We start from the raw sequence: 72,089 nt of genomic DNA, 5'->3' as shown, positions 1-72,089 counted from the left end.
AAAAGAGTTCTCCGCTAAACCCGTATGTCCCACCTTATGTGAGACAAACGGGCGGTAATAAAGCCTCGACATCTAAAACACCTGTTGATAAAAAGGTTGAACATAGGTGTTGTTTTAGGTGTAATCAATTAGGGCACCTAGTTGCAGATTGCCCTCTGAAGCAGCGATTCAGAGGTGTAAGGCCTACTAAAACTGAGAATAAGCCTAATGGTAATCATAATACTGGTAAAAATGAAAACCATTCAAAATTCAGAAATGTGACTAATTCAGGTTTTCATAGAAACAAATCTCAGTTTTACACTGCTAATAACCAAACCACAAGCTATAATTCTTTCAATTCACTAAGGTTTGGAAGGCCTCACAATCAATCTACAAGGAGGTATCCTAGTAGGACTTACAGGAATTATCAAGGTACTAACTTTGGAAATCCGAAGTTCGGGATGTATAGATCCAAGACCAATTGGTCTTGGGTCCCTAGATTCTAATCTTTTGCTTTTATCGTGCAGGAACAGTTGAACAGGGCTGCCAATAATCTTTGGGTTGTGGATAGCGGCTGTTCCCAGCACATGACGGGTAACAAATACTTGTTACACGATTTGAAACCTGTTCAAGGAGGGAGAGTGAGTTTTGCAGGAGAGGGTGGAGGAAAAATTACTGGAATAGGGACGGTGTCTAACGGAAAGATGACATTGGAAAAAGTAAACTTTGTCGAAGAATTGAAGCACAATCTGCTGAGTGTGTCGCAGATCTGTGATAAGGAGTACACCGTACATTTTACAAAGAATGAAGCGATTGTGTTGCAACCTGGTTTTCAGATACCAGAGGAGTGGATTGTGATGAAAGCTCCACGTGAGAGGAATACGTATGTTATGGATATGAGGTCGACTGAAATGGCCACTGAAGAATCATGCCTTATGACAAAAGCGAGCGAATCGGAGTCCGAATTGTGGCATAGGAGAATGGGGCACATTCATCTTCGGAAGATGAACCACATTGTCAAGAATGGGCTTATGCTGGGCGTTCCCTTGAAAAGTTTCAACTTTGAAGACAAATGTCTAGCTTGCAAGAAGGGAAAGCAGCACAAGAAATCCCATCACACCAAGAAAGTCAATTCAATTGCCAGTACCCTAGAATTGCTTCACATGGATCTCTTCGGTCCCGTGAATGCAAAAAGTCTAGGAGGTACTTCTTATTGCTTGGTGATCACTGATGATTACTCACGATATTCGTGGGTATATTTCCTGAAATCAAAAGATTAAACGGCTCAGATGGTGAAGAATTTGATTACCAAAGTTGAGAACGTTATGGATAAAAGGGTTAAGCTCATCAGGAGTGACAATGGAACGGAGTTCAAGAATTTTGAGATGGAGATCTTCTGCCTTCAGAAAGGGATTGAACACCAATACAGCGCTCCGTATACACCGCAACAGAATGGAGTGGCTGAAAGGAAGAACAGAACGTTAATTGAAGGAGCCAGAACAATGCTGGCTGATTCGAAGCTTCCTGTGGTGTTTTGGGCTGAAGCTGTTGCTACAGCCTGTTATGTTCTGAATAGAGTCTTAACTGTTAAAAGACTTGGTAAAACGTGTTATGAGCTTATGCATGGGAGGAAGCCCAACTTGAGTGGTCTTGAACCATTCGGGTCCCCTTGTTCGATTTTAAAGACAAATTCTAAATTTGGTGAAGTAGCCGATGAAGGAATCTTAGTCGGTTATGTTGTTGGGACTCCCAACAGACGTGTCTTTAATACATCGACCAGCAAGGTTGAGGTGGTGTGTAACACCGATATCACAAGTTACCAACCGCCAAAACCAAGCAACGGACCGGCTGAGTTTTTCGACTATGATAGACTTTTTAAGTCTTTTAACATACCGTTTTTGGATAGTGCAGAAGAAGAAGAGAGAGTTGCTACGAAGATGATCCTTGATGAGGAAGAAAATCTAGTGCAAAGACAGCTGTTTGATAAATGTCAACCTTCCTCATCAAATGCTATCAATACCCCTGCTGTCTCTCCTGAAGAAGAATTTTTCAATCCGTTTCACTCTCAGCAAGAAACAACCATTGACGAGCTCTCTTCTAACTTGGAAGACAATTTGCATGTCGGTTCTGTTCCGACCACGAGAATTCATAAAGATCACCCTTTGGAGAATGTGATTGGTGATGTGTCCTCCGGTGTACAAACAAGACGTAGCTTGAATGAGCACACCTGTGTTTATACAAGCATTAAGGAGACAGGCATAATCAACGAATGCTTGTACACTTGCTTTATCAGCCAGATTGAACCGAAGAACTATCAAATGGCTCTAAAGGACAGCTCGTGGGTCGAAGCCATGCAAGAAGAGTTGGCTCAGTTCAAGAAAATGGAAGTATGGGATTTGGTTGAAAAACCGAAGAATGTGCATGCGATAGGCACAAAATGGGTGTTTAAGTGCAAGAGAGATGAGAAAGGGATTATTATAAGAAACAAGGCGAGGCTAGTCGTTAAAGGTTTTAATCAACAAGAGGGGATTGATTATAATGAAGTGTTCGCTCCTGTGGCAAGATTGGAAGCCATTAGATTGTTTTTGGCATTTGCTGCTTATAAAAAGATGAAGGTATTTCAGCTGGATGTGAAGAGTGCGTTTCTGAATGGGAAAGTTGATGAGGTTGTGTATGTTGAGCAGCCTCCGGGTTTTCCTGACCCAGACTTTCCAGACCACGTGTACAAGTTAAGCAAGGCATTGTATGGATTACATCAGGCACCTCGTGCCTGGTACTCAACTTTATCAGATTACTTGCTTAAAAATGGGTTTGAAAGAGGAAAGATAGATAGCACGTTGTTCTTCAAGAGAGAAGGAAGCGACTTCCTGCTGGTGCAAGTCTACGTGGATGACATTATCTTTGCTGCATCAAAAGTCTCCATGTGTCAGGAGTTTGAGGCCGTCATGAAGAAAAGGTTTGAAATGAGTGCTATGGGTGAACTAACTTTCTTTTTAGGATTGCAGGTTGATCAGAAGAAGGATGGGATGTTCATTCATCAGACGAAGTATGTCCATGATGTTCTCAAACGATTCAAGATGGAGGACAGCTCTCCATTTGATACTCCAGTCTGCGTCAATCACAAATTGGGTGCTGATTCAGACAACGATGCAGATGTGGACCCAACTCAATATCGGGCTATTATAGGTTCTTTAATGTACTTAACTGCTTCTAGGCCTGATATAATGTTTGCTGTTTGTCTTTGTACACGCTTTCAGGCAAACCCAAAAGAATCTCATCTGAAGGGTGTGAAGAGGATACTGAGGTATCTCAAGGGCAAACCGAAGCTGTGGTTGTGGTACCCGAGAGGAGAAGACTTGGAGCTAGTCGCTTACACAGATTCTGATTATGGAGGGTGCAATCAGAGTCGGAAGTCTACAACTGGAGGATGTCAGTTTCTTGGTGGCAGATTGGTGTCGTGGCAATGCAAGAAGCAGACTTCAGTCGCAATTTCAACCTGTGAAGCAGAATACATGGCAGCATCCAACTGCTGCTCCCAGGTTCTTTGGATTCAACAACAGTTGCGCGACTATGGTCTGAATTTCTTACTTACTCCTATTGGCATTGATAACACAGCTGCTATCTCAGTAACTAACAATCCCGTGAAGCACAGTAAAACTAAACATATCATTTTATACGGGATTGTGCTGAGAAGAAACTGATTATGCTCGAAAAGGTGGATACGCTTGATAATTTCGCTTATTTATATACTAAAGCGTTTGACAAAACAAGATTTCAAAACCTTATTGAGCTGAATGGGATGATCAATCCCGAGTAACCATGCTTTTTATGTTTGTTTTTCGAAAAAAAAAAACGTTACTATCGCTTAAAATTATGTCGGTTACCTCAGTTTGAAGGACATATCCTCGGATATGTTTGGTCCTCACTTTCTACTTGTAGAATATGAGATTAGCCATTTACCAGATGACTGAAAGTGACCGGGGCGGTTTATGATGAGTTTTCATTCTTTCGCTTAAAATTAGTCGATCATACTTAGTTCGAAGGACACATACTAGTATGTGGTCGGTCCAGCTGATCCATTGGATCTTCGGGATAGCCGTTGACCTGAAGACTATGATTGGTCGGGGCGATTGATGTTAAAAATTTTTCTTTAAGGGAAATGAAATTATTTTTCAAGTCTACTACTTCGTAAGAAGTTCGTTTGCTATGTTTAACAGAAAATTGATCCAACCTTGGAAAATGATAGATATACTGATTCTGTGTGCTTAACTAGTGAAGTTATTAGGCTTAAAAGGCTTTAGGACAGTCATTGTATGTCATGGTAGCTTTTTATGGTGCGTAAAAGTAGATGTGATACAAACTAAAACTACTAGATTTTACGTGGAAACTCCTTAAGAGTTTTGCTTGTCTTCATATATATCTTTCCGAATGATAGGCAGAAAAGCGATTACCCAGTCATACACGAGCCCGTGAGTGTTCTGATTCCCGTGAAGATAGCGTTTCAAGAAACTGCAGTGATCCAGATTCGGGACTTGCAGTTGTTTACTACTCTGAAGTCTATGTAAATGTTTTAAAAAAAAATGTTATGAGTTATTGAAACATTCTAGAGCTGACAATGTCAAGACTTCTCAATCATGAAGTACGAAAGAGAGCGGGAAGCAGATGAAGAGTACTTACAAACTTAATCAGACACTATGGGTCAAGGTCAATTCGGGGTGACTTGGGGAAAGCCAAATACGCTTTGAGAATAGATAAGAGGCATCATAATCTCTGAGTTGTGTCCCACTTAAATTTTGAGGCATAATTGAACCTAACTCGTATCACAGAAACGATGAAAACCACTTTAAGTTATTTACCTACTTACAACCTGTTTCTTTATGTCATAATACAGCTAAACACGGATCTATGTGACAGTCACGTAATTAGTATGATTCCTGTTCGGATCTTTTCTAAAACGTAGTAGTCCCTATCGAGACTGAAATTTGATCCCTTATACTTTAATTGTTAAAAGTTTTCTTTTTATGTAGTTGTATGCTTTTATAAATGGTTACTTGGACTTGATCGTGTCATTTAATTCTTAAAGGGAAGTTTTAAAACTTAATTGCAAAATGTTCAAACTATAGGGGTTTATTTTTTTGTAAAATCGGCGAACTTATGCTTAACTTCGCCTGACCTAGGCGAAGTTATCCACAACTTCGCCTGTATAACTCAGACCCTATATAAAGGAATTTTTAAGGTCAAACTGTTCATATTTTTCATAATCAGCGAACTTACTCCGAAATTCCAGCGAACTTATCAGTTTCCGGCGAACTTATCTTTCATTCCGATTTCTTATTTTTCCAGTTTCTAACACCGATTCAAGGTTCATTGTGTCGTCATAGCTAATAATCTTTGTCATTGGTTGTTTATCAAAGGTCGTTTCGACCCGGTTATGGACCTCGGACCGTCGGACCGTTCAATCGGATTTTTCCAAACTTGTTTTACGTGGTTGTGAACCAACTTATCGTCCAGATTGTCTTAATATCATGTGTTTTAGAGTCCTTAATCATCAATTTTACCAGAAACCATCAGATTTTCCGAGTTTAATCGACCTTACTGTCGCCGATTCAGATTCAGGCGAACTTAGAGTTTCGGCGAAGTTATCCGTAACTTCGCCTGAGGCTTAACTTCGCCTGAGGCAATGTTCTGAGGCGATGTTGTGAGGCGATGTTCTGAAGTGTTGTGGTGAGGCGAAGTTATCATTAACTTCGCCTGGACCTTTTTAACTTATCAGTTATTAGACGAACTTAAAGCTGAAGCGAAGTTGTTCCCAACTTCGCCCCACCTTTAACTTCGCCTATACAGATTTTTTCACAACTTCGCTCATGGTAACAAGCGAACTTGTGTTATGCCTTAACGTTTATCTAACTTGGTTCGTTTGTTGCAGATATGGCTGCAGTAGCAGGTGCTGGAGGTGCTGGAGGAGATGACGGAGATAATCAGAGGCAATTCTTCCCGGGTCACAATATGTATATCACCTTAGACCCGGAAGCGAACGGAGTTGAAGATTACCGCGAGATAATCACTTTCCTCCTTCGCTCGAGGATATTCCACGCAATCACTACGACTCTGCCGATTTCCTTACCCAATATTGAGGATTTTTGGCATACAGTGGAATACGATTGCCGCGTTGAGCCCCCGGTTATGCGAGCAACCGTCAACAATCAAGAAGTTCAGTTCTCGTTTGAACAAATTCGGGTGGCTTTACGTTTTGGAGAGGAGACTAGGGATGACCCTACAGAGTTTGTTGCTCCGTTCCGCGATGGAGCATTTCTACGAATGGGCTATTCTGGTCCATTGGGCGATACACAACGGAGGAAGGGTTTCCTACTTGATCAGTGGCGCTTCCTCATGCACGTAATGATTGTCTGCATGTCTGGGAGGAAGGCGGGCACTGATGGTATGGGTGCGACCATGCAGTCAGCAATGACTGCTCTGACTTATAACAAACGTTATAGCTTTAGTCAGATGGTCTTTTACGAGATCGATAGACAGAGAAGAGCGATGGCCCGTGAGAGGTTCATCATGTATCCAAGATTCATTCAGATGATCTTGAATCATGTTGCTCCCACGTTGCCTCAACGACGTCCAATACGATACGTGGAGAGTGTGAGCAAACGTATCTTCGCTCAATGCCGAACATCCAGTGCGAGGAGCAAGCCTAAACTGCGTCCAAGGCATACTCCACTCTTTGGGTACTTAATAAACCCGGGGTATGTGCCAGCTCGTGGGGATGAGTTCAGAGACCCGGCACCAGAACAGGCAGGAGCATCTCAAGCTATACCTGCTGCTCCTGTTGTGTCACCGGAGGAGGAAGTGGACCTTGATGCAGAATTCGGAGGTCAAGGATTCTTCGATATGGATCGGGTGGATCCAGAGGAGAACGTTCAGATCCCAGTTGAACGTGTCTCGACTGTGCGTGTTACTAGAGCAGCTACGACAGTGGCTGACTCAGATCTTGATGATGTTATGGAAGAGGCGAGAAGGATGTTGGTGACTCAAGAGAGGACGTTTGGGAAGAGAAAGAGGACAGATGATGATAGTGAGTCAGAAGAAGAAGAGGATATTCACAAGTTGATCAGACGTTCGAGACGGGACAGGACAGGTGCAGGTATGGGAGCAGGTGAGAGTTCACGAGTAGTACGTTTCGCTCCGCCCGCACTGTCTGGTATGTCGATTGTCCCTACATCGGTACAGGTTACAAGTTTAAGCGCCGCGGATGTTCCCGTGGTGGCTACATCATCATCCTTCGGCATCCCACTTACTACTTTCCAGCTGACGACTCCGGAGATTGTGTCTTTACCACCTCCAACTCTTACTCCTTCAGAAGTGGTTGCACAATTTGTAGAGTCTACAGTCGTTGCAACTGCAGGGTTGTCAGTCACGATACCACCTGCGGTTACGTCCACAACTGCTTCTGATGTCACGGTTTCATTCGAAATCCCTCCTCAGTATACTCAAGACATATCTCACGTGAGGTTCGATTTCGATGCAACCCTATCAGACTCGGAGAGAATAGCTGCACTTGAGCGGGTCGTGGCAGAGCAATCCAGAATCAATCTTATCCAGACCCAGGCTATTCAGCGCCTAGTAGCAGAAAATCAACTACAGTCGTCCCTCCTGATTGAACATGGGAAAATTATAGATGCTATGAAGGAGTTCTTGGCATCTCAGGGGGAGATGAGCTGTAAAGGCGACGAGCTCAGGACAAAGAAGAAGAATGACAGAGACGATAATCCCAATGCATCGAAAGGTGCAGGTGGTGAGTTGCTAAGAACTACTCAAGCTCTTGGGACTTCCACAGCTCAGGGGGAGTCTGCAGGTGCAGCTGGCGGTTCTGGTGGTGATGAGGTCGTGATGGTAGATGACGAGGAGATGGGAGATGATGTGATCGATGCTTTGAAAGAATTGGATGATGATGTGATGTTTGATGATGATGTGCTGCCAATTGAGGAGATTGAAAAGATTGGTGCAGAAATTGTGATTGAAGATGAGATTGAAGAGGGTGAGATAATTGAGGAAAATGTTGAACACGAGATCCCAGATGTTGAGAAAGCCGATATGGGTAATGAGATGGCAAATGATGAGACTGAATGGGAGGAGCAGCCTAGGTGGAAGGAAGGCTATGCTCATTGGTTTATCAAAACTAAGAAGCCTGCTGTTCCAACCATGTTCAAGAAAAGTTATAATATCAAAGGCTACGCTGAGTCGAAGAAAGGAATTATTTGTTGGCTATATGATGAACAGCTAAAAGTGTTCGTGGTGAAAAGATATGATGGTATTCAATACTTTAAGAGGACGTTGAGATCTCTCAATACATTGCCTGAATGTGAGGTGAAGGATTTGGCTAGATTGGGGTTGATTAATAGAAGCGACGACAACATGGCGAGAGTTATTGGGAAGATCGTGTGGAAAGAAAGTATTAAAGAAAAGAAGTTTGAGTTATTAAAGCCACAGAAGGGAAAACTAGTGGAAGATAAAGAAAGGGGAATGAGAGCAGATGGCAAGCCATGGATGGTGATGAAATACAAACCGATCCGATGCATTAAGGAGGTTCCAATGAAGACTATGCCTCAAGATGTGTTGAAGACTCTTAAATGATGGTATGTTGATTGCCAGACTGCTGAAGCCGTGATGGAAGACGAAGACGAACAAGAAGTGCTGAGGGTGTATGATCCGATGCATCTTGTTAATTTATCGAAAGCTGATCTGCAGGTGTTAAATGAAAAGAAGATATTTTATATTCCTGCTTGGAAAGACGAAGCGAGGAAGTATCAGCGAGTAGTCACGGTATGCGTAAGAGAAGGAGTACATGCATGAAGATTACAAGACAAGTGCTTAAAGATCAAGATATGAAGCTACTGCCAAGGGGGAGTCTGTTGGTGCATAATGTCAGTAGTTCATAGTCTAGTGTCTGTAATCGAGTCTGTAATGTTTAATTATGTTTTGTATGTTTAAGCGAAGTTACTGACAAGTTCGCTTAACAGGCGAAATTGTTAGTCAAGCGAAGTTATGGACAACTTCGCCTGAACATGCCAGGCGAAGTTGTCGTGTATAAATAGTCCTAGGTTACGGCTGTTTGTGGTTAATCAGTTGTTCGTGTTAGTTTGTTCGAGTTGTTACGAGAGCTGTAACGTGTGTCTGTAATAGTGATATCGTATCACGTGTTTGAGTTATTATATAACGTGTGTTCGTTTCGTGTGTTCGTGTGATTCGTGTTCTATACTCGTAACGATCTACGCAGGGATTCCGCACCTGAGTTGATCGAGATATCTCGTGCGATCCGTCCTGGGAACCTACACACACCTCACCAATGATTAATATCAAGGATGCCGGGTTACGTATTCGAGTCCAACTAGCTATCTTTAGTGGCCATAAAGGTGTAGTCGAATTAAAAAATTGTCAATTTTGGTGATTTAATGTGTAGGGGTATCTTATGACAAACCAAATATTGGAAATCATGTTTGATTCCATCAGGGCTTTCACTTTTCTTATGATTGTCAACACACTAACTAAGCTAGAGTAACTATACTATATGCTACCCAATAAAGTTTTCAATTTATAATTATGGTATCATGAAGTGGCGGGCTTTGTATCAGCATCGAGATTAGATGACTCTGGAGTTTTTTTTTTTATATCTAATATACAATGTTAAATGTAGAAGTTCATGTGGTTTTCGAATGGCGACCTGATCGAATCTTATGCCTTCTTAAAAAGAGAAACTTTATAACTCAAAATTAAAATAATAATAATAAAATGTTGTTTTTTTGTTGGGACAGAATTCAAACAAATACGAGTGTGGTATAAAGGCATAGCCACAACTAGTTGTGTTAAGTTAGTAGTCAATAATTAATTAGTAAATGCATACAGACATACTTTCTTCTTAAATAAAAGTTTAATGTCATTAAAAGCAATAAAGAATTTACTTGAAATTGAAATCATTGTAGATAGATTATTTTCTTGATGTAGTTTAGAAGTAGGAATTAGATAGTATGTGAGTTATCATTCAAAAAAATAATAATCTTACAAAACCTATAAACCCGTAAAATAAGTCCATATTGTTATATTTAAATTATAGAAAATTAAAGGGGAAAAAAAGAAATGTTGTCTTTTTTTCCTTTATAAATTTTTGGTTTTTCTCTTTCATAATAGAACATAGTTTTTTTTCTTTCGTTTTCAAAGGTTCCTTTTAGTGGAAAAAGGCATTTCTAGAACACCCATGGAAAGTGTGGAGATGTGAATATTAATAGTTGAATTTGAGTGTCTGTGGGCATCTTATTCTTTGTTACACATAGGATGTTGATGTTATAAAAAAAAACCACCATTGGGTCCACTTTTTGAAAAAAATTAAAAAAAAATGTTCTCCCTCGTACAATTAGGGGTGGCAATCTTAACCCATGGGTTGAATGAGTTGTATCAAAATGTATAAGATGGGTCAGAATGGGTCAAACTAAAAAAAGAAAATGATTGAATCGGGTTAAAACGGGTTAACGTTTCTCGGGGTTTTTTTTTAATGGAACGAGAAAAACGGAAGAAACTTTTTGGTATTTTTACTTTTTTAGTTTTTTATTTATATATCGAGTTATAATTTTTTAATTATTTTTTTTGAAATTTTTGGTGAGGGTTTTGAAATGGGTTTTGAAATCTCAACCCATTTCAAAACCCCTCACCAAAAAATTCAAAAAACATAATTAAAAAATTATAACTCGATATATAAATCAAAAACGTAAAATGTAAAAAATACCAAAAAGTTTTTTTCGTTTTTCTCGTTCCATAAAAAAAATCGATAAATGTCAACCCGTTTTGACCCGTTTCAATCATATTCTTTTTTAGTTTGATTAGTTTGACCCATTCTGACCCATATTATACATTTTGATACAACTCATTCAACCCATGGGTCAAGATTGCCACCCCTACATACAATAAAACAAAACTATAACTTTACTTAACGAAGTTATATGTTAAATTGTTAATAATTGTATAAAAAAGTTATCCATGTTGATAGTTTGTTAGTTATAGCTATCGTCATCACCGTCACGTTAAACCTTAACATAGATTTAGTATGTATGAGTTACCCTACAAGAGTTTGAACTTGTAACATGTTTAGCTAAATAACGTTAGATGACTAGATTGTGTAGTTTTAGTGAATGGGGTTGATGTGACTATCTTTTTCCTTGCTATTTGCATGTTTTTGTTTTTCTATGTGTTTGGTAAATAAAATTTATTTTCTAGTAATTGATTTATCGTTTATCTTGTCATTCAAAAATATATTAGACGGCTACAACTTGCAAATTATTTGCAATCCGTTAAAAAGAATCAAACCATAATACAAAAATAAAAGGAAAAAAAAATCAAATCAAGATTCAATAGTTAATCGATACCTAGGTCGAAAACCAAGAAGCATGAAGGGCAAGTGTAATATAACATGATTCTCTAAAAAGTCTTTTAATGACAAAAACTAGATATAGTAATTCAATATCAAAGTAAGATCATAAACCACTTTAAGTATACTTGTATAAAAATTAATTAAACTGAATCCAATTAATAGCCATATCAGTAAGACAGTAACCATCTCAACTTACTAAACAAGTGATGCTTATCAACAAAAACTCCTTACAAATTAGTAACTCCTTATTACAGATCAAAAAGGAGAGAATGTAAGCAAACCAACAAATTAATCATAATAAACTTTAAAATGTAATAATGTTCAATATATCACCATGTAAACTTGATAAATATTAGTTGCTACTATTATAAGATGGAAGCAATGCTTCAATGTCTTCTAGCTACAAGTTCTTCCTCCACCTTAATATCGTTTTCATCTTAGCATGTAAAAAGATGAAAGTTGTATTATTATTAATAAATACAAACATAAAATAAAGTTTTAAAGATAATGAGCTTTAATACCTTCTAAATCAAACTTTCAATCATGAGGCATAGCAACTTCTCAACATTTGATGATAGTAGTGAAGTTCGATACTTACTTAAAACACCTCAATACTAAAAGATGATTTTTGAAGCACAATAGTAATTGGAATATGGAATATGCTCAATATATCATGAATTAGGGATGAGATCGGTACCGTATCAGTACTGATTGGTATTGGTACCAAAAATCCAATCTCAAAATATATTGAAAATGGTACTCTTGTACGTGTGTTGGTGTACAGTTTTTTCGGATTTTGAAATTCCTTATTTATTATTATAGTGGGTAGCCGAAAGTATTGAACATGATAATAATATCCACAGACCACGGCTTTGTCAGTTTAAAATAATGAAGTAGACAAAAGTTTACAGAAGAGTATTTTGTTTCTTTGTTTCTTGTTTTTACGCTATTTAAAAACTATGAATGATCACTCGTATAAAAAGTGATTTATAATAACACAACATTTTTTCAAATATTTGGTAAAAAGCACTGACGGAACCAGAACATTTCAACCGAAGGGTCGTAATATAACTTTATCTCAATAGTTGGTTAACTCGTAGCCTAGCCACCGATAGTTAAATTATTAAATAGCAAGCCATTTTTTAACCTTTTCTTTATTATTATTATTATTATTATAACTAATGAAATCTTAATGTTTGATTAGTGTTCCTTTACTATAAACTTCTTTCACATAATAAGAATTATTCCGAAGCTATATAAGTTCTTGGAAAATAATATGTTGCAAACAATACACATAAACTCAAATAAAAACAATGATAACTAAATAAAAAAATTGTATACAAGTAAACCGATATGAAACTTATCTGGCAAAGTTAAATGATACTGATGTAAAAATTTACTGTAAGATAATTAAATTAAAAATAATAAGAAAAAAAGGAAAAAGAAACCATCTATAGAATATTTAAAAATTGTGTAAGAGTGTTGTAAATTAACCATTTTACATAATAATAATAATAAAATATAAGTAAAGTAGCCATTGACTTTTCAGCAATGCTGTCATAGACTTCAATCAGTTCATCTTCTTCGTTTTGATATTTCCACCACCGGTATAGTTCGCCGGAAAAAAAATAAAAGACCTATTAGTTTTCACTCTTCTCTCCTCTTCCACTCTTCTCTCCTCTTCCACAGTAACCACTTACTTAGAGGTGATTTAAAGGGTTTAAACTCTAACAAAAAGTTTCGCCGTGAAGTATTTCCGATTAAGTGAAAATCCGGTCGGCCGGAGGGTCAACGGACCCCCGGACCCTCCTGTAGTTCCGTCGCTGGTAAAAAGTAATGTTTTTAGATAAATTTTGAAAGGAAAAAAAATGCAACTGTCAGTTTTCTTCGAAAGTTTTTTAAGTGTTTGTTTTTTAAGACAAAAATTGTAATTTCATCTAATTTAATGTCTGTAACTGAAGATGTGGTCTGAATGTCTGCAATCTGAAAATATAATACTGTTTGTTTTATAAACTTGATATCGTCTGCATAAGCTGAAAAGTAGTTACATATCATATATATTACAGTAGATAAAAGTCATTTAACGTTTGTAGACTTCTAAAATAATTGGTAGTGGTGTATGAACTATGAAATTGGGTGGTGGTAGACAATTGTGGTGGTGGTGAACGGTGGATGGTGGTGATGGACGGTTATGGTGGTGGGTGGTGGACCGTGATGGTGGCCGACAATGGATGGTGGTGGTGATGAACGGTGGTGGTGGGTGGTGGACTATGGTAGTGGTGGTGGCGGCGGACGGTGAGTGGTGGCGGTGGATGGTGGTAGCGGGTGGTGGTGGCGACGGACAATGGGTGGTGGTGGTAGTGGACGGTGGTTGTGGCCGACGGGGGTGGTGGTGGCGGACGGTGGTGGTGGGTGGGTGGTGGCGGCGGACGGTGATGGTGGGTGGGTGGTGGCGGCGGCGGACGGTGGTGGTGGGTGGGTGGTGGCGGCGGCGGACGGTGGTGGTGGGTGGTGGTGGCGGCGGACGGTGGTGGTGGCGGCGGACAGTGGGTGGTGGTGACACGGACATTGGGTGTTGGTATTTGGTATGATGTTAAGAAGGGTGAAGATGGTGAAAAATACTTATTTTTTAAGATCATAAAAGTAGTTTTTAGATTTTTTTTTTAAACAAACAGTATTCAAGAGCTTATGTCTGTACGCTCGCAAACATAGGCTCCTTGCAGACTTTATAAGCAAAAACAAACACAACCTTAATCTTTACAAAATTTACTTTTTCTTGCACTGTTTGCGAATAAAATCATGTTGGCCACTCTATTCGAAAAGTGATAAGAAAATTGTACACAAAATGATATATACCGTAAGCACAAATTCGATTTATACACTGGCAATCTTAACACAAATTCGATTTATACACTGGCAATCTTAACATGTTTGGTCCATATATTTCTATATATGAACAATTAATTGGTTAAGTTACAAGTTATATAACAAACCGTTGGTTAAGTTACAAGTTATATAACAAACCGTTGAATTTGTATTCTAATTTAAGAATTTATACTTCAATATTTTATACAGTGTTTTCATATTTCATTTTCAATTCTTTCATTCTTTTTTTTTTCCTTTTTGGAAAAAGGCCCGAGACCTTAACAAACCATATTAATGAAAAAAACAATACAAAATAAAATAAGACACCTTTACCTAGCTGACATTTTCCCAAACTAGAAAAGGCCCTGATAGAAAAGACTATCTAACTCTAAATAGGTGCTAGCCCTCCCACTATACAAGAATCAAAAATCGGGCTTAGCACCAAGACATCTTAATCTCCTAGAATGCAAACAATCTAGAATTATAACAAAAAATTGAAAATCGATTCTTTCTTTTTAAAACTATGTATATGGTTCAACTATTTACATGACATAACACCTTTGGTTCCTCAAAGTTTATTTCTTACATAAAACGAAATACAAGTGATGCATTGCAACATGAAAGAATGTACAATTTTAATAACATGCTCGTATCCTTGGATCTCTCCTTTGCATGGGTTGTGAAATTAGTTGTTGTGATTCCTCAAACATTATGTCAATAATAAATAACTATTTAGGCTAAATATATCTTTTTGAAAAGTATTGACTAAATCATTACTGTTAACACTATGTTAAATCTTGAATGATGAATAGTTAATAAAATATTATCACAAGTATGTACCTTATTTATGCAAATTGTAAAGACAATAATGCCATAATGGTGGTGTGCATGTGATCATGTAGACATTTATTCTTTCTTCAAATAAAATTATGCTAAACGGATTATGATAATAATATAAAAAATAGTATTTCATTTTTCAACTTTTCCCCTAAGCCATTATAATACAGAAATAACGTGTAATTTGTTAAAGAGTTCAGTGGGTTGTATACAGTATCTCATCGATGGCAAAGAATCATAACTTTGTTTTCAACAGGATCGAGTTTGTTATTCAAAGAAGGGTTGCGACACAATTTGTTGTCCGCTTACTTACCTCTTTATTGTAATTGAATAATTTTTTACTCTTTTATCTTAAAATTTGTTAAACTTTCATATATGTTTAGCCGGTTTTGGCCATTTTATTTTTTAGTGACTAAAATATTTCTAATGTGAGTTTAGGTGTTATTATATTCACTTTAAAAGTTCTTTACATTATCTTTAAATGCATAATTTAAAATTCCTTAATGAAAGGTTTAACGGTATATTTGCTAGATAAGAAATGCGTCATTAAAGCACTCAAATGTCTAACCAGAGGGGTTTGCCTCAATGGTCAGGAAGAGGATAGAAGACCTGGGTGTCTCAGGTTCGATTCTTGATTCCGACCCGGTTTTACCGACTGTCGAGGCTGTGGTGCCATTTTGGCCGGCTAAGGAGACGGGTTTCTCCGGTTGAGGGTGTGGCTTCGTCACAATACGGAGTTCAAGTTGTGGGCCCGGTTCAGATAATACATCTTGACCGGTTGTGGATTGTCAATCGTCGCCGTTCAAAAAATGTCGTTGTCCATGTCCACCTAATCTATATAATTAAATTTTAGTATTCATTCGTAATCTTATTTTTCGTGTGAGTGAAGAAATAGCATAAAATAATAATAAAAAAAATATTGTTTAATTAAATTAAGATGAAATAAGGAATAAAAAGAGTTTTTTTTTCTAAATATATATAAAAAAACTATAAATACAAAGTTTTTTAGCTATTTCTGAATACGTTTATTTTTTATTATTTTTTAAAACGTTAATTTTTTTGTGTTTAAGTCACCACACTCTCTAATTTGAAAATCATCGTTGCCCCACTCTAGTCAAACTATGTTCTCTTAATCAGGCTCATGTTGGCTTTAGAGTTTTTTCTTATACGTTTCCTCTGAAAACCATACCGCATGCTACCACTTGACAGTTGTGCCGCCACAATAGCAACCCTATCTAGCGTAATACATGGTGGGACAAAAACCCGGATGAGCTTGGGATTTGAACTAATAACATCGCAAGACCTAGCTCAAATCCCTCATTGCCAATATTCACCCAAAGCGACACAATTGGAGATTGAACTCAGATCTCCCTTGAAGAACCCAAGCCTCATTACCACTAAGCCACAAGTGAGGGATCTGAATATGTTTATTATCAAATGGCAGCCGACGATATGGTTTTCAGGGGGAACACCTAAACCAAACTCTGAAACCAACATGAATTTGGTTAAAAAAAATATAGTCTACTCTTTGAATTTAGAACTCACGATGACCGGGTACACAAGAAATTCATCTTTCCAAAAAGTAGAACAGTATCCGAAGTTAATTATAACGTCATCCGATCCTTTACTATATTCAATAAACCGGTTAACGATCAAAACATTGATAGTGAGTTATTCAAACTATAAAATACTCCAATATAAAAAACCTCAAATCCATAAATTAAAGTAATTAAATAAAACCACTTTCTTAGTTATTTATTCCTCTGTTCGACAAATCCTAGATTCCTCCAAATTTCAATCCAATTCCAAAACCATCAATTGGGTTTCAGTCTATGGGATCTGGGCTATCATCTTTTCTCCTCATGGGCAGCAGCACCACCTCTGTCCCGGCGGCACCGCCGGAATCCAGTCTGGGAGACTTGCCGGAGAGTGTGGTGGGCTCTGTTCTGGTGTACTTGAACCCACAGGATGTCTGTAGACTCGCGTCTCTCAATCGTGCTTTCCGTCGTGCATCCACGGCTGAGTTTGTTTGGGAATCGAAACTGCCAAGTAACTATGGTCTGATAGTGTCAAGAGTGTTTGATGATAAAGGGTTTTGCTCGAATGTTTGTAAGAAGGAAGTTTATGCGAGGTTGAGTGCACCTAATATCATCGATGGTGGCACCAAGGTTTGATTACGCTGTTGATTTAATATTGTGTGTGTATTCAGGCTCTCGGCTCGTTTACTATTTATTAATTAGTCTTTATATATTTTTTCCATTATAACTTTATTTATAACATTTATACACACACACTAATTAATATATATTAAAAATTTATATAAATGACAAGCTAGTTTAGGCTTAAGTGAAGCTAGGGTTTGTTTAAGCTTGGCCTGGTCGAGCTTTTTGACGAGCCGATCTCGAGTAGCACGTGAGCAGCTCGGCTCGTTTGCAGTTTGCACCCCTATTGATTTTTAATTAGGGTTGTAACTTGGGTTTTAATTTGTTTCAAATATGCACTCTAAACTGATTATTACTGTGAAACTGTAATAATGATGACGTGGGTTTCGGTTTGATATGGAATTGAGTTTGGTAGTTATCGGAAGATTGGATGGCGTGATTCTTGTGTTTTTGATGAAGTTTGTTAATATGATTTTGGAATTTTAATTTTACAGAAAGTTTGGTTGGATAAAGTCACAGGAAAAGCTTGCGTTTTGATATCTTCGAGTGGATTAGCAATAACCGGAATTGATGATCGGAGATACTGGAATTGGATTTCTACAGAGGAATCAAGGTGAAACTCTAATTCTATATGTATATTTGTGTGTATATATATGGCATAACATCTACACACGTATAGGTTCACTATAATTTTTGTAAATTTGTATAATATATAGTACAAAGCTGTATGTGGTTCTTACAGTTTCTCAACATATCATTGGTTCTAAAAAGAACGTCTCTGAAGAAACATGAAATGGTTCTGACCTGATCCAAGACACTGTTCCTCGGTGTTCGAGATAAACGAACCACGACTCGATCTTCTTCTCCGGTAGCTTGAGATCTAACCAAATCTCGGATCGTCTTCTCCGCTCAGATCTAAAATGGCTTTTGGGGGTGTGGAGGTGACTGCTAAGAATTCTCGAGGATCTCTTCTTTACAGACACAAAAATGGTTATGGTGGTGGCTCTTATTGAGAACAACCCTTAATAAGGAGGTGGAGACCTCCTTATATAGGGAGCCTCATGGCCACCATCATGGTACCCTAATGGGCCTAGCCCAGTTAGGGTTACCTTCACAAAACCCCCTCAGCCCAATAATATTGTATTAGTCCATATAATAAAATAAGCCAAACATAATAAATTAAGGTCGTAAGTCGGGTTTAGTACCATACCCCTACAAGCCCCCCAAGTCCAGTGTTGCTCCTAGGCGTGCAAGCGTTTAGGTGGAGCGCTGGACTTCATAAGGTGTGTTAGGATATGAGGCGGTTTTTCCCCTTTCTTCGGCCTTGTCTTTATTGTCTTTGAGTTTTGAGAGGTTTTCTCCATGATGGTGACATGTTGTGATCTTTATGATAATAATGGTGCACTGGCATGATTAAGATAGCACGCATCATGACAATAGTTTCGCGGGGCCTGATAAAAGATAGAGTGCGCATCTCGATAATCATGTAATGCAACTTGCGCGCGCGGCAGCTTACGAGCTATAAAAATAATGAAGCTTGCGCGCGAGGCGACTTACGAGCTATAAAATAATGGAGCATGCGCGAGTTGCGGCTTATGAGCTATAAAATGATGATGGCTGGCCCACAAGGGCCTCTTCTACGCAGGATGACTATCCCAACTTGTTTTCAAAATAATAATGGAGGCACAAACGGCTAGATAATAATAATAATGTCATAGGTGCTTGTGCGACTCGTAGCCGAACCTGCAAAAACATATCGACTAAAAGTGGATGTATTACAAGGTTCCCATCCTCGGGCAAATTATGAGGTGTGCCCAACCTACGTTGGCGCGTGGCCATGTGGGATATTATTAGGCTCCCGATCTTTATGTTTGGCGCGTGGCCATGTGGGATATTATTAGGCTCCCGACCTTTATGTTTGGCGCGTGGCCATATGGGTTTATAAGGATTCCCAACCTTTAAGTGTGGCGCGTAGCCGTTTGGGATATTATTAGGCTCCCGACCTTTATGTTTGGCGCGTGGCCGCAGATGCTGGAGCTTTCATGAGGTTGCAAAGGCGACTTACGTTGTTTTGATCCACTGACTTGCATTAGTGACCTGCGAATGTTCATAGGTGACCCGCGGTGTTCATAATGATCCGCGGTGATCGGTGTTCGTCTAACGGAGTGTTGATCTGAGGTGCGCGCATGCATGGAGGCGGAGTGGTGATCCAAGGTCGCGTATGCATGGCGGCTGAAAGTTGAGCGCGCATGCATGGCGGAGAGTTGAGCGCGCATGCACGGCGAAGGGTTGCGTGCGCATGCATGGCGTTGGAATCTTTCATAGGTGGTGGAATGTGATACGCGACTGCGCGCAAGCATCATGGCGGTGCGCATGTAGAGTGGCGGAAGGGTTGATCTGCGACTGCGGTGGCAGAATGTTGATCCGCGGTGGCGGGTGTTAATCCGCTGTGCCTGTTTTTGTCCGCCTACGCGCATGAGAAAGCGGTTGACATGCCGTGAACGGAATACAAATAACAAGCATGGTGGTCTTCGTGATGGTGGCCTTCATGTCTTCCCGCTTGAACAGTGATGCGGATGCAAGAAACCAAATTTTTGGAGGCGCCAATCCATAATGACGCGGTGTTGTTCCGCGACGGCGCCCACGCATGTGGCGCAGTGTTCTTTTGTGACGTGATTGCGTAGTGGTGATCCGCAAGTATGATGGCGGTGTGTTGTTTAGCGATGCGCATGCACGGTGGCGAGGTGTTGGATCGCGGTGGTGCGGTGCTCGGCGCCAGTGCGCATGCGTGATGGCGCGCTGCTGCTTCATAGCGGTGGAACTCATGCATGGTGGCATGCACCATAGCGGCCAGATGGTTATCCGCGGTGGCGTGTACGCGTGGTGGCGCAATGACATTACCCGGTGGCGAGGTTCACTTATCGTGGTGCGCATGAATGTTAGCATTGTATTAAACCACGGCGAGCGCATGCGCGGTGGCGGAGAGTTGTGCCACGGTGATCATCACAACTTGCGGCTTGCTTGCCGGAGCAGGAGGCGGCGTGGACTCTAATTGCCCGCCATGTTTTTGTTTTTTCCGGTGATAGGTTTTTCAATGAAATTCTTGGATGATTATAAGAAAATTGGAAACTGGACCCACCGGGTATATAGGATCCTACCTCCACTAGTCCCCCTAGTCCAGTGCTGCTCATGGGCGTGCAAGCGGTTAGTTGGAGTTCTGGACTTATTAGGGGTGCTTGTACGGTTTTTTGGACCCGGTGCTTCCCAAATGTACCTTTTTGCATATGTATACTTTGCTTCGGGTTATAAGAGGTTTAATCATGATGGCGTGTTGAGCGGAGCGGAGCGGAGCCGCATTCGGTCTTGTATTCGGCGCGAGGCCGTATGGGTTTATAAGGATTCCCAACCAAGTATGGCACGTATGTTACCCGCGGTGATCGTGTCGGAGCTTTAACTTGGCCTGCGGGAGCCGTACCTGACCGGCCATTTCTTTGCTCAAAGCGTACATGTGATCCGCAAAAGCCGGGTTTGACCCGCGGAAGCTTTCTTGTGACCCGCAGAGGTTGTACTTAAGCTGCTGGAGTTTCTCGCCATGACCCGCAGAGGTCAGATTTGATCCGCGGTTGCGCGTTAGTGACCCGCGGTATGTGAGGTTGGTCCCTTCCAACATTTAAGTTGCCCGCTAGTTATTCATTGATCCGCGGGAGTTCACAATGTGATCCGCCAATTATTATTTAGCGCGTGCGGCATGCTATGGCGGAGTTGAATCGCCGGAGCACGCATGCGGCTTGTTTGTTTCGCGAACGGCGTGGAGGTTGATGTTGATTGCGGAAGCTAAAGTTGACCCTTGAGGCTTTGATTGTGCCTTTGTTTCGCGGGAACTTTGCTTGCGGAAGCAGAAGTTGATTGCGGAAGCTAAAGTTGACCCTTAAGGCTTTGATAACGCCACGCGGGAACTTTGCTTGCGGAAGCAGAAGTTGACCCTTGAGGCTTTGATTGTGCCTTGCGGGAACTTTGCTTGCGGAAGCAAAAGTTGATTGCGGAAGCTAAAGTTGACCCTTAAGGCTTTGATAACGCCACGCGGGAACTTTGCTTGCGGAAGCAGAAGTTGACCCTTGAGGCTTTGATTGTGCCTTGCGGGAACTTTGCTTGCGGAAGCAGAAGTTGACCCTTGAGGCTTTGATTGTGCCTTGCGGGAACTTTGCTTGCGGAAGCAAAAGTTGACCCTTAAGGCTTTGATAACGCCACGCGGGAACTTTGCTTGCGGAAGCAGAAGTTGACCCTTGAGGCTTTGATTGTGCCTTGTGGGAACTTTGCTTGCGGAAGCAGAAGTTGACCCTTGAGGCTTTGATTGTGCCTTGCGGGAACTTTGCTTGCGGAAGCAAAAGTTGATGCGGAAGCTAAAGTTGACCCTTAAGGCTTTGATAACGCCACGCGGGAACTTTGCTTGCGGAAGCAGAAGTTGACCCTTGAGGCTTTGATAACGCCACGCGGGAACTTTGCTTGCGGAAACAGAAGTTGACCCTTGAGGCTTTGATTGTGCCTTGTGGGAACTTTGCTTGCGGAAGCATGCATGGCAGCATACTAAGGATCCGCGGATGCGCATACATGGCAGCAGAATGTTGATTTACATCGCGCAAGCATGGCAGCGTAGTAAGAGGCGGGGGTGCGCATGCATGGCAGCAGAATGCTGATTCGCGGCGCGCATGCATGGCGGCAGAATGGTGATCCAAGGTCGCATATGCATGGCGGCGGAGTGGTGATCCGCGGGCGCGCATGCATAGCGGCAGAAAGTTGAGCGCGCATGCATGTCGGGAGTTGAGCGCGCATGCATGGCAGCGTATTGAGGACCCGCGGATGCGCATACATGGCGAAGGGTTGAGCGCGCATGTGCTTTGCCTTAGTTGTGCTTAGGTATTTTTATGGTCCAGCTGCGCAATACATAGGATAGATGCTATGAGTAATGATCTAAGGCTCATATTATTGGGCTAAGGCCCTAACGTTTTAGAGTTAAAACTCGTTAACGCGTCTGAGCTTGAAGCTCGCGCATGTATGTTTTACTTCGTTTTATTTTTAGTTTGATGTCAATACAATGTTGTCATATTGCTCAAAATTAATAAAGGGAAGTGTGAAACATGTATGCAAAAGGTAATAGAACGCATGTTAAGAAAAAATAGAGCGTATCATTATTCATAATGGCTTAAAAAGCCTTGATTACGAACTTGACAACTTTTACATGAAACATTTTCTAAGTTGTGCTGCGTTCCATGTGCGCAGGATCTTCCATAGGTGGTGGAATGTTGATCTGCGGCTATGCGCATGCATAGCGGCGGAGTGGTGACTCGCGGGCGCGCATGCATCGCGGTGAAGTCTTGATCCTCGGCAGTGTGCATGCATGGAAGCAAAGACTTGATCCTTGGCAGTGCACATGCATGGCGACGGAGTCGTGACTCGCGAGCGCGCATGCATGGCTGCAAAGTCTTGATCCTCGGCAGTGCGCGTGCGTGGGCGGCGGAGAGAGAGGACCCGCCGACGCGCATGCATGGTGGCACGCAGGTGTTGACCCGCGGTAAGTGACCCTCGGCAGTGCGCATGCATGGCGGCGGAGAGAGGACCCGCCGGCGCGCATGCATAGTAATAGTCTTGACCCTCGGCACTGCGCATGTATGGCGTCGGGTGTTCCTCCGATGCGGCGCATGCATGGCCGGGAGAGTTCGTCCGCAGCGCACTTGTATGGCGTCGGAGTGTTCCTCCGATGCGGCTTCCTCCAAGGCGGCGCATGCATGGAAGCAAAAAGCTGATCCGTGGGCGTACATGCATGGCGGCTTGTTGTTCCGCAGGGCGCCTGTTCATGGCGGCGGAATGCATCATCCAAGGCGGCGCGCATGCATGATGGCGGGTCGTTGATCCGCGGGGTCGCGCATGCAAGGCATCAGAGCATTCCGCCGTTGGTTTCATGGCGGCGCGCTGTTGCCTCAAGGTGGCGCGAATGAATGATGGCGGAATGTTGATCCGCGATGGTGTGCATGCATGGTGGCGATGTATTGAACCGCGGTGGCGCATGCGTAGTAGCGATGTATCGAACCGCGGTGGCGCACGCGTGGTGGCGATGTATTGTGCCGCGGTGGCGCATGCGTGGTGGCGGAGTGTTGTGTCGCTGGTAGCAGACATGCGTGTTGCGTTGTTCTTCCGTGGTGACGCGCATGCATGGTGACGCTGCGACGATCTGCGGTGGCGCTCATATATTGTATCGAGGTGTTCGACTGTGCGTATGCATGATGGCGCACTGTTGCTTATGGGCGCGGAATGGACGTCACAGTGGTGGTGTTGGAAAGCCAGAGCGCTTATATGGTCCGCAATGACGCGCGGTGTTGATTCACGCCAGGGCTCATGGATGGCCGCGCGGTGCAGATCCGCGGCGGCGCACATGTATGGCGCCTTGATGGCGGAGACAGCCCCGACGGAGCTGAATAGAAGAAGGAGGCGGAGTCTATCTGGCTAGCACTGTTCTGATGAGATTTGTACAAGACATCCCTGGATGACAAGACAATTGAAGCTGGCCAGCACCATCCTTTTTTTTTGGTAAGGTAGCAGATCTAAAAGCTCATTTTTTGCATTATGAACTCGTATATGAAGATTTCACCGTGAGAATTTTGGCCACCGAAATAAAGTAGATCTGGTCGTCATGGTCAGATCTAATTAAAACCGTCACAGATCCGGAGCATTATTGTCCGAATCTGGTAGCTTTTTCTGAAAAATTATCAGATCTGAAAAGGTTTTCAGATTTATTTCACCCTCTCGTTCTTCCAAAAAGCAGATCTAGAAGTCAAAAAAGGAGAGTCGAAGATGCGGCTCGTTTTCGATGTGGTCCCACGGATAGATCTGAGAACCGAAACGAAAATCAAGACGTGGTTCGTTGCCGTCCCACGGATGGCGCCAATGAAGAAACATGAAATGGTTCTGACCTGATCCAAGACACTGTTCCTCGATGTTCGAGATAAACGAACCACGACTCGATCTTCTTCTCCGGTAGCTTGAGATCTAACCAAATCTCGGATCGTCTTCTCCGCTCAGATCTGCAATGGCTTTTGGGGGTGTGGAGGTGACTGCTAAGAAATCTCGAGGATCTCTTCTTTACAGACACAAAAATGGTTATTGTGGTGGCTCTTATTGAGAACAACAACCCTTAATAAGGAGGTGGAGACCTCCTTATATAGGGAGCCTCATGGCCACCATCATGGTACCCTAATGGGCCTAGCCCAGTTAGGGTTACCTCCACAAAACCCCCTCAGCCCAATAATATTGTATTAGTCCATATAATAAAATAAGCCAAACATAATAAATTAAGGTCGTAAGCCGGGTTTAGTACCATACCCCTACAGTCTCACTATACATATACATATAATATACATATGTGACTTGGTATTTTGCTATGCAGATTCCGTTCAGTGGCTTATCTTCAACAAATTTGGTGGTTTGAAGTCGATGGTGAGGTCGAGTTCCCTTTTCCGTGTGGCACCTACACCCTCTACTTCTGCCTACAACTCGGGCGGTTGGGCAGGCGGTTTGGGCGGCGGGTCTGCAACTCTGACCACGTTCATGGCTGGGATATAAAGCCCGTGAAATTCCATCTTTCAACTTCAGATGGTCAAAAGGCGATTACTCAGTGCTATTTGACCAATCTTGGAAAGTGGAATCTTTATCATGCTGGTGACTTTGTTGTTGAGGATTCAAAGGTACCGATGAAAGTCAAGTTTTCGATGACACAAATCGATTGTACGCATACTAAAGGCGGACTTTGTGTAGATTCTGTGCTCATACGCCCCAAATAAGATTGAAAATCTTGAGGTTAGAAGCAACTTTTTTAATTTGCGAGTAACCTTTTGTGTTAGTAGAATGCATCATGTATGTATAATATATATATATATATATATATGTAGTGAGGTGAGATTGAGAATGATTATTAGTGTAATTTGTACATTTGCAAAGTTGTTTTTAGTAATGTATAGGACATTTTTGGTCGTTTGTGCGAACTTGAAACTTAGTTTGGACCAGACAGACGAACGGTGGTTTGTTATAAACTGTGAGAACATGTTATCAGCCAACTGGCAGGACCCGACGAATACCCTAGCTAATCAATAAGATCATATAAATCACAGCTTGTTTTGAGCCTGGTGGGTCTACGAGGGAGTTTTAGCCGAATCTTAAATCGGCAATGTATGAAAATGATATTAGGTTCGATGTTGTGAGCTTTTGATGGACGAAACAATCAATGTTTGTTATATAATGAGTCACATAAGACATGTGTTGGGAGTTTTGAGGTAAATATTACATTTGTGATGAACAAAAAAGATATTAGGTATAAAGTTTTATAGGCTAAAGTTACATCTGTGATGAAGAAAAAATTATTAGGTATAAAGTTTTATACGCAAAAGGAACCGTATAGATTGGTATAACTAAGAGAAATCAAGATGTGATCATTTGATGATATGTTTAAATAATAGTATAAAACAAGAATATTTGTGTCAAATGGCAAAGACAAGTTTTCCACGGACCTTCTAAGGCTATGTGTATTGAAGGGGTTATAAATGGGGGCGAATTATGACATGTGGCGCCCAGTCAGCAAAGGGGGCGAATTTGTTATTGGGGTGTAATGGTGTAGGGGCTACAAGTTGGGCCCACGGTATCTTTTTTTATTATTTTCTTTTTATAATTAAACTAATCAAATAAAAACCAATTTCTTCAAATAATTAAATAAAAATGCATTAAAAATTAAAGAGAAATACAAAAAAATACATAACTAAAAATATAAAAAAACATATAGCTCGGTTGGCGTACATGTTTAGGTTCGGGTCGGGAAATTAAAACGGATAGCTCGGTTGGTTTAGGTTCATCGGGTTCCATTGTAAGTTCACGTTCGGTTGGTTTTGCGAACCATGGTGTTGACCGAAATGAGGGAATGGGTGGTTCGGTTTGTTCGGGTTGTTTCTGGGATTCATTTTGCATATACATATATATATACACACACAACATATATACATATACATATACATATATATACACACACAACATATATACATATACATATACGTATATACACACACACAAACATATATAATAATAATATAAATATATATACATACATACAATACACACAACACATATACATACATATACATCTCCCGGCGATAAGAACAATCCGCCCCCGCCCCAAATCGCCCCAAATTGTCCCAAAAATCGCCCACGGGGGCGGTGTTGTAGCCCCTGTCGCCTCTTTCTCGCCCCAATCCGTCGCCCACTACATAAGTCACTTTATACCAAATGAGCTTCTAGAAGGAGAGCAACCAGCAGAATCTTACACAGTAAATGGATGAAATTGATTTTAACTCATCTATGGTTAAAGTTATGTTATATCTTTAATGGATCTGCGTGCAAAAATGAAAGAAATTAGTTAAAAGGGAAGTTGGTTGATAATAGGTCAAGCATATTAGTTAGTTAATAATGCATGAAACCTCCTAGATCATATTTATAAATTATAAATTATACTATTTATTGAAACAATATAAATTATGTAATTATAACTAACACACTAGTCACATAAAAACCTTTTAAGTTTTGAATTACAAGTGCTTCTGGTCAACCCAATGGCAAACTAGATTTATATGCTAAAAGAGTATATGGTGGCTCATTCTTGGTTTTAAGAAACAAGAAGCATACTGAGGCGACATTGTTTAAAATGACTATGATTTTTCGCAGTTGCCTATTTTCCAGTGTAACGAAGCAAGTGGGTGACTCTAATGACATTTTAGAATTCTGTCAGAATCAAACTGAATTCGATATGTACAATACCAAACTGAAATCAAATTTAAATTTGGTTTTGTTTGGTTTCGGGTTCAAACTGAAAAACTTGATTTTTCAGGACGACATTCAACGGTTTGGTTTTCGGGTTCTTCGTGTTGTTGATTTTAGTTTCCTTTAAATTTTTAATGGGTTAACCATACAAGTGTTGTTTCCTTGGTTTACCGAATTAGATTTATTAAATCTAAAAATCAACAAAAAACGGATAGTTAATTTGGTTCAGGTAATAACCGAACCAATAAATGAATAACAAATTGGTTTGGTTATGATGGTTTTGGTTTCGGTTTCGGTTTAGTTATATTTAATCGATTTGTAACCGAATAATAATCACTGCTGCAAACAAATTTAAATGGGCATACAACTCTAATTCATTTGCCACAACCCTAAACCTTAAAAGGAGTTAACAAATAAGACCTTCATTCATATATACATAATACAATTGTAGAAAGCATAGTGTTGTCTTGGCCCGCTAAAATGTTACCGTGGGCTTTAAAATTGGATTCTTCGTTTTATATAAATTGAAGACGTTTAAGGTGTGAAATTACCACTCGATAAGAATGTGACATAAAATTCATGAGTTTGGTTTAATCTAAATAGGTTTAATGAACTCATAAACATGAGTAGGTATCCCGTATACCTAGTTGCCGAGCCATGAAAATTTTTCAGTGAGGTTGCTAGACTTTAGTGTCCTGATCTCTAATGCCTATCAATTCAAGTTACATATATTTGGATCGGGTTGGGTCGGACACGAGTAACTCTAATTCTCATCTTTATAGTAAAAAGAACCGGCCGAAACTGGACAAATAGTTATAAAAATTAACCATTTATAGCTCTAACTTACTTCTTTTAATTGGTTCCTGATGTCATGTGACATCTAGGTACTTGTCAATTTTCTAATCCCCTTGAACAAACAAGATAGCTTTCAGTACAACACCATGGCCAACCAAGAACGGCGGCGGCCTATCGTCAACCAAGAACATCGCTGGCTAGATGTAAGTTGTAATCGATCTTTCGATGGTCAAAAGTCAAAACTCCGACGATTAATTCCGGTCTAATTTGATTGTATTACTATCTTGTATTATCTTTTGGTGAAACATTTATGCTTCCCCCTGCCCCCTCTCCCCGTTTACCGTCCAAAACAGGCCGTATGGAGTATAGCCAAGTGGTAAGGCATCGGTTTTTGGTACCGGCATGCAAAGGTTCGAATCCTTTTACTCCAGATTATGAATACCCGATCGGATCTGTCAAAAACGAGCTGACGACTACAGGGGAAGCGGCTGACTGCAGTCCCTGAGCCCAGCTTGTAGTAGGCCAAAAGTTTGACTTGAGCCTACTTTGCTAAGAGAAGAGAGAGAAGGAAAAGATAGACGGCAGAAAGCAATCCTTCCAACCGCAGAGTTGAACACAACAAATAATAAGAGATTCTATGTTTACGACAAGTAGATAAACATATTGATGAAAAACTTATTTATTTAGTTAGGTACCTGTAGCCTCCAACGTTGACAAGTGTTAACATCATTTCCGTTATTGCTATCAATGTCACATATGCTAACCCTACATTTACATTTTAAACGTTTATAGTTTGCTAGCATCTTGTGACTTTTATATTATAAAACTTATGTCGTCTAAAAAAAATGAATAAAAATGCAACCTTAGATCACAAGACATTATTTTATTTTCTACGGGATTAAATGGTGTTTGTTTTTAACTTTTTATAGCTAATCTTATATCCAATTTCATATTCGAATAAATGTGTCGAAATATTCGGATGTCTTTTTATGTAATCCTGTGTTTTTTCTCTCTCTCTCTCTTTTATCCTTATCACAATCAACTAAAAACACATAGAGATTTTTTTTTCTTTTTTTGAACACAGCAAAGCGTCTACTAATATAGCCGGCTTCTAGCTAGCAACTTTTCTAATGTTTGCTTCTACTGGAAGCCCCAAGTACGAAAATGGTAGAGAACCACATTTGCATTTATATAGAGACGCCATGCGTTCCATTTCATGATCTTCAACCTCATCACCGAAGAACCTACTTTTACACAAAGCGTGTCAATCTGTAGTCTTACCGACTATTGATAAAACGAAGAGAATTAAAACAACGTTGCTAAAAAATGATCGAATAAATCGAAACTCATGAAGCACGTATGTTTGATAATCTAAATGGTTTACCGGTCGGGGATGGATGCAAGAAAACCGAAATGAAACCAATAAACGGTTTTATAAAAAACATCAAACCAACCCATAGGTTCTCTTGTTGAGTTCGGTTAGTTGGGTTCTGTCAAGTCAATTATTCAGGCCGTAGCTCGGTTATTTGGTTCTGTGCATACGACTACTAAGGATTAACAAGTAATTATATGAACGAACAAATAAAATTTTTATCTGGTTATACCGACATAAAAAGAATGTACAACTTGGTACTTGGTCACAATTGGAAAATTCTTTTTGACATTTTTTACTATGTAGTTCCTTATATGTCTTCGTATTAAGGGGTGTTTGGGATTCCTTAGTTTCATCAACTTATAACTTATAAATTTTTTGAAAAAGTTAATAAGGTGTATAAGGTGTTTGGCAAACCATAAGGCCTTATGAATTTTAACTTATGGAGAAGGCAAAATAAAGGGGTTTTGAAAAGTTATGAATCTCACTTATTAATTTAACGAGTTTGATTTACATATTACACCCCTTTAACCCTCAAACTCATTACACTCCTTTTAAAAAAGAGTGTCCTTTTTAGTCATTTTAGTTTCCCCTAACACATAAGCTAATCCAAACACTTTTAAAAAACTTATTTTAAAAAATTCATAAGTTTATAAATACTTTTAACAAAAAGTCATTTTTCACTTAAATAAGCAATCCCAAACACACCCTAAATGAGTAATGGTGGACCCAAAAATTATTTTTATGGAGGACAGAGACTTTTGAAGATCATTTGTTCTATATAATAAAAATTTTCGGTTCGAATTAGATCGAATCGATCATATATATTAGAATTTCAAATTTCTAAGAGAATAAACAGTGAGATGTATGTAAACATACTTATTAAAATAAAAGGGTAAATTATATAAATGGTGTGGTGAACCACCACAAGCCCACAAGTTAAACTCGTTTGTTTGGTAAAATAAAAGATAATTTTTTAAACAAAAACTATCTACCATTATTTACCATCTTCTAAACAGTATTAACATTTAAAACATCACACTCCATCTACGATTAGCATTATTCATCAACCCATATCCGACGAGTTTAAGTGGGGCGCTTGCAAAATTTTACGGGAGACAGTCAATTTTTTCACACATATATAACGCTCCCACCCATGGCATACTGTAAGTCCGCCACTGCAAATGAACTAAGTTCCTACACGTTATAGTGTTGAAAAATTGACAACATACCGATCCAACCTTTTATAGTTATAAGTTATAACGTCTCGTAACTTTTTTACTATTTTTACGTTGAACTTGTTAGCGTTTATACGTTCTCACATTTAATGAAGTTAATAACGTCTAGTCTAGAATTGTTTCTCTTTATTAGTTTAGCAATACTTCTTTGCAGTACAATACAAAACTGGTAGCCTACTGTATTTGTTTGTAAAGCATTTTTTATAGAAAGAGATGTTTGGGAGGCAAAAACTATATATTTTTTTTGAACGGTGAATTTCACAGTTAAGTTAGATCGCAACTCCTTAAAGAGGAGCCCCACCACCCAACTCAGACCAGACTATGTTGTCTTAACCGGGCTCACGCTGACACCCGAGTTTAGCTTGGCGTTTCCCGAGAAAATTTCCAGCCACCTGCCACATGACAGATGTACCCTCCACAAGAGAAGCCTCTCTGGAGTAAATACACTGTAATAGAAAACTCGGGGGGGGGGGGGGGGCTTCAAGATTCAAACCTGACCCCTCAAAGATGGTAGGCGCTTATCCATCATTAGCATAGAAGAAACAATCTCTTACTATATATTTTTACCTAATCAAAATATAGTATTAGTTTTTTCTTAAAAACTTAAAGCTAAAAGTTCCTAAAAGCTCTCTATCAAACATATTCATGATAGACAAAACTCATAGTAAAAATGCTTAATTCTTAGGGATGGGAATGAGTCGGGTTTAGGTATTTCTAAACCCATAGGTGATTATTAAAGTCCATCCCAAAACCCATTAGGTCTTTATCGGGTAATTACCCGTCAGGTTTCGGGAATACCCAACGAATTTCGGGTTTCGTATCAAGTTTTGACAAAAACAAACATGTCGGGTTTTTATCGGGTTTCTCAAATAATATTAAATAATATTATTAACTTCAACACTAGGATTATATTATTAGATCAAACTTACTTGTAAAATCCAACACACAGTCAACACATCAAGTACAAATAGTATATACACAAAAGAAATAAAAACAAAATAGTGAACACAAAGAAAAAAAAATGAATTGTTGGGAGAGAATGAATAATATTCTTTAATTCTCCTATATAGTATTAACTATTGGAAATAAAAACAAATCATGAATTCTACTATGTAGTATTAGAAACTAAAGAACGATTTAAGATAAATATATAAAAAAGTTATGTTGGGTATATAATCAGGTATTGAGTAAATGTTATCAGGTAATCTATCAAGTCTCATATCAATAATCAACACACAAACTAAACGAATAACTCTCGTTTATATTAATCAGAAAATATCACTCTAAAAACTGATTACAAACTCTCAAACCCTAACTCAGTTTGACTCTTGATGAACCCTAACCCGGTTACGTCTAGATGAACCCTAACTCGATTACATCTCGTGTGTGTCTCTAGATGAACCCTAACTCAGTTGCATCTCACACCACACCTCTAATGTCTAACCATGACATGCTTATATAGACTAACCTAACTTGCTAGCCAAGACATTACCTATTATAATTACAATACAATTAGGAAACATAACGTAATTAGGAAACATAACCAACTATGACCGACTTGTCAATATTGGTCCCTTAAGTTCACCGACTTGTGACCTGGAGTCCGAAATTACTTCCAACAATCTAGTCAGGCAATCAAGTATTTTAGAAATCTTATACATGTGAAAAATTTCAAAACTAATCCCAAATATGCCCCAAACACTAACGGTTAGGGTAGGATGTTAAAAAAAATCCGAATTCGTATCCGAAATATCTGAAAACCCGAATCCGAATGATCCGAACTTCCGGATATCCGAAACTCGGATATTTAAATCTCGGATTCGGATAGTAATTTTCGGATAGTTTGGATATCCGAACTATTCGAATTTTTTTTAATAATTAAATAATAAATATTATTTATAAATATCGGATAATTTTTGAATACTTTGGATAATTTTTGGATATTTTTTCGGATATTTCGGATAATTTGTATAAAATCATTATTCTTTCCAAATATTTCGGATATCCAATTCACTATCCGAAGTGTTCGAATATCCGAAGTTCGAATATTTGTAAGTCCGATATCCGACTTTAAACACCCCTAGATACATATATTATCCATCTCAAATTTAGTAGGTTTCAACTTTTCGCATCAGGTTCGAATTGCACAACTATCCTTATTAATCACTTTTCCTTTAAACGCCTCTTTCTCCATTAATGTAACGCTTCCGAGCCTCGTGCTACCAAATAACATTAATGAAATTGTTTTCTCATAAATAATTTTCTTGTTATTTTATAAACCTTTGTGAAATTGCACTAATTTTGACGTTATTTTACTAATCTCGTGAAAATAACGTTAAAAGTGGCGGAAGGTTAATCAGGCATCATGTGGTGGCGTTGATAGCCGAAAGACAAGGGCACATGCACCGATCAGCCGGTGTCCCGATGATTGAGTGCTATGTGCCTTATGTCCAAGGCTTGATGCAAAACTACTATCGAGCCGGGGGTCTCACCGGAAGCAGCCTCTCTATCCCTATGGGATAGAGGTAAGGCTGTCTACATCTTACCCTCCTCAGACCCTACCATAGCATTGCTATTGGTGGGATATACTGAGTACGATGATGATGATGATGATGATTCACAACATATTCATGTTGTGACAATCTTAATTCATTTCTTTAAGTAATGTTGTTATATCTTCTAGCATTTTAGGCTTTGTTGATTTATGACTATATCGCTCATTGTCTTGATTGCTCGTGTCGGATCTTTTGAATATTCATACCAAACCTCAATTGTTGTTGAGCATATTTTTGTTTTGCATTGATTCCCCACATTATACTTCCTTGTTTCAAACTGAATTCTTGTTCTCCATATTATACTTTGATAATACTTATCGAATCTTGATCTTAAATAGTCAATTGCGACATTTATTGATTCTTTGTGGTTTTGATTATCATGTTGATTGTTATGACTTAAGATGATTAATCAAGTGTTTAGGGATATATAAATGAAATATTTAAAAGCTCTTTGGTTTGGTTGCTCCCTACATTCTCTCAAGTCATCAGATTGCATTATTTGTAAATAAAAATTTCTCATGCATTTGACCAAAATTTACGGGTATGAATCTCACTAAACCCAGATAGTCCTTAAATTGGTTATAACATCTCAATAAATTAAAAATGATACAAATATAGATGTTTGGGGCCTCTATGGTTTCGATATCTGATGTGGTTTTGAATGGACACCACCCCTTGGTTGGTCCTGCATTACGCCTACATGGTCAAGGGGATGGTCTCTTGTGAGGTTTAAGGGGCAACATCCTTGGCTGATGGCAACAAATTTACTTAATCAGAAACGTAAATATTACTAGAAGGGTTAGCGTGAAAGTTTTCGACTTTATCTTAAATGTACTTTATTGGAAACGCCTCGATAATACTAAAGGTCACTGGTGACTTTGAAGATCGGTGGTACCTTTGAATTTCGGTAGTGACTTTGAATTTCAGGTGTGAAATTGAAGGTCATAAGTGGCTATGAAACTTCGATACAGACTGGGTTTGGTACTGAAGATAACTGCTACGGTTACACTCTTAAAGTAACATTGCGGCATTTCACTCAATACCTCTTGTCATTCGACACCTATGAAAGGAAATCACTTGTTCTAATTCAGGTGGTGTTTGGGATTACTTATTTGAGTCTCTTATAACTTCTTAACTTTTAAAAAGTTAATAAGTTATATATGTTTGGAAAACAAAAAAGACTTATGGATTTTAACTTATCAACAAGGAAAACTAGGGAGGTTTGACAAGTTGGAGAAGTGTAACTTATTAACTTATTGTGTTGATTTACCTATTACATCACTTAAACCATCAAAATCCATTACACTCAATTTAAAAAAGAGTGTATTTTTTTGATAATTTTTGTCTTTGCCATAAGTTAACCGAAACACTTTTTTAAAATCTCCTTTTAAAAAAGTCATAAGTTAATAAGTCTATTTTGACTTAAATAAACAATCCAAAACACACCCTTAACTTCATTCAAATTTTACATATCAAAACCTCTTGTTATTAGAAAAAAAAAAACTATTATCTTAATTTTAATTGATTTCATGACACGTGAAGTAGTTTGATATGAAACAAATTATACTCTAAAAGCCTAAAACATAACATATCAAAGTTATATACTTATCCAACTCACAAGTCTCCAAAATACTATATAGAAAGCCATATCTTTACCTTCTACTAACATTTCGATTGTGACCCATACCAAATCAAAGAGCAATATCCAAACATAAAATAGTTAAAACCACTATCAAACATCTAAAGAATCAGGCTACTATTTAGTTAATTTATTTATTTATCAAAAATATGTATGATTATTATTTTTTTTTTAAAAAAAAGCTAAAATAATTAAGTAAAAAGATTATCAATGGCATGAGGTCTTCATACACCCACGCTGGATCTTCACACCCCCATTTTTCGTCTATACGGCTCGTATAAGTCCATACGAGTCGTATAAGCTCTTAGTCATGTCAGTTTGTATCAGGTTAATACGAGTCGTTGAAGACCTACACGGTATAGGCTGCAAAAAGTTATTCCTTATTTATACTTGTCAGTTATGTGTGATCTATACGAGCCGTATATGATCAGTAAGGTCACTATCTTTTATCAAATTACTATGAAATGAAAGTAAATAAATAAAGGTCAATCCCTCAGGCACCCACAACCTCAGATACCTTACTCTCATCAGCCAACCCAATCACAAACACACACGTGTCATCCACGTCATCAACCTTGAACCCCACTTAAACTCCCCCACGTTACCAATATAAAACCCTCTTACCCACCCGTACCTCATCTCACCCGGAACCAAGCCCACCAAAAACAACGATGGACATGGAGTCAACGGCTTCGGCAATCGGAGTATCCGTACCCGTACTCCGGTTCCTCTTATGCTTCATTTCCATCATTCCCGTCGGCTTCTTCCACCGCTTCGTCCCCGGCGGCCCCACCGGAAAACACCTCTACGCCGCCCTCACCGGCGCCGTCCTCTCTTACTTATCGTTCGGCTTCTCTTCCAATCTGCACTTTCTGGTGCCTATGTTGGTCAGCTACCTGTCAATGGTGCTGTATCGGAAACGTTGCGGATTAATTACGTTTGTGTTAGCTATGGGATACCTCATTGGATGGTACGTTATTGTTACTTCATCCTTTAATTTGGAATTTTTTATATAGTTTTGAGAAATTAGGGGCTTAGTTTTGCTGTTAACGACTACTCGAGCTCGGATAGATAGAAAGAGAGAAACCAAAGCACATTTAGTTATCAAGTCCGAGCTCTGTTGGACTTTTATACAGTAGTATTGAGATGCATAAACCGGTTTCAAACCTAATCCGGTTGGGTTTGGTCAACAAAAGTCAAAACCGTTTTATGATCGGTTTCGGTTTTGGGCTGAAACCGGTTTCTTGACTGGTTTAGGATCACCGTTTCTTGACCCATCGTGGTCGGTTTCGGTAAAAAGAATTACAAACTTGTTCCGAACCTATGGTTTCAGCCGGTTCCAGACCGGTTTCTACATAATCGGTTTCAGTTCAATTTTCGGGTTGGTTACCCAGTTTTTTCCCCATCTCTACAATAATATGCAATAATTTTACCTACACAGCCTAGCTTGTTTCGGGCTTTGGGTCGTTTAAGGTACTACACGAGCTGAGGCCGTTCCAAGTTTAGGCGCGTTTAATGTTTTTCTCAAAGTATATAAAAATAATAAAAAACGTATATAAGTTAATTAATAAATAATAAACCATCCGAGCGAGCCCAGCTTGGCTCATTTAGACCCCTAGTTATTCGAGTTGCTTAATTGTGCGGATTTTTATTGTGTTCGGTCATTGTTTTTGGATTGTATACAATCGAACGATGTTAGCTTGCCTTACTGTTCTAAGTTTGTAATATAGACACCGAATTCTCGGTTTAAGGAGTGTGAAAACTGGATTAAGAGAGTTGTTAACTGTTAATTATTTGAAACACTTGTAGCCATGTATACTACATGAGTGGAGATGCATGGAAGGAAGGAGGAATTGATGCTACTGGTAAGCTTTCTCTCCATCTTTCATAATTTGTTGCTGAAATTATATAAACAAATCATGTTGTATTGTTTTGTATTGTAAATACAAAAGAAAAAGAAAAATTGTTATTTTATTGCATACACCAGTAGGAATCACTAGATCTGCCTTAAATCGAGTTAGGTATGGTATATACTTCATGAATTGAGTAATTCATTAGCCTGCCTTGCATTGATGGCCAACCATAAAACCTAACTTCTCAATAAGTAGAAAGTGGTTGGATAGTCCATACACCATAAATGAAAAATTTTATAAAATCTTAAACCTTTTAACAATGAAAGAGTAAAAAAAATAAAAAAAAATTCAAATAAACATTATTCAAAAGGTGAAATCTTTACTGATTGCTTAATGCTAAATTCATGATTTTTATTCCCTCTCATGTAAGAGCTCTAATGGTGTTAACATTAAAAGTAATATCATGTGCAATTAACTACAACGATGGATTATTAAAAGACGAGGATCTTCGCGAATCCCAAAAGAAAACCGGTTACTTAAACTACCCTCGTTAATCGAATACACGGGATTCTGTCTCTGTTGTGCAAGTCACTTTGCAGGTCCGGTTTATGAAATCAAAGATTACCTAGATTGGACTGAAAAAAAGGGGGTACGTTGAATCAACTTCTTAATCATCTTATCTTGGTTTTATCCTAAGTTTTTGCATTATCTTTTATAAAACATTCTTCAGATTTGGATCAAGGGTTCACCATCACCATTTTTGGCAACTCTTAGAGCTCTTTTCCAAGCAGGTTTTTGCATGGGGTTGTATTTATATTTGGTACCGCATTATCCACTATCACCCAACATATAAAGAATGGGGATTTGCAAAACGACTTGGTTACCAGTACATGGCGGGCTTTACGGCCCGTTGGAAGTATTATTTCATATGGTCTATTTCAGAGGCTGCTATTATTATATCGGGCTTGGGTTTTAGTGGATGGACAGATTCTTCTCCACCCAAGGCCCGATGGGACCGGGCCAAAAACGTTGATATTTTGGGCCTCGAGTTTGCTAGGAGTGCAGTTGAGATACCACTCGTGTGGAATATACAAGTCAGCACATGGCTTCGTCATTGTAAGTTTTATTCCTTTTTTGTTATGTCGGTGGTCAAACGGGTCAAAATGGGTTGACTTGTTTGTTCATATGGGTTGAATTTGCCTAATATCTGTATCTATAGATGTTTATGACAGACTTGTACAAAAGGGGAAGAAAGCTGGTTTCTTGCAATTGCTTGTTACACAGACTGTTAGTGCTGTATGGCATGTAAGTTATTATATCCCGTTGCTTAAATTTAGGGGTAGTTAGATAAATTTGCAAAACCTTGGTTATTCAGAAATTTGACAGATATGAATCTATGATAACAGGGATTATATCCGGGCTATATTATATTCTTTGTGCAGTCTGCTATAATGATTGCTGGTTCAAGAGGTAATAATTTGGTCCTTACTTTTTTTTAAACTATGATTTGCTTAAATTGCTACATTTAATATATAATTGTTTTTATTTGTCTTGTGTGCAGCTATATACAGATGGCAACAATCGGTTCCACCAAATTTGGGATTGGTTAAGAAGTATTTATGCTTGTGAACTTTGCTTATACGGTTCTCGTTTTGAACTACTCATGCGTCGGTTTCATGGTTAGTGTTATGTTGGTTTTTTCTTTAAAACAGAGATAAAACAAGTTTGACTATTGGATTGACCTTTTTAAACTTGCCATTTAATTTCAAATTGACCATAATAAACATGGTTTTTACTTGTTTTCTTTGAAGCAAGAAGAAAAAACATAGTTTGACTTTTAAGTTAACTTTTTAAACTTGACTTTAAATTTCAAATTGACCAAAAAACTTTGAAAAATAGACACATTATGGTTTGCAATTTTGGAAAGAAAGCGGTATTTCTTCGAAGCTACTCATTCTTAGAGCAAAGAACGATTGGTGGTTGTTTTGAAAAGTCAAATAACTTGTTTTGAGATCACTCGATCAGTATGACTTTTTATGGCCAAAGTTAGTAAGGTTGCTATTAGAGTATTATCTAAAGTTACATCAGAAATATTGTCATTGTATTTTGAAGTGTTTGATCAGTTAATTTTTGTAATTTTGATGCAAGTATTCAGATCATTTTTCAAGTTAAATTTCTGGCATTAGCCTAAAATACAAAAAAAAAAAGGAAAAACAAACCTAGGTTTTAGGGGCTGACTTCAGAAAATCACGTTTTTGTGTCAAAGAAACCGCATGTAATCATATTTTTTTTTCAGATGGTTTATCTAAATAGGGATTTAAGGTAGATTGTTATACATATTTGGTTGTTTGCAACAGGTATTAAGTCTACACGAGACAATAACAGCATACGGGAGTGTATACTACATTGGAACTATTATACCTGTCGTATTGATTCTTCTTGGTAACGTTATTAAAACAAAGCCAGCTAGATCCAAAGCACGAAAAGAACAGTAAGAGAAAAACCATAATTTTACTACAAGTCAGGTCTGTATCATCAAACATCATCATCCAAATTGTCACTTAGTTGTTTTCATGTGTTAATTACGCAATCTTGTAAGGTACTATATAATATAATTATTCGTCACGAAGTAGATCTTGTTTGTTTGGATGACACATAGTCTCATAGAATGCGAGTTGTGCAGGAGATGAGTTTGTAATCAACATGATATAAAGTCATAAACTTGACTCGAACAAATAGCGATTTTACACCTTGACCCTTCATATTCCATTGAGCTTCACTGTATGCTATTTGATGTTTTTACTTGAAAGACATTTCCAGTTGTGGGGTCAAGACGCACCTCTTTTTTGAAAAAATGTGACCACCAATGCATTTTGTCTACTTTATCAGACTTTGGCTCTCTCATAGGTAACACCAGTTCTAAAAATGTCTCTAAATGCACCCGATCCCCTCTCTTTATATAAACGCTTTTGTAAATGAACGTCCATTTTCCTTACATCCTCCACATCATCCTCTCTTCTCATTAAAAAAAAAAAGAAAAAAGAAAAAAAAAACCCTATTATTGGATCTATCTTGCTAAAAATTTTTACATGCTTCGTCGAATCAAGGTATCTTGTTGGCTCATGACCCTTGCAAGATTTTGGGCTATTTAAAGGGACATGTAGATTTAGACATTATTGTTAAGAGATGCATATTGTAGAGAATATAGCATGGCACATAAGATAAACAGGGCAAAAATTCCAAAGACCATCTCCATCTTTAAGGCATCACCTTCTTCTCTTCGTCCATTATTCACAAACACATCGAATTACTACTTTAAGAATCTCATTCACCAATAACCTTTGCATACTTGCAAGAATATCCATGGTATAAACCCATTATTACTCTATATTTCTTCAAATTGTAAGTTGTAATAAGTTTTGAACCATAGTCAAGTGATCATAAGCAAATCGATCAGTTTCAGACTTTCGGGGCTTTTCTTCTTTGGTAGATATATACTGAAACTTGAAACTAGTTATGGAGTTATGATCTGCCAAAGGAGAGTTGCCAAACTAATAAGAGTCGAGAAATATAATACAAATAATCAAGTCTCATCAAATTATCCTAGTGTAGGTTTAATTAACATACAACACCACATTCTCAAGTCTCACCATTTTACAAGAATAATTGTCTTAACAAATAAAGAACTCAACATTTAGTTCATTGTTTTTGAATCACCCACGCCCGAACAGATAAAAATGGTCGATAAACATAAACTAATATCATTTCATAAAATTACCTTAAATTATGTTTGGCTCCAAATAGATCGATCAGCCCTGTCAAATGTCGATTGTTATGCCAAACCACTCATATATGAACGCGTCAAAACAGGCAACACGTGAGTAGGAGCTTACTACCCGTTAGATATTTTTTTTAGAACGACAATCCCCCCCCCCCCCCCCCCAACCTGCTCCTAGATTTAAACCGCTGTCATTGCCTCAAACCGTTGATAGTCTTTGTACCACCGGTACAATATCCTGTTCAGTTTTTGAACAAGAGCATGCCGCAAACATGATCCAAAATATTATGCAAATTCACATGACCAAATGAGTATCAAGCTATCATTTCCAACAATTTTATTAATCAAAACAATCCAGAAAATAAACCTCAACAAAAATACAAAATATCATCAACACTTCCTGTCAATTTAAAAATACATCAATAACATCAGCAAAACACGACAAGCAAGCGCAACTTCAAACCTTACGGTTAGGCTGCAACGGGTGTCTTTCGGTTTGGCTCAAACACATACTTCACAAGCGACTCTTTAATCGACAAGAGTTCGGGAAACTCGGTTTTCAACTTGGTAGTATCAAGCTCGTTATTGCTTCTAGGTGCAATAATCACCTTAGCTTGCTCCTCCAGATTGAAATTATTCCAAGTGTAACTCGGGTCAATGTACTCGCGGTACAACTCCAAGACCTCGTTATGGCTGACACAACCCGGGTTTGTGAAATTGTAGATCCCGGTTAGGTTTCTTTTAGCCATTTCAATAGAAATCGGGAGGAGTTCATCAAGAATGGTCATGGAGTTCGGGATGTTGACCACTTTCTCATAGCGACTGATTTTGGTGATGAAGTTTCGCGGGTTTGTAAGATCTGATGAGATTGGCATTCGTACACGTAACGTGCATACATTCTCATAGTTTTTGAGTAATTCTTCGACCTGCGGGTCAAACAATGAGAAGATAAGGTTTGACTTTATGAAGATTAACATTCGACTTGAAAAAATACAAATCAAGATTTAGAAAGCGGGTCTTTATCATTTAACTTATGGACCCGCGATATGACATACGATCTGTATGAATCAAAGAGAGGTTAGAAATATCTTTCAATAGCTCTTCTTGAACTTAGATCTACCACATTTTCATCCATAATTATAAACCCACACAAAATTATCACAAAGGTTCTAATCAACTTAATTATTATTATTATTATTTATTTTAATTTCAAACACAAACAAGTTGTAACATCATTTAAGATCTTAGATCCATCAAACTCATGGTAAAAAAAGGGATACCATTCCCATGGTGACTGTATATATCTATACGAGCCGTATATGCCACATATGACTAACAAGTGTTCGAAGTGGAACAAAAAAATCGCTTTTTGCTTTCTATACGGCCCGTAGCCATATACAAGCCGTATAGGACTTCAACCGCTCGAATAGAGTTAGACACAACTCAGGTCCTATACGAGCCATATAGTGATGTGTAAAGATCCATAGCGGTTTACGAATATCTTATGCCTAAAAAAAACCTCAAAAAAAAACATCATAATTCACAAAATTATAACAAGGTCATTGCACAAATCTTCAAAAAATGAGATCTTGAAATAAAAACCTAAGGCGTTAACTTTACTTTCTCACATTTGGTGGGTCCCAATCTTACTTTTACAAATAACCCACAAAATCAGCCACACAAATCTACATAATCAAAGTATCAAAACAATGAAGGGTATGTTTGGCATGAAGCTTTTAGGAGCTACAAGCTTTAAGCTTTTAAGAAAAAGCTCCTACTCGATTAAAAGCCTTGTTTGGTTCAAGGAGCTTGAAGCTTTTAGGTCAGGAGAAAAAGCTTGAAGCTTGAAGCTTAAACTAGTAGCGTTTAGAAAGAGCTACAAGCTTTTAGTATGTTAATTACTTAAATAACCTTCCAAAATAAATACATTTACTATTTTTATTTATAGTTATGCCCATTTTAGTAATTTTATACATTTTATTAAAAGCTTCAGCTACTCTGCTAAACATCCAAATATGTCTAAAAAGCTACAGCTTCCAGCCAACAGCTAACGGCTACAGCCAGCAGCCACCGGCTAGTTTTGCCAAACATACCCGAAATCACATCAAGATCTTAGATCCACCCACAATTTCCAACAACCCCACACAAAATATCTCAAAAAAAAACACAAATCCATCAAAAGGGCAATGCACCAATCACCAAGACTAAACGAAGACTAAACCAATATCCAAATAAAAATCAAAACTTTAACCAAATTAAGTTACTTTTAACATAACATAATAATCTTACCATGGCCTTAGTCTTGGAGTAAAACGACCCGGTAAAGTTGGGAGTATCCTCTTCCTTAAACCCGACACCCGACCCGAGCTGATGCTCCGAATCATACTCAAATATACACCCAGTCGCGTAATTAATCAAAACCAACCCCTTTTCCCTGCACACGTCAGCAAGCGTCAGCGTGCCCACAACGTTGGTCCGAATGGTCTCCACCTTGTGCGACTCGCACCAGTCAACGTTCGGCCGCCCGGTCACTCCGGCGGCGTTGAACACGTGGGTTGGGTTCACGGCGGCGATGTCGGCGACAAGGCTTTCGCGGGACTCCAGCCGGCCGTAGCCGTAGGCGTAATTGATGTTCTGGGACTCGCATATTTTGCCCAGTAGACCGCCGATCCAGCCGGTCCGGCCGTAGATCAAGAACTTGAGTGGGGTTGCAGGTGAACCGTTGAATTGGGAGACCATGGTTGGTTTGATTGATTGATGTGAATAATAATATTATTATTGTATTGCAGGTGAGTTAAGTGTGTGAGGTTTATTTGTTTTATAGAGGGGTGAGAGATTTGTGGGGAAGAAGATTCGACAGCTGTTGTTTTTATTTATTACTCCTGTTTACTAATGTAATTTACTTGTCTGATGGTGTCGGTGTGTAATAAAAATTACCGGTTATTTTTAAAAACATGTTTCAAAGTTTTTGTTAATATTTGCGAATAATTTCAGAAATATGTATTTTAAATTAGTCGTGATGACTAGTAGTTTATAAAACTGGTCGAAACGACTATGTTAGGTTAAGAAAAATTTTGGAGACGGGTATTTTGAAACAATAAACTTGTCGGGACGATTATTTTGGGTAAATAATAGTTTGGGTAAGTTTTTATGAATTATGAAACTTTTTGTACTTTTCTTAATATATATTATTATATTTAATTTTACTCATAATTAGTTTTCCTTTTATAACTTTTAAAATATCAAGTTTTACTCATGGTTACTTTTCCTTTTAAAATTTCATAATTCATAAAAACTCGCTCAAATTTTTTTTCTTAAAATACTCGTCCGGACAAGTTTAGTGTTTCAAAATACTCGTCCCGACAAGTTTAAGGCTAAAGATACTTGTCTCTGAAATTTTCTTAGCCTAAAATAGTCGTCGCGACCAGTTTTGTAAACTACTCATTGACATCAAAAATATAGTCGTCACGACTTGTTTAAAATACATATTTTTAGAATTTTTTGTAAATAATACATTAAAACTTGAAACTTGTTTTTGAAAAAATTTAACTATTTTAAGAATTTTTACATAAAATTGACTTGAAATTGATGTCTAAGGAATCATGAAAAGCTTCTGTCCAAGGAATTACTTACCTAACATGTCGACTAATAATTATGTGTGATGTATATAATTGAATGTCAAATGTTTATGCTATCTTTCATTGAACGGAAAATTATTACACCATTCTTCTATTATATTTTTTTACCGTGGGATATGAAATCTCACTATTTTAAAGGAACTACCCATTAACAAACAGCTTGATATTGGATATTATTGGGTTACAAGTCATTAGTAATTAAAGCTAAAATTTAAAAAGTTTAAGATATAATACTAACATTAATTGGTCACGTTTTGGTTAATATTTTTGATTATGTTGTGTAATTTTTGTAACAAGTTTAACATCTAATACTGATGCTTATTAATATCCAAGTTAGGACTCTCACTTTTACCCGAAACACAACCCGAAGAAACCTGTACTCGAACCCGAGCTAACCCAACCCGATAAACCTGAAGCTAAGAAAAGGCTAACCTAAACCCGAACCAAATTAATTCGGGTTCGTTCTTCGGTTTGATCTATGGGTTTCGAGTTAACTCAAAAAACCCGAATAAACTTGTAGTTTTAAAACTATATATATATATATATATGTATGTATATATATTTAGGTATAATAGATTAAGCCTTAGCCACTAAAGTTATCAGAATCTTGCCATAATCAAATCTTATCATTCCACCTATTATGGATTGATTGTTTGTTGTTAATATATGTTTTCCGTTTATGACTAATGGCAGTCGTAATCAAATAACTAAATCACGTCTTATTGAAGACGATTATGGTTGGAATTGTTTTACTCTTATTTTGAATTTTTTATCTGGTTATGTTGGTTTATTAATTGGTTATTTACGTTACGAGCAAAGAAGAATATGCATGTTGTTTTAAATTTAGTATTGTAGTATGTTAACTTTTTTATTTTTTTAGTTTTCTAGGATACTCGAAACCCGATTAATCAACCTGAAAAAACGCAAACCCGAATTACCCATACCCGAAAAACCCTTAAGAGATTTGGGTTGGGTTTTGAGTGATTTAAGAGTTTTAAAAAAAGATTGGGTTGGTTGATTTGTCAATGTGGATGTTCTAAAAGTTAAAAAAGAAAAATGATATTCGTGAGTGAAAAACCCACTATGAAGAAACACTAACCAGACCCCGGGCAGATTACTGGTAACCTGGGGGTTGGAGAGCAGTTTCCCACGAGGGGTTAGACCCTTGGAAGATGGTTCTTCTGATAACCTGCAAAACAGACACCGTGAGCTCGTCACTGAGAAGGGGGGGGTTCCTCCTTGTGACCACCCTCCGGCGTGAGAATCAGACTAGATTGCTCTTTAAATATAAAAGTATATTAAGAGATTGCTAGAGCAGATATCAGGTATATATGATAAGATAAGATGTTGTAAGATGATCATACCATTGGGATATTTATAGCCGAAGGTAGGTTTCCAAGGGGTTTAGCCGGCCCAACACGCTACCAACTGTAACCTATGCACGTGCCTTGCCTGTGAGTGGTGGATAGGTAGCGGCTGACACAGAGCAGGCGTGTCGTGCACTCTTCCTCTTCTGCCAACTACAGGCTAGGCACGTGGTATGGCAGGAGTTGGTGGGTAGGCGGCGGCTATTGGTCACAGTGCTGTGGCGTGCTGTCTGCCATGCTGCTGTCAGTGAGCTGTCGCATTCTTGGTCAGATCTTTTGTCTGTACCTCGTCAGGTATCACACAAAAGATCCTCCATCATACGGACTGGCTCATTTAGGCGGGAGTTTTCCCCCTCCCGCCTTTGCTCATTCCTTCAGGTGACACTGGGGAGAGTTAAGTGCCTTGTGCGTGTAGCCATGCTGCGCGGGTGGCCTTCCCTAATGGCTTGTATCCGAGGCTGCGGGGACAGGCGGAGTCCTTCACCATTGGGAGGCATTTCCTGCGGGACCAGCTTGCGTACTGCGCGTAAGGACGTTACGACTCTGAGCATGGTTGGTCCTGCGGATCCAGTTGGTCTCTGCGCAGACGTCCCTGTTTAAGGTGAGTCTTGCGGGTCCAACTGGGCTCTGCTGGGACCTACCTCTTCAAGTCCCCCCAGTCCAATGTTCTTCTCATGAGTGTTTAATAAAATGAGGTGAACTTTTGGACTTGAGCAAAGGGTTTTGAAAAGGGTTTTGTAAGGTTTTCCATGGGGATTCTTTCCGCGGAAGTCCTTGTCACTTGCAGAAATGCCCGAGTTTCCTGCTTGGTCTTTGGGTATGATGCGGGTAGGTCTGTAACCTCCTCGCAAGTCAGGAGCATTGAGTCCCAGTTGTATGTATTTTCCATGAGGTTTTGGTAGTTTTGAACATAGTGATCAATTATGTTAAGACCACCAATTCCATCTTGGAGCTTCAAACAACGTAGTTCTCGACGTTCCCGCTATGCGGGGATGTTATTTCCGTTTCCGCAAGCATTGCCCAGAAGATCCTTCTTGGTTTCAATTCCCAGCGGAGCGCTAGGTATGTGAAGGGTTTTGCCTTAACACTGTACCTGTGCTCGTCTTACGGTTACTTTACTTCCAAGGTATTCCTGGCGTCAATTCCCTGCGGGTGTTAGGTATGTGAAGGGTTTTGCCTTTACACTGTACCCGCACCCGTCTTATAGTTACTTGGTTGCCGAGGTACTTGGCTTTAATTCCCTGCGGGTGCTAGGTATGTGAAGGGTTTTGCCTTAACACTGTACCCGCATCCGTCTTACGGTTACTTGTTCACCAAGGTTTTCTTGGCTTCAATTCCCTGCGGGTGTTAGGTATGTGAAGGGTTTTGCCTTAACACTACCCACAGCCGTCTTACGGTTATTTGTTTGCCAAGATTTATTTGGCTTCAATTCCCTGCGGGTGCTAGGTATGTGAAGGGTTTTGCCTTTACACTGTACCCGCATCCGTCTTACGGTTACTTGCTTGCCAAGGGGTAAGGGGTATTTTCCCGCTTACTTTTTAATATTTTCGAATTTTGAATTTTGAAATTCGAAGAGTTGGTGAAAAGATAAGTCCAAACCTCTGAAACGTCGTGCGACGGTTTCTTCTGACTGTGTCAGGACGTGCAGGGAGTTATGGTGACGTGACAGAACATGGTCATTCCAGTTGCTTTTTCAGGCGCGTGGGCACGGGATTTCGGGCGCGTAGCCGCGAAATCTCTGGCATACGTCCTTGTGACAGATGTTGCCAGCTTGCTTTTGTCACGCGTCATAGTTTCATTGCACCTTTGGTTTCTCTCTCTTCCGTATTAAATTCATCGCATTAATTGCGATTACTATATAAAGGGGGAGAGGGTTATTTGCAATTCACACTTTTCACTTTCATCTCTTCTTCTCAAGTAATTTCCGGCGAATTTTTCTGTTCAGTAAAGCATTACCCTGAAATCTCTTTTTATCTTTCTTCCACCATGTCTTCTCATGATGCTGATGACCAGAAGACTGCTGGCGAATGCCAGTGCTCTCTTCCTGTCGATCTGTACCAGTATATCGTCAGGAAGTTCATGCTCGAGTCTCTCGAGCCTGAGTTTCCTGAACCCCACCATACTGTGTACGATGCCCCTAGTGGCAAGATCGGGGTTTATGCTGCATTCTTTGTCTACGGAAACCTTAGGTTTCCGTTGACAAAGTTTGTGTACCGTGTCCTGGAGAGGCACGGTGTGCACCTGACAGAGGTGCACCCCATGGCCATTGCCAAGGTCCGGCACTTTGAGTGGGTGTGCCGGATACTGGGCCTTGAGCCCCTCGTTGACCGTCTGATGACCTTCTACACTTGGAGGTGCATCCAGGGGTGGTACACTCTTACAACCCGTATCAAGGGTTTAAAGATTTGTACCACCGAGCGGAGTCTTCGCTCATGGAGGAGAGAGTTCTTCTTCATATCCGCTCGCGCCATCCCCATCGCCATGAAGTTCAAGAATGGTCAGGCGCTTCCGAACCTTCCCGCCCTCAACTACGAGGAGGCGGAATGGTTCTCGAAGATATCCCGGGTCCGGTCCCCGGTTTTCCGTTTTCCGGAGTCGGCGATGGTGATGCTGGGGATGAGCCGGGTGTGGAAGGCGGCGAATGCGGATAAGGTTCCGATCGTCCTTGAATATGGTTCGAACTCTGTCCCTTATGGTACGTCTTGTTTCATTTTGCTGACTTTGATTTTTTCTAACTTTCTTGTTGATTTCAGAGGGGAACGATCTTCAGTCGCTCCTGAACCCGCGGGAGGAAGATGGTCCCGCGCGGATGGGTACTCGTGCTCTGGACGAGAACGAGTTGCCCATCTTAGAGCAGACCGCGGGTCGGTTCGTGGAGGTTTACCCGCCAGGCCAAGAGATCCTGAGCCACCGACGGCCAGGTAAGCCTATCTTCTACCCTGAACCTCTCAATGCTGTGCCTGCTGCTGGAGTTGACATTTCTTCTTCTGAGGAATCCGCAGAAGGTCCTCCACTGGTGCGGAAGAAAAAGGCTGCCGTCGGGAAAGGCAAGGAGAAGGTGGCCTCTACGGCCGACCCGGTAGTCCTATCTGACTCGGAGTCAGATAGTGCAGAGGTGGCGGGGAAGCCCGGTGGTGAGGAGACCACCGCTCCGGAGGCTGTAGCTGTTACCTCCGGGGAGGCAGCGACGACGACGGTTACCGGTGTCAAGAGGCCGGCTCCATCGGGTTCGCCCCCGCTCGTCCGTACGTTCAAGCTCAAGAAACCCCGTAAGTACCCCCATAATTCGTCTAGATTTGTTGTTTCAAATAAATTTTCTAACACTTTTGCTTGTGCAGGTGTGGATGCTGACGCATTCCAGGGTGGAGTTGGAGCAAGTATTCCCCCGCCAATGAGGGAAGGCTCGGTCAGCCTTCCCGAGGCGTCGACCCAGGCGTCTGCGCCTGCTTCCGTTGGTTCCAGCCTTCCTGAGGCTGTTCCAGCTGAGAAGGTGTCTCCGCCGGCCGTGAGTGCAATTTTTACAACATCTTTCACGGAGCCGGCGGTTACTGTTGCTGAGGAGGCGACGCCAACAATGGCTACCACAGCGGCTGCCACTATACCTGCGCCACCGGCACCGACGGCCGGACCATCAGGTACGCGCCGGGCTTCCCGCCGATCTATGCCACCTTCCCTTCTGCCTGACCTGTTGGATGGATTTCCTTTAGGTTCAGGTGATGGGTTTGGCGGCTATCGGCCTGTTATTGACCCTACAGGTACGTAGGGTTCTTTTTCCTTTGTATATTTTTGTCATCTTTTCCTAACTGCCTTTGTTTCTTTTGCAGTGTCGGATTCCAATGAAGTGTATGTTCCAAGATGGAACATACGCCGAGGAACAACCCTTCGCACCCCTGTGGAGTGCGTGGATTGGGCTCGCCACGCTGCTCCTCATGGTGCGTTGGGGGAAGCCATGGCTAGCTACCAGGAGGGTAGGCTAACCAATGAGCTTCGGGTTCTCCAAGCCCGGATGCAGCCCCGCGTCGAGCTGCTTTGTCGTGAAAACGACAAGTTAAAAGCAGCTCGCGCCAAAGAAATATCTGAGACGCGGGCTCTGCGGGAGGAGAACCGGCAGTTGGCCGCTGCCGCCGCCGAGAAGGAGAGAGCATTCAAGGCCCTCGAGGTTGAAGTCCAGGCGCGACTCGAGGCCCGCTCCAAGGCTGCCCAAGCTGTGAATGAACAGCTTCGGCTGGCTAAGGAGACTGCGCGAAACTCAACTGAGAGGGCTGCCAAGGCTGAAGCTGTTGCTGAGCCGCTTCGCGAAGAGAATGGGCAGCTTAGATGCAAATTAAAGGCTCTTCAGCATGCTCATGACGCCTTGGCAATGGAAGATGCCAAGAAGCTGCAGGAGATCCTTGACCAGAGGGGGGTGCTTGACCGCACTGAAAGGAAACTCAAAAGCGTCGAAGAGGCTGCCGCCAAGGAAGTTCAACTTGCCAACCTTGATAAAAGCGGAGCCGAACGTGCTTACAAAGAAAGTCAAGCTACCCTCCAATGGCTGCTTCGAGAAGCGTTGCCTCAGGTATCTTTATCTTTTTCTTTACGCTTTCCGCTCGTAATTAGAAAATGTTCTAACTTGTATTCTTTTGTAGGTTGTGCGTCGGGTCCTTTCAGAGACCTCTTATGACGATGCGATGAGCGCAGCCCTCAACGCTTCTCATGAGGATGGGGAGAAGACTGGCTTCCTACTTGGTCTAGGGTTTGCTGAGAGAGGCTTTCCGCCCTCCAACTTCCCTTTATTCAATGTTAATACTGAAGCTGCTTATGACCAAGCTGTGAACCAGTACGCTGCCTTCCCGCATCCAGTGGTGGAGAAGGTGAATGAAGCTGCTGCTGCTGATGATGGGCTAAACATTCTTAAGGCTTTCCTTGGGCAGCCGCTCTCTGACGGTGCTGGTCCAAGCGGAGGTGGCCCTGAAGCCTGATCCTGAAGATCCCTTCCCACTGCTAGGATAGACTTAGCTTTGTATAGATTTCTTTTAGGCGGGTAGTTACCCGGCCACTGTTGTAATATATCATTGAAATATACGATTGTTATTCCTTTCATTGGATTCTTTGCTTTATAAACTTATGACTTGCATACTTAGTTTAAAATAGCAATTTTCCAAGTGTTTAGAATAAGAACCTTTGAACGTGGTTGATAGTGGGTTAAAGTTTCGCTTCCTCCTTCGTGATTGTGCGGGTAGAACCGTCCCTTGCACTTGGTAGGATGGCTAAACTTTAACTTTTATCTAACCTGCGTGTAGGTTTTTCTTACTTTTTGAGGATAAGTTAACCTTTGAACGTGGTTAATAGGTGTGAAGTTTTGCTTCCTCTTTCGTGATTGCGCGGGTAGAACCGTCACTTGCACTTAGTAGGATGGCAAAACTTTACCCATACCTGACCTGCGTGTAGGTTTTTCTTACCTTTTTAAGAATTTTGTTTTGAACCGTTCGACGCGCGGTTGTCGATAGGTTAGTGTTCATTTTCCTTTCATGATTCATGCGGATAGACCGGCACTTTCATTTAATGGAATAATTGAACTCTTCTCCTTCAACTGACCTGCGTGAAGGTTTGCCACGTTATTGGGTTCGTGCGGGTAAGACCGCCTTCCCACGCAACGACTTCACGTAATGTGAATGCCGTCACCAGTGTTGGATAGTTTTAACCGTTCGACGCGCAGTTGTTGATAGATTAGTGTTCATTTTCCTTTCATGATTCATGCGGATAGACCGGCATTTTCATTTAATGGAATAATTGAACTCTTCTCCTTCAACTGACCTGCGTGAAGGTTTGCCTGTTGAGGATAAGTTAACCTTTGAACGTGGCTGATAATAGGTGTGAAGTTTTGCTTCCTCTTTCGTGATTGTGCGGGTAGACCCGTCACTTGCACTTAGTAGGATGGCATAACTTTACCCATATCTGACCTGCGTATAGGTTTACCTTTCCTCTTAATAATTTTGAACCGTCCCACGCGCGGTTGTTGATAGGTTGGTGCAGTTCCCTCGAATGATTCATGCGGATAGACCAGCACTTTCATATGGTAACTTTTTTCCCCTTCAACTGACCTGCGTGAAGGTTTATCATGCTTTTTGGGTTCGTGCGGGTAGGACCGCCTTCCCATGCAATGACGTTTTTTGTAATTATGCGGTGAAAACCGGCATATTAGTGTGTACAAAAGTATAAATGTAAATCATCAGCTTCGACGTTTGAAAGAGAATCATTTCCATTAGAAGTGGCTCTTGGCCTTTTCTGTACAAATTGGAATTGATTACATGCAAACTGTGTAATTGAACTCCCTTCCATGTTGGGACAGGAGTGCCATCGAGCCGACACGCACCTGTTTCGGGATCTCGTTCTTTACGCAGCATGTAGTCTCCATATTGAAGCTGATTTTTTATTCGTGTTTACCCCAGCCATGGTTCCACACGCACCTGCCTACCTGCTTAGCTTTTATTTCGCCACGAGGTGTGCGAGCGTCCCATCTCTGACGAATGTTTCGACCATGTCTTTTACGTCTATGCATTCTTCAGTGTTGTGGCCTTTTGTTCTGTGATAGTCACAGTACTTGCTCCGATCAGCATCGTGACGATGTCGGATTACTGGAGGCTTTGGCCATGGGAGCTCTTCAGTAGCAAATATGTCAGTGACGCTTTTGGTAAGTGGCGTCCATCTGGAGTTCCGGTGCAGCTTTACATTATCCCTTTCACCCAATCGGTGCTGTAAGCCGGATGAGGTGTCAAAGTTTACCCTTGACTGCCAAATGCCTTGCTTCCGTTTTTTGTTCAATCGGGCGGTGAGGACGTTGTCCTCTCTCGTCCTCTGGGTGTAAAGGTTTGTGCTCTGCGGAAGGTCTCTACCCAGTTGCTTCTCCGTTTCCGCATAGCGTTTGGCTGCTGTCATGATGCCATCCCATGTGGATGGCATTCCATCTTTACCCGTTAGGGTGCGGATAAGCTCTGGGTCCTGCGCGCCCTGGATGAAGGCTGCGCGAACAAGATCCTCGCTGATATTGCCCAAACTTAACTTCTTTGAGTTGAAGCGAGTGATGAAGTTTGGCAGAGATTCATCTTCTTCCCGTATGCATTTGAGGATTGTCCATTGCTCATCGGTATACTTTCGCTGCTGGCTGAAGTGTTGGCTAAACTTCTGCTGGAAGTCTGCCCAGTCGTAAATGTGGTTAACCGGTAAACGATCAAACCAAACCCTAGCAGCCCCCACCAGCGTCATTTGAAACATGTAACACCACGTGGGTTCCGTCCAGTTGCTGACGGTTGCCCCTGCTATGAACCTGTTCAAATGGTCGTCTGGGTCGGACATACCATCATAAGTGCCTATGTTGGGCATTTGTTTGGCACTTTTTGGGGCAATTGCTTCCGCAATGTCCCTTGCAAATTTGGACGTTCCCGCATTTGCAACGTTCGGTCTGAACGTTTTGGAGAAGTCTCGTGAACTTCCACCTGTGCTTTTTGGTTTGAAGGCTTGTCCAAAATGCCTTCTCGGTTGGGAGTCCGTTTCCTTACGCTTCCCTTTTGCCCTATGGCGAGGGTTCGCGTCGGAGTCGGATTCCTCCGAGTCATTGTCCAAGTATTCTTCGAATTCGTCGGCCTGTTGGACGGAACGCAAGCGTTCGTCCAACTCAGCTTGGAATTCCTTTTGTCGTGCCTCCGCCCATGCCTTAACTTCATCGAGAGTTTGGCGGGGGAGTCTTGTTCGTTTTTCAAACTGGGTATCGGTGAATCCCAGTGGGCGATTATTTACTGCACTTGCCCCAGCTTGGGTAACTGGGGTAGTGTTCGTAAAATTTACTTCACTTGCCCCGGCTTGGGTAACCGGGGTAGTGTTTGTAAAAACTGTGTTGCCGGTATTCCCTCCAGTAGCTGGGGTTGTGGTTACCGGAGTTTCTTTAACCATCTTTCTAGAAGTTTGAAAAAACTGGAGAAAAATGAAGTTCTAGCTTTATGCACGGATGGCGCCAATGAAGAAACACTAACCAGACCCCGGGCAGATTACTGGTAACCTGGGGGTTGGAGAGCAGTTTCCCACGAGGGGTTAGACCCTTGGAAGATGGTTCTTCTGATAACCTGCAAAACAGACACCGTGAGCTCGTCACTGAGAAGGGGGGGGTTCCTCCTTGTGACCACCCTCCGGCGTGAGAATCAGACTAGATTGCTCTTTAAATATAAAAGTATATTAAGAGATTGCTAGAGCAGATATCAGGTATATATGATAAGATAAGATGTTGTAAGATGATCATACCATTGGGGTATTTATAGCCGAAGGTAGGTTTCCAAGGGGTTTAGCCGGCCCAACACGCTACCAACTGTAACCTATGCACGTGCCTTGCCTGTGAGTGGTGGATAGGTAGCGGCTGACACAGAGCAGGCGTGTCGTGCACTCTTCCTCTTCTGCCAACTACAGGCTAGGCACGTGGTATGGCAGGAGTTGGTGGGTAGGCGGCGGCTATTGGTCACAGTGCTGTGGCGTGCTGTCTGCCATGCTGCTGTCAGTGAGCTGTCGCATTCTTGGTCAGATCTTTTGTCTGTACCTCGTCAGGTATCACACAAAAGATCCTCCATCATACGGACTGGCTCATTTAGGCGGGAGTTTTCCCCCTCCCGCCTTTGCTCATTCCTTCAGGTGACACCGGGGAGAGTTAAGTGCCTTGTGCGTGTAGCCATGCTGCGCGGGTGGCCTTCCCTAATGGCTTGTATCCGAGGCTGCGGGGACAGGCGGAGTCCTTCACCATTGGGAGGCATTTCCTGCGGGACCAGCTTGCGTACTGCGCGTAAGGACGTTACGTCTCTGAGCATGGTTGGTCCTGCGGATCCAGTTGGTCTCTGCACAGACGTCCCTGTTTAAGGTGAGTCTTGCGGGTCCAACTGGGCTCTGCTGGGACCTACCTCTTCACACTAGTAATACGTTTTGGGTTATCTCTAGTCTTTGTATGCTTAAAATAGTTTACTTGGATGATTTTATTTGAGACCTCGTTGATAGAATTTGATAATTGAACAAAAGACTTCGTCAACCACATGCATATGGCTTAGAAAATAGAAAAAAGATAGGGAATAAAAAAAAATGTTTCGTGCATGCATGGATTTACTATACTAGAACTAAAATTTGATAATCAAGTGATACATTCGAATACCGAATATTAGTGAACCAACCGAAGACAATTTTAAATACTACACATACTCAGGGTCCATAGATATAAAAAGTAAAAACGAAATTATTGTTACATTATTAAAGCGTGTAGTGATTACTTGCCTTCTAGCTCTGTCGCCCTACCTACTCTCTCTGTGGATGGGGACTGTGTGCTTAAATGTATCCGATCATTTCCTAAAGGGACCTCATGCGGGAGAGACGGGATGCGGGCGCAACACTTGTTGGACGCTCTTAGTGGTGAGGGATCAGTGACTTCCATGGGTCTGCTCTCAGCCATCACTGAAGTCGTCAACTTATGGCTAGGGGGTCTGTGCCCCAAGGTGCTCGCTGTGTTTATTGCTTCAGCCCCCCTTACCCCTTTATTAAAGCCGGATAATGGAATTCGGCCCATTGCTGTGGGGGCTATCTGGCGTAGGTTGGTTTCTAAAGTGGCTATGAAGATGGTTGGGAAGGAAATGACTCAGTATTTAGGGGACTTTCAGTTTGGGGTGGGAACTTTAGCTATGCTTACTGTAGACTTCTCCAACGCCTTCAATATGGTCGACAGCGCAGCCCTTCTCCGGGAGGTTCATCATCATTGCCCGTCTATCTATCTATGGGTCCAGTTCCTTTATGCCCAGCCGGCTAGGTTGTACGTTGGTGATGACTGTATAGGGGCTACTACTGGGGTTCAGCAGGGAGACCCCCTTGGGCCCCTCCTCTTTGCCTTAGCATTACACCCTCTTGTTATTCGAGTACAAAATGACTGTAACCTCCCATTTCATGCTTGGTACTTGGATGATGGGACTATTATTGGTGGTGCCAACGAAGTCGCTAAAGCTCTAGACATTATCAGCTCGGAAGGGCCATCATTGGGGCTGCAACTTAATATTAAGAAAACCGAGGTTTTTTGGCCAGCGTGTAATGGGGTGAAAGTCAAAGATGGGCTTTTCCCTAGTGGGATTGGTAGACCAGAGAGAGGGGTAAAGCTCCTTGGAGGGGCTGTTAGTCGAGATCCCTACTTTATTAAGGAGTTGGCGAGGCGGAGAGCATCTCGTGCGGTTGATCTTATGAAACTCTTACCTTGCCTTAGGGATCCCTAGAGCGAACTCCTCCTGCTTAGGTCTTGCATGGGGGTTGCTAAGTTGCTTTTTGGGTTACGAACATGCCACCCCCATATGATGGATGATGCGGTATCCTGTTTTGATAAGGGGCTTCGAGAAGCCATCGAAGACATAGTTGTATGTGGAGGCCCGTTCTTTGGTGATCTTCAGTGGCGACTTGCATCTTTACCGATGCGCTTAGGGGGTTTAGGCCTTCTTTCGGCTCATGATGTTGGGGTTTACGCTTTTGTAGCGTCGAGGGCTCAGTCTTGGAAGCTACAGAATCACATCTTAAGGAATAGCGGAGTTGTCGACCTGGACTCAGACTACGTGCAGGCCCTGGAACGCCTAAATGGCACTCTCCCAGACTTTGACATTGGCGGCTTTTCTAATATGGACACCGCCCCACCAAAGCCTCAAAAAACTTTGGCGAATGCCCTTTTTGGCAAAATCGCTCAGAGCTTGGGAGAAGTTTTTGGATTGTCTCCCCGACAGAAGGCGGTTATTGAATGCTTACAAGGTCCTCATGCCCAAGATTTTCTGACCGTTATCCCGATTGATGGCTTGGGCCAAAGCATGTCTGCGGTCGAGTATAGGGCCATTCTTAAGTACCGTTTGATGGTCCCAATGTACCCAGAAGACGAAACATGTCCGATCTGCCGTAAGGCTTGCCTGGATAAATTCGGAGAGCATGCGGTTCATTGCAAGGAGATGCCTGGGTTCAAATACCGACATGATTGGGTGCGGGACGTTCTTTGGGACATCTTAAGGCGAGCTGAGATATCAGCTAAAAAGGAAGCCCCCGTAAACTTCCTTACAGACCCCACGGAAGGGAGATCCACTCTACAACCGGCAGATTTGCTCGTCTTTGGTTGGGCCGGGGGAAAACACGCTTGTGTTGACCTCACAGGGGTATCTCCATTAGCTGGTTTGAGGGATAATGGGTTTGTAGCTGGGCAAGCAATGAAAAGGGCTGAAACGAAGAAGGTGGAGAAACATGCTAAAGCCTGCGAAGAGAACCAACATGTTTTTGTCCCTTTGGCTTTTGATACCTTTGGCTCCTTGGCACCGGAAGCTATCTGTTTCCTAACCATGGTCCAACGGGTTGTGCATAGCAATGTGTCGACTCCAAAGGGCAGGGGTATGTCTTTAGCAGGTTAGGGTTTGCAATTCAGAAAGGGGTGGCGGCGCAGCTTGTTGCCCGCCTACCTGCTATGTTGATGTAATATCTATGTTTCTATATAATACGCATGTTATAATTTTTTAAGTTTTAACTTTGAAACGGTTAAGATTTAATAAAATCACGTTCCTAGAGCTCAAAAAAAAAAAAAAAAAATATTAAACACATGATTCTTGAGTTGATGGACCTTGTTTAAAATATTAAGTATGAACGTGGCCAGGTCCGACTTTGTAATTCCTAATCAAAGTCTCCTTCCTAGTTCCTCCCCATCATCCCTTTTAGTATTTGTTTTTCAAATTTTCACGTTTTGTATATTTCAAATAGTATATCTAAATGTAGATATTTTCATTAAAATACACTTTTTAGGCTATGTGTAGTGGAGGGGCTACAATTGGGGCGAATTGTGACACGTGACGTCCAGTCAGCATGGGGTGAAAATTTGTTTTTAGGGTGCAATGGTGTAGGGGCTACAAGTTGGGCCCACAGTGTCTTTTTTTATTATTTTATTTTTATAATTAAAATAATTAAATAAAAACCAATTTATTTAAATAATTAAATAAAAATACAATAAAATTAAAAAGAAATACAAAAAAATACATAACTAAAAAAAATACATAACTAAAAATATTAAAAAACATAACTAAAGAAAAAAAAAACATAACTAAAAAAGAAACTAATATCCGTTGATTGCGAACCATACGTTTGATCGAAACCAGAGAATTGGTAGTTCGGTTGGCTTGATTGCGAACCATACGTTTGACCAAAACCGGGAATTGGTAGTTCGGTTGGTTCGGTTGGCTCGATTGCGAACCATACGCTTGACCGAAAGCAGGGAGTTGGTAGTTCGGTTGGTTCAGGTTGTTTCTAGGGTTCATTTTGTTTATTTTTTGTAAGAAATTGGGTATGATTTATGTATAAAATGGATATAAAATGGAGAAGAAGGGTGTATGTTTATATATATATATATATATATATATATATATATATATATATATATATTTTTTTTTTTTTTCATTTTTTTTATTATTTTTAAAAATTGACCGTTTGACAACGGTCATGTTATTAAAATATTATTATTCATCTTCAACGGGCGACAAAAATACCCCGCCCCCCGCCCCTTTCGCCCAATTATCGCCGAGGGGGGCGGTGTTCCACCAAAAAATCGCCCCTTTTCGCCCCATATTACCGCCCACTATACTTAGCCTTATAACATAATATGTATTCTTTTATTGGATCCAGATCAGAACCAACGAGTTAACAAGAGATTCCAGAAATCATAAAATAGAGATAAAATCACGTTCCAATAGTTGAAATATTCCGTCGAAAACACGTGAAAAGCTCCATGATTGATTTATTAATCAATAAGTTATTAAATATGATATTTTAAAGAGAGTTATATGTTTAAAATGTAACATGTCTCTATCAGTTTTACATCCGAACAGGTTTGATGTTTAATGATGTTTCATTGTTTTCATAGTTTCATGATTTTCACATACGTGTTTGGGCTGGTTACTGGGGAGTTCGTGGCTAAAGACATAAACTTCAGACCTTCGATGTTGGGCTGATGATTGCTTGATTGCTGCTTTGTCGGATTTAGACTTTCATCAAGATTGAAGGTTTCATCATTTGTTGATTTGGTCAGATCGTTGTGTTAATGATCTCAATTTGGTTGTTCACTTGTTCTCGATTGTATTCCTCGGTTCTTGTATTGTTCTTGAGCAAAGAAGTTGTGCTTTAGTGTTAAATAAATAATATGAGATTAAGTGTTTGTGACATTAAACCAAAATCAAGACCTGACACGTCATTTAAAATCGGACGCAGTACCTAAAACATTTGCACCAAGGGGTTGTTTGCTAGCCTTTTAATCTTAATGGTCATTAAGAGGCTACCTCTTAATCATCCATAATCTCTTAATGGTTAAGAGGTAGACATAAGTTTGAATAGTTAAGAGGTAATCATTAAGAGGTGGCCTCTTAAACATTCAGACTTATGGCTACCTCTTTAACCATTAAGAGGTAGCCTCTTAATGGCCAACAAGAGGTTACCAAACAGGCCCTAAGCCTAGATCAAGATTTGGCCTGTTAAAAAGTATTATGCACTTCGAATCAGAATATCCATTTACAAAAATAATTTAAATTAATCGTATACGTTCTATTTGTACTTGTCCCATGGGGCCGGTATGGGCTATACTAAAATTTTGTGACCAAATGGGTTTGGATTCAATCTAATGGGCCAACATCAAAATTACATGTTTTGACATGTTACCCAACCCTCTCGTTATTCCACCTCTAACGATGAGTAACATGTATATAACCTCTAAAACCTCTAATGATGATTAACATGCATATAACCTCTAAATCATATAGAGTAAAAAGGATGTACCTGAGGTTGATTAATTGAGGGTTGGTTCTATTTATAAACAATGGCATGCGTTCTTATGACTCGCAAGGGCCAAAAAACAAAACAAAACAAAACAAAACAAAACAAAACAAAAAACAAAAGAAAAGAGAAGTTCAAGTAGTCTTGGCTTGATGCTCACACTTATTTTCAAGGTCAGCATCTTCTAGTGCCTTAAAAATGACATCATTTGCATAGTTTGATGCTTCGAAAGGATCTAATTTGACTGTTCTCGTCTAATTTGATACCAACTGATTTTGCTATTGAATTTTGATGCCATTTTAGTTGATACCAGTAAGTATAGGGTACAATTAAAATATGGATGCTACTTCCGGTTAGATAGATTGAGAGACACAATTGATGCTTAGCATGTATGAGGTGGAAAAAAGAATTGATCGTTTATGTCACGACGAGTAATAATATTGAGCCATTTTTAATCAACCACAGGTAAAAGTTTGTTTTAATAATAGTTTGATATCGTATGCACCAAATTTTAGTTTTGATGAGAATTGCATATCTTTTACCGGGTTCAAGCGGATGTCCATGATGAACCACACGGTGCGGATGACTTAAAGTATTAAGCAATGAAAGTTACAATAGCATCATAGTACCGAAAATAATGAAGTTGATGTGCATAATTCCCAAGAGGTAACTTATAGCAAGAAAGGTCCAACCATCAAAGTGAACTCACACATTTGAATATCTTATTGAGTTTAGAAGATCATTATCCACTATGCGATGATAGATCAATTTGCGTACTTCCCTTCAGAAAAGTGAACCCACACGAGTCAAGACAAGGCGTGTAGACATAGCATGCAAATGGAGAACACACACCTGTGATCAAATTCTTGCATTCATACTCATGATGGTTACAAAAGTATGTGTTAAAAAATAAAGTGCATCGATAATGTGGTGTGTATGAAATATGTCATTTGATTTATTCAAGTTTATTAGGTCTTTGCATTTACATGTTCTTCAAGTTTACAAGTACCTTTTATTTGCACACCGGGCAATTGGCTTGACGTGCTTTTCATTAGTTCACGTCAAGTTGCCAGCGCTCTTTGAATGAATAGAAAAAAAATACTTAAGAGAGTTTGAAAATGATTATTTTATGGTAACTGTAATGAAATTGATTTCTCACTTTGAATATATTTAACGATTTAAGTATGTGTGGGAAGATGTTTGTAATATGATTTCTCTAGTTACAGAAGATGTCATAAACTCATAATGAGTACAAATTTAACTCTTTATATCACATGCACATCAAAGTCAAAATTAAAAGTTTACAAGTTACAACAATGGCAATAAACACGATAATAGTGTAAAGCATTTCTCGAATATATAAGGTGATTAAAGACGATTTTGAATGTTTACAGGATAATAGACGGCCAAAGGCGTTGATTGTATGCACCAGAAAACACCCATTTGCTAACTTACTCGTTCGAGTTAAAATGTAACTAAAGTCGACTCATTTATAAGTATGATCTCTTGATTTAGGGGCGCTTGCCATGCGGTTTTGGCCCTACCCCTAAATCATTGACCGTGAATTCGCAGTGACAATGTGACATACAAGCACAACTATACAAGGGGACAATTTTGATTTTTATTTAATAAAAAATAAATGAAACACATTTGTATTCTAGCACTATAAAACATAACGCAGTAGTTAGAAACTAGAACAAAGAACCTTAAATCCATTTTTGTGTATAACTAACTGTATACCAAAGGTTCAACCGCTGTCACACAACTTTTACAAAAAATGATTGTCGTATTCAAATATTCCAGTCAAGCTTTGGCTTCTTGAATATGGTGACAAGTAACCGAATCGGTTTAGATCATCAACGAGTTCAACTTCCTCTACAAAATTTGAGTATGATGTACTTGCTGAGACCCCTGACTGCTGATATGTTTGCCATGGGCTTGGAATCTCGTCTTGTGTCAAATACTCAAAGTGCCTTTCTTGTCCTTGTGACTCTTCCTGCATGGTAAAGAACATCATGTTGGTATCGACCTTCGACATTGAAATAGCATGGCGGGGCATTGGGGCCGTTCCCTAATCCGATAACCAAAACTCCCTCAAAACCCGTCCCCATCGGGCCACCTGTTCCCTTAAACCCAACCCTTTTATATTTAATTTAGCAAAATCTTGTGATCAGTGTTATAGAAAGTGATATTCCTAAATCCAAAATTTAAAAAAAGAACCGAGATAAATTAATAAAAAATAAAATAAAAATGATCATAAGTAATTTATAAGAAATAGAAGTGTAGCCGAATTTTCAGGTCCAAATGTTTAAACCTTGATCAACCAAACAAAATATAGGAAATAGGCTCAAAGTGTGAAACCCAAGTTCATCATTTCGGGCCTTTTGTTTTGACCCAAAACTTTCAGGCCCAAGTGGTAAAATAAAAAAAACCCGAATCAAAACCCAGTCTAAAAGCCGAAACTAAATGGTTTTCAAAAATAAAAAAATACATATTTTTTAGTTTTTGGTTCAGTTTAAACCCAAAACCAATCTAAATCTACCCATGCACACCGCTAATAACTACTTGGAGAAATAAGTGCACTTATTTTGCATATTTCAGTAATATTGGTTTTTTAATTGCTTAAAAGGTTTCAAATAGAACAAACAAGTGAATCTAGAAACCGAATCATTACCTTTGATGAATCAAGAATCAAATCAGATGAGGCCCAACACATTGAAGGATTCATAAGACCCGTTGATGAAGTAGGTTCATTCTCTAACGTAGTAGTTTTTTCATAATAGGTCACATGACACGATAAATCACTCTCGTTACCCATACGCGTGCTTGTTTCATGAACCACGGGCTCAATAATAATCCCATTAGAACTACCTCCAACTTCCATAGTTTTTGGTTCGCTCACATAGCTCATCTTTAACTCGTTCTTTTTAATCACACGACACAACACTAATGGTCCCTGGGAATCAAACTCGTTACTACAAGTCTACAAAATTTTTTTTAACAAAATTGTTAATCAATGGTAGGCGCCCTAACCTGTAATCAACTCAATACAAACTGACGTTTTGTTTAAGTGTAAAAAAAACCGGTTCTTATTTGGTCTCGGTTTTGGTATAAACAAAAAAAAAAAAAAAACAAGCAAACCAAACAGGAAATCCGATTTAAACAATGTATAAAAGATTAATAAATAGCGTATCTCAAATTTTGAGTCTAACTATGTAATAATCACAAAAACAATTAAGGGCAAAAGGTTCAAGGCTGAATTCATTATTTTGGACCCCCTTTTTTTTGTCCAAAAGCCCAAATGGTTAAACAGAAAAAACAAAACAAAACCCTTTGTAAAAACCGAAAGAACAAACCGAACGTTTTTCAAAAACCTAAAAACTGAGTTTTTGGTTAGGTTTGAGCCCAAACCGGCCCATGCACAATAATTAAATGAATCAAGATGCACGCTTTATTAAAGTCTTACTTGTAAACTTGGAGTCCTCCGTAAACCTCATCACATAGCCGATACTCGTGCATAAACCAATCGGTTCGATCACCTAGCGGTGCTCTACCGCGATAAAAGACGAGGGTCTTGCGGTAGCCTATTAAACAAGATTTACTCGTCACTTTTCGGTCTTTGCCTGTGGCTTTCCAGTACCCCGATTTTGTTGCTCTATTTGTTCGCGATCCATTTGAATACTTGCGATCGCATGGAACAAAAAAGAACCACTCCGTATCACACTTTGGAAGGAAAGATTTATCTGTTACTAATAAGCAAGTCAGTTAGAAAGTATAATGTGATTAAAGAACTGTGCATTGTACGTTGCTTTATAGATTTAAAAAAAATCCAAGTTAAAATATATCAATTCAATGAGGTATAAAAACTAAGAGGTCGCGCAGGCTTGTTAATGAACCGATGAACACAAACGGAGCATGTTTGTGTTCGTTTATTTAACTTTAACTTAACAAAAGATCAAACACGAACTATTAAATAAACGTGGTTTTCATGTTCGTGTTTGTTCGTTAACAATGTAAACGAGTGGTTCACGAACGTAAGTGACTAAATGGAGAGATATAAAGGAACACAAATGAACATACATTACTGGGCTAAAACCAATTAAAAGTGAACGTGAACCGCAGTGTGTTGGGACTAAAAAGTTATTAAAACTAGACTAAATTGTACATTTGTAATCTGCCTAAAAATTAAAAATACATTTAACGAATGTAAACGGACAAATGTAAACAAACGTAAGCTACAAACACAATTGAACGTAAACGAACAATACTTCCACAGACACACACGAGACATGCTTACATGTTCGTTTGTTTAACTAAATGAACAAAAGTATTTGTTTAAATTCGTTCGTTTATTAAACAAACGAGCTGTTTCCCTCACTGTTCATGAATGGTTCATTGAACATTTGACTCATTTAGAGTTGCATGCACTAGAAATCTTAGAATAATACTTAAAAGATAGAAGCTCACCAGGCAATTCCCATGGATCAAATTTGTACAATTGGATAACCGGAATCACTTCAAGTTCGAATTCAAGCCCTTCAACCTTCCGTTTAAGGTAATACCCGATCAGTTCTTCATCTGTCGGGTAAAACCGAAACCCGGGTGGCAATGACGCCCCACTCATAATCTCCAACTCTAGAATTCAATAATATACAGAAAATTTGGAAGTAAATTAAAGAAAATTGAAAGTAGCAATTGGACATGATCTGAAAGATCCAAGAAGTCCATAGAGATGGGTTTAATTTATACAGCAGATAAAAGTTAGATTTTAAATGAAAAGAACAAAAACAGCGAAAGTGGGTTCACACATAAACGGTTATTCCCGCGAAAAGGCTGTCGTTGAGTTTGTGCATTACTTTTGTGGCAATCTATTTAAAAAAGATTTACATACATTTTTTGTGCTCTAACAATATCTCGGTGACTTTTTTTACAGGAGGTCATCGGTTTGAGTGTCGTTTGTGACAAAATATATATAAACACATGCATCTATATATATATATATATATATGGGTACACTTATTAGTAGTTTTAAATGTATACATGTAATGACCGTATAAGTGTACGTACGTAGTGCATAAAAGATAAGGACGTATAGTAGATTAGAAAACAACAAATTTAAAAATCATCTCATGTATTATACTTGGTATGTAAAAAAAAATTCAAGAAAAATTGGTTTTGTGCAGTTGGACATCTAGTCTACTGACATGAAATGATGATTAAGGTTTGAAATCTTGATTCAAGTGGGTTGTCTCACAGTGGTGGGTTTCTTTTTGATAGTGTTCCTGGGCGATGGAGTGTTAAAATCAGTATGGATGATTGATATTTTTATCTTAGAAAACTTACTCGGATGTTTGGGGTAATTCTAAACGCCAATAAAAAAATTTAAATTGGGTTTGTATTGCACAATGTATATGATGTGTTTACCGAGAATAGACAGATTGAAGATTCAAAGAGTTAAACCAACTTCTTCTGAGTTATGCTGAAAACATTATAGCATAATCTACCTTACTTCTTGTTAGGCCACCCGTAGTGGGTGCGGGGTCTGGGCGAAGAGGGGCCACAACACCAAACCACCCCCCCCCCCCCCCCCGCGAAATGTTGGGCGAGAAGAGGGGGCGCCGGGTATTTGTCACTGGCTTTGTGTGTGCGCATATATTATTATATATGTGTGTGTGATATATATATATATATATATATATATATATGGGGCTACAACACCATTACCCTCAAAAAACAAAAACATACTCTTTGCTGACTGGACGTCACATGACGCAAATCGCCAATTTTGTAGCCCCTCCACTACACATAGCCTTTGAAGGATTAATCTTGAATTCTTAATAAAGTTGAGGGCTTATTTAATTATGTTTTAATTTAATTATTTGATTATAATAGGTTTAGGAAATGTTTGCCTTGTAGAGGAAGTTTAGCAATTGTCTTGGAAATAAAGTTTAGTAGGTCTATAAATATGGTCTAGATTATTAGTTTTATGTTAGAGAGAGTTAAGAGAGAGTCAAGAGAGAGTTAAGGAATCTCATCTTCATGTACGTTTGGTAAGTTCGTTTGATTATATGAAAAGAGTCGAGAATCATTACCCCAATATCACGTATTTGTTTATTTAATAAGTTTGTTTGATTCGATTGTTTGATCCGTCTAGGCTAGCAGCCATAGGGTAAACTTCATATCCTAATTTGTGATATGACCTTTCATTCAAAATATTATATTTTGCAAATGATTATGTTGGTAGAAACATTAATCAATTATATTTTTAAAATCGTATAATTACACATATTTCTCTCTACTATTTCTGATTACATTTTCTTTTTTCACAATATACAAGTCAAGTACGTATACAATGTACTATTGGAATGGTATAACTTTGGAGAGACAACTACACAGTATGAATCAAATTACACGTCAGCTTGAGTCAGACAAACACACTTTCGTGCCATTTACCCTGTTATTATTATAATGAGTTATAACTTAAAGCAGTACTGTCGACTCACCATCAACCAAAAGGTGCATCTCCCGTCTATTTGCCACATCTTTGGACTCTCAAATCCTTTTTCCACACCCATAATATCTAATTACAGAACAATTCCATTACACCAACTTGTACTTACCTTCCTATATGGCGGTAATTTCTGTCTGAGACAAAACACAACACATAAATATCTAGGTTTTAAGCTGGTTAATTTAACATGTTTATTACATATGTATGTGCCGGGGTACAATATGTTTAATAAATGGGTTGGATAAAAATATGACCCGTTTAAATTAAATATATTTTGATGTTGTGAGTAACCCAATATAATTCATATACTAGCCTTATCCTCGCGCGATGCGGCGGGGTATGCACACAAACATGTTATCGGATGCATAATCGGTGTTAAAACGTGTATTATGAACAAATTAGTGTATAACTGGGTTTTCAAAAATTTAAACTTTTTTTATAATATCTAAACTCATTTGGCTTACATCTTGCTACATCTTGCTATAACTCGTACCATAACGATATCGATTTGGTACCGTCGGTACCAAAGTTTTGAGTTTCGAGATCGGTACGGCACAACATTTCCCGAATTTTTACCTTCGGTGCCGGTACTATCCCGGTACCGGTACCAAGAATCATTTTGCTTATAATACGCACATCGATATTTAGTAAATCATATATTGAGACGTCAACAAAAATAAACACGTCGTTATTGTATGTTTGAATTTTATTAAAACTTATTATATTCAAAGATATAAAAGAAAAACGAAGAAAAAGGAAAATAGTTGAAAATATAGGTAAACTTAATGGGATGAAAGAGTAATTATTAATTAAATTTACAAAAGTTGAGTATAGTTAAAGGGTTAAATTTTTAATTATATTTTGGTTCATAATTGCATATTTGAGTTGTACTCTTATGCTTAATTGACTTGTACATTATAATAAACACATCAAAATAAAATAAAGTTTACATTGAAACGTCAACAAAAATAAGCACATTGCAACGCTAAGTCCGTTTTTTTAATATAATATATAAAAAGATATAGAAGAAATAAAAATTTTAAATGAATTTATCAAATAAATGGGTAAATATTAGGGGTTTATGTGTAACTACTTAATAAATTTACAAAGTTTTGTTGAAGTTGAAGGACTATATTTGTAACTATTTTTAAAGCAAATATTCTTAACAGGTTTCATGTTCAAAATACTATACTACCCCTAAAATTTCAAATTTGTATGCATTGCATTAGTAATTGTACTCTTAAAATTTAAGAGGTCTTTCACTCATGCATTATAGTAGAGATAAAAGTGATATTAAGTGGGTCGACCCAAAACACAATACTAATGTGAGATGATATTAAGTATATATATTTGAGTTAATGTTGATGTCTTTGACACATATAAATATATCGGTAAGTTAGTGTTCTTTTATTTTAATCCACAATCTTACAATTTGTTAACTTGACATGATTGAAACCTGATAGACAACTCTGGAGCCTGGATGTAGTCATTTATCATCTTCGAAAAGAAAAAGATAATATGCTGGAAATAACATGAAGCTTGATGATGACAGCTTAAAGCTTTTGATATGTCTTCCCTTTTTTTAGTTTCATTTCATACATGCTTTAAAGTCGTCAAAGTGTTTAAAACTATTAGGTGGGACCAAAATGTCATAAGTTAATGTTAGGGAAACCTAAATTTGGTAAAAACCAAAATAATATATACATTCTTGTAACCACATTGCCTTTTAGTTGTATTGATATTGTTTATAACACTCATAAACCTAACATTTTTTAAATAATAAAAAAAACAAACTTGAATAACAAAAAATAATAATTGTGAGCAGTTGTCTGGAACGAAAGTTTTCTGTCATCATTATTCATTGTTGGAAATTAATCAAATTTTGAATGTATCATCTAAGTTAGTTTCTTTATTTCATTTGATTAATTTTGTGATTCTTTATTGATCTTAATACTTTTAGTTTTTTCTTGCAAAAATTAAGAAAGTTCCACCTTTGAATTTTGGGAAAGAATGTCTTGCTTGAGTTATTTTGATATAAGACTTGGTATCAAGTTCAACACAAGATTCCAAATACAAGTCCTTCTTGGAATACTCATTTAGTTGGTGAAATTTCCCAATTCTATTTGCGAGATTCTTGTAACCATGTGAGAAAATCTACATTTTATTATTTCTTGAATTGTAATGATTAGTAATTTGTTTGTGCATGGTACGTACGGTGATTGATTACTTGTACATACTTTTTGTAAATGGTACAATGATTAGTTACTTATACACACTTTTTGTTGTATTAATTTTATTAGGGAAAATTCTCAAAATAGGCGTTTATGAATACGTTTTTAGGTTTTAGGTGTCATTTCCAATAAATTCTTAAAATAGGTATTATAAACTAGTCGTGACGAATAGTTTATGATTACCCACGAGTAGTTTGTATAACCAATTAAAACTTGCCACGTGTCTATAAACTAACCGTAACGACCAGTTTCACTAATCATCTACTCGTAAAGATTAAATAAGTTTAAAGCCTCGAAATCAACGCCCACGAGTAAATAAGATACCATTTAGTCGCGACGAGCAAATTCTAAAACCTTAAGAGTCGCGAGTAGTTTGTCAAACTAACCACGACGATGAGTTTGACTACCAAATGCATCTAACTGGTTTGTTTTATAACACACTAACCGGAATGGTTAGTTTGTTTGGTCAACTAGTGTAACATCCTAAAAATTTTAATGATGAATAAAGGAAGTTATGTTTAGTGATTTCGCGTAATTAATTAATATCGGGTAGGGAGCGGGTCTTGGACTTGGATTAATTGAGAGGGGTTAAATGAGAATGGGATTTCAGGGATATAAATACCCCCAAAATCCCAAAATATCTTCATTTTTCACCAAACTCCCTAACACTCCAAAAACACACACATACCACGCTAACTTCGCCGCCGGACCGAAGGCAGATCCGGGCAGATCCGGCAGACCCGAGTGAGAGAGAGTGCGATTTGATAAGCAAGTAAACGAGATCCAAACAAGCCCAAAAAGGTATGATTCTTGATCTTTGAAGTTTAAAGATCCAAGCTTGTTAGTGTATAAACGACCAAAAATGGTCGGGTAGCGTAGTGGGTGATATTGAACCATAGCAAGGGTGTTAAAATCGCTCGAAATGCCGATCAGAAACTAAAACAGCGGCTGCCTGGGCAACTTCGCCTTCATCTGGGCAACTTCGCCTTCAAAGTGACGAACTTCGCCTGCAAGCTAAGTTCGCCTGATGAACTTCGCCTGCAAGCTAAGTTCGCCTGATGGCAACTTCGCTGTAAAGTTAAGTTCGCCTAACTGGTAACTTCGCCTGAGGCCAAGTTCGCCTGATGACAACTTCGCCTGAAGCCAAGTTCGCCTGATGGCAACTTCGCTGTAAAGTTAAGTTCGCCTAACTGGTAACTTCGCCTGAGGCCAAGTTCGCCTGATGACAACTTCGCCTGAAGCCAAGTTCGACTGATGGCAACTTCGCTGTAAAGCTAAGTTCGCCTAGCTGGTAACTTCGCCTAAAGCTAAGTTCGCCTAAGGTTAACTTCGCCTAAAGTCAAGTTCGATTAGAAAATAAATTAAAAATCTAATGAAAAATGTGTTAAGACAGTTAATGGAAATAAAATTTTTCCAAGCTGACCTGGCAGCTCGACCCCAGCCAGGGGCTCTGCCCCTTGGACCCTGCTAGGGGCTGCCGCCCCTAGACCCCGCTGCCAGGGGCGCTGCCCCCGGACCCCCGTTCGTTGTGGGTAGTAATTAAGACTAGAAAGATATTATAAGTAGTGATAGTTAAATTGATATGTATACTTGTTATACAGTCAGCCGTGCACAACTGAAGAAAGGGATTACGATCAACGGAGAACGTAACCGTGTTCAGGTGAGTTTCTAGCCCCATTTATGTGTTACGTTTTCGGGGCTGTGTGCATACTCAATATGTTTGTTAATACACTTATCCTAAGAGATAAGTGTATGCCCTATGTGGATAATGTGAAATGTATGAATGATTGCTTGATAGTACGTGAACGATCTTCAGATATTGCACGTACTGTCAGGTTGTAACGCTATGTATAAGGTAAGTATGTTATGTATGTTTATGTGTATGAACATGATAGAGATAATAGAAGAAAGAAATGATAATGTATGGTTACGAAAAGGGTACCGAGCCCTACTAATACTCGAGGTATGATGTATGGTTGTATGGTAACGAAGAGGGAATCGAACCCTTCTAATATTCGAAAACTAGGGACCAGACCCTTATAATATCTGTGATGATAGGGACCAGACCCTTATAATATCTGTGATGTTAGGGAATCGAACCCTTCTAATATTCGAAAACTAGGGACCAGACCCTTATAACATCTGTGATGATAGGGACCAGACCCTTATAATATCTGTGATGTTAGGGAATCGAACCCTTCTAATATTCGAAAACTAGGGACCAGACCCTTATAATATCTGTGATGATAGGGACCAGACCCTTATAATATCTGTGATGTTAGGGAATCGAACCCTTCTAATATTCGAAAACTAGGGACCAGACCCTTATAATATCTGTGAGGTTATAGGGCGAAAGGCTCTTTAAAAAGTATGATTATGTATGTAAGGAAAGCATGAAGGTAAAAATGAACGTATGACTATGAGTGTAAAGAAAGTATGAAAGTAAAAATGAAAGTAAAAGCACTTAGGTGTATATGAAAGAAAGTTAAGAGATTAAGTATGAAGCGTAAGAATGTATTGTATGATTATGTGATTAACTAGAACTCACTCAGCGTAGCTGACTTTTAGTATGCACGCAGGTGAGTAGGATGAGGCAGCTCGCTTGAGGAGACACATGGCACTGAACAAGAATCGGGCATCTGAAGATTTATGATGTTTTAATTTAATGTTTTAATGTGAAAGACAAAGGATGTTTTGAGACAAGTTATGAAATATTGTAATGTTTTATGAAAGTTTTATATTTCGCATAAATGTTTTAATTAACTCTGATGTTTAGAACTGTGTTTATGAGTAAATCCAACACGAAAGTAGGGTTACCGGTAACGGGGCCTTACAACTAGTCGTTACGAGTAGATATTGGTCAACGACTACTTTACATTCATTATACGAGTATTTTATTGGTAATTAACTCGTATCGATAATTTTACCTGGTAAACATTACGCATACGAGTAGTTCATATGTAGTTAACTCGTCATGACTAGTTTACCTTTTTACATTCCCGATACGAGTATTTTATTAGTAATTAACTCGTTCTGATAAGTTTACCTGATTTACATTACCCATACGAGTAATTTATTGGTAGTTAACTCGCCGTGTCTAGTTTACCTTGTTAACATTCCTATACGAGTAGTTAATTAGTAACTAACTCGTCTTGGCTAGTTCAACATAACAATCTACTCGTCTCCTTACTTTATAGTATAAATTAACCAACAACTTCTAAATAACATTGTAACGACTAGTTTACACTATAAAGTAAGGAGACGAGTAGATTGTTATGTTAAACTAGCCAAGACGAGTTAGTTACTAATTAACTACTCGTATAGGAATGTTAACAAGGTAAACTAGACACGACGAGTTAACTACCAATAAATTACTCGTATGGGTAATGTAAATCAGGTAAACTTATCAGAACGAGTTAATTATTAATAAAATACTCGTATCGGGAATGTAAACAAGGTAAAATAGTCACGGCAAGTTAACTACATATGAACTACTCGTATGCGTAATGTTTACCAGGTAAACTTATCGAGACGAGTTAGTTACCAATAAAATACTCGTATAAAGAATGTAAAGTAGTCGATGACCAATATCTACTCGTAACGACTAGTTGACCAAACAAACTAACCATTCCGGTTAGTGTGTTGTAAAACAAACCAGTTAGATGCATTTGGTAGTCAAACTCATCGTCGTGGTTAGTTTGATAAACTACTCGCGACTCTTAAGGTTTTAGAATCTGCTCATCGCGACTAAATGGTATCTTATTTACTCATGAGCGTTGATTTCGAGGCTTTAAACTTATTTAATCTTTACGAGTAGATGATTAGTGAAACTGGTCGTTACGGTTAGTTTATAGACACGTGACAAGTTTTAATTGGTTATACAAACTACTCGTGGGTAATCATAAACTATTCGTCACGACTAGTTTATAATACCTATTTTGGGAATTTATTGGAAATGACACATAAAATCTGAAAACGTATTCATAAACGCCTATTTTGGGAATTTTCCCATTTTATTATGTTATGTTTACCCATAGTGGTAAAGTTAACGTTGTAGTATTATAAAAATAAGGGAAAATCCCCAAAATAAGCGTTTATGAAAATGTTTTTCAGGTTTTAGATGTTATTTGTAAGAAATTCCCAAAATGGGTATTATAATCTAGTCGTGACG

At 39.4% G+C, this 72,089-nt stretch overlaps 3 protein-coding genes and 1 pseudogene across 4 annotated transcripts; 2 read left to right on the top strand and 2 right to left on the bottom strand.

The window, feature by feature from the left end:
- Positions 1 to 16,867: 16,867 nt before the first annotated feature.
- Positions 16,868 to 25,433, top strand: LOC143613978 (F-box protein PP2-A13-like). Its single transcript, XM_077087547.1, has 3 exons — positions 16,868 to 17,274; positions 17,763 to 17,881; positions 24,707 to 25,433. The coding sequence occupies exons 1-3, from the start codon at positions 16,939 to 16,941 to the stop codon at positions 25,098 to 25,100; spliced, it is 849 nt and encodes a 282-aa protein (XP_076943662.1). The 5' UTR covers positions 16,868 to 16,938; the 3' UTR covers positions 25,101 to 25,433.
- Positions 25,434 to 35,254: 9,821 nt separating this feature from the next.
- On the top strand, positions 35,255 to 39,139 carry LOC143613981 (lysophospholipid acyltransferase 1-like; annotated as a pseudogene). The gene is made up of 8 exons (XR_013150219.1): positions 35,255 to 35,689; positions 36,529 to 36,585; positions 37,003 to 37,221; positions 37,303 to 37,688; positions 37,792 to 37,877; positions 37,979 to 38,042; positions 38,134 to 38,251; positions 38,930 to 39,139. The product of XR_013150219.1 is annotated as a lysophospholipid acyltransferase 1-like (transcript).
- A 1,511-nt stretch (positions 39,140 to 40,650) lies between these two features.
- LOC143613979 (bifunctional dTDP-4-dehydrorhamnose 3,5-epimerase/dTDP-4-dehydrorhamnose reductase-like) lies at positions 40,651 to 43,151 on the bottom strand. The gene is made up of 2 exons (XM_077087548.1): positions 42,640 to 43,151; positions 40,651 to 41,276 (listed from the first exon to the last, which is right to left on the bottom strand). Exons 1-2 carry the CDS (start codon positions 43,087 to 43,089, stop codon positions 40,821 to 40,823), a joined length of 906 nt encoding a protein of 301 aa, XP_076943663.1. The 5' UTR covers positions 43,090 to 43,151; the 3' UTR covers positions 40,651 to 40,820.
- A 17,755-nt stretch (positions 43,152 to 60,906) lies between these two features.
- LOC143613985 (NAC domain-containing protein 71-like) lies at positions 60,907 to 64,041 on the bottom strand. Its single transcript, XM_077087552.1, has 4 exons — positions 63,644 to 64,041; positions 62,651 to 62,919; positions 61,851 to 62,132; positions 60,907 to 61,172 (listed from the first exon to the last, which is right to left on the bottom strand). Exons 1-4 carry the CDS (start codon positions 63,798 to 63,800, stop codon positions 60,945 to 60,947), a joined length of 936 nt encoding a protein of 311 aa, XP_076943667.1. The 5' UTR covers positions 63,801 to 64,041; the 3' UTR covers positions 60,907 to 60,944.
- Between the last annotated feature and the right edge of the window lie 8,048 nt (positions 64,042 to 72,089).

The sequence above is a fragment of the Bidens hawaiensis genome, unplaced genomic scaffold, assembly GCF_021521415.1.
Source record: "Bidens hawaiensis isolate Kalapana, Puna unplaced genomic scaffold, B.hawaiensis_p1.1 tig00038597_1, whole genome shotgun sequence".
Classification (NCBI taxonomy): Eukaryota; Viridiplantae; Streptophyta; class Magnoliopsida; order Asterales; family Asteraceae; genus Bidens; species Bidens hawaiensis.
The sequence above is the reverse complement of the archived record's forward strand: the minus strand, read 5'-3'. Positions and strand labels throughout refer to the sequence as shown.

Excerpts from the sequence above, each read along its gene's own strand:
- LOC143613978 (XM_077087547.1), top strand. The coding sequence starts at position 16,939 with ATGGGATCTGGGCTATCATCTTTTCTCCTCATGGGCAGCAGCACCACC. Across the intron at positions 17,275-17,762 it reads TCATCGATGGTGGCACCAAG|AAAGTTTGGTTGGATAAAGT; the intron begins GTTTGATTACGC and ends TTAATTTTACAG. Across the intron at positions 17,882-24,706 it reads ATTTCTACAGAGGAATCAAG|ATTCCGTTCAGTGGCTTATC; the intron begins GTGAAACTCTAA and ends TTTGCTATGCAG.
- LOC143613979 (XM_077087548.1), bottom strand. The coding sequence starts at position 43,089 with ATGGTCTCCCAATTCAACGGTTCACCTGCAACCCCACTCAAGTTCTTG. Across the intron at positions 41,277-42,639 it reads ACTCCAAGACTAAGGCCATG|GTCGAAGAATTACTCAAAAA; the intron begins GTAAGATTATTA and ends TTTGACCCGCAG.
- LOC143613985 (XM_077087552.1), bottom strand. The coding sequence starts at position 63,800 with ATGAGTGGGGCGTCATTGCCACCCGGGTTTCGGTTTTACCCGACAGAT. Across the intron at positions 62,920-63,643 it reads TGATCCATGGGAATTGCCTG|ATAAATCTTTCCTTCCAAAG; the intron begins GTGAGCTTCTAT and ends TATTAGTAACAG. Across the intron at positions 61,173-61,850 it reads TGATTCTTGATTCATCAAAG|GAAGAGTCACAAGGACAAGA; the intron begins GTAATGATTCGG and ends TTTACCATGCAG.